This window comes from Ambystoma mexicanum, chromosome 12 (genome assembly GCF_040938575.1).
Source record: "Ambystoma mexicanum isolate Mex_15411 chromosome 12, UKY_AmexF1_1, whole genome shotgun sequence".
NCBI lineage: Eukaryota > Metazoa > Chordata > Amphibia > Caudata > Ambystomatidae > Ambystoma > Ambystoma mexicanum.
In genome coordinates, this window is record NC_090936.1 from 1,017,136,323 (window position 1) to 1,017,207,599 (window position 71,277).

The following is a 71,277-nucleotide window of genomic DNA, read 5'->3' on the forward strand; positions in this document are numbered from 1 at the left end:
AGGGTAGGCCCTGTGTAACTGAACGGACAAGACCTGGAGGGGAAAATTATGAGGAGGACCGCATGAGCAGTGTTTCTCGCCAATCATCCCGCCGGGGGAAAATGTGGTTTCTCAACACTCGAGAGTGTCAGTGAGGACAAGGACTAGTGCAGAATCCCGCAAGTCCCAGGCCAGAGCACGGTCTCTAACTGGCCCCGTAATTGTTCCAGCTGTTAATGAGGTCGCGTCTAGAAAGCTCCTGCTCGAGGAGAGGAGACTACTGGTAGAGGAACATAAACAGTGTCACGCTGGAGCAGGCCAACAGATCCATCTCTAGTGTAAGCAGCAGTAGTGGCTCAAACCAGAGTGCCAGTGATAAGCCACAATGGCACATCCCCAAAGACTTAGTGCAGGCTTACAAAGTGGTGAAGGATATTTCATACTGGTTTGAAGCGCTCAAGCTTGCTTTTCAGCTGCATCAGGTGGATGAGGCACTGTGGGGTGCAGGCCTGATGAGTCGCTTACAGACATCAGGGACTGATGCAATTCTTCAGCTAACTCCTGAGGAAAGGGCCATTCATCAAAGCATGAAGGCAGCCCTCCTTAGGAAGTTCTGCAAAACCTCAGAACAGTATCTCAAGAGCTTCAGAGACCTCAGAAAGAAATGTGGGCAGACAGTTGAAGTGTTCACACACTTTTCATAGAAATATCTGAGCGGGTGGGTAACTGGTAACAAAGTTAACACATTTAAAGGGATGTACACTTTGATTGGGTGTGAGCATGTATTGAAAAGTTGTGAGGTTGACTTACACCAGCATCGTGTGGACAAGACTATCACAGACCCTAGGGAGCTTGCAAAGGCTGCCGACAGGTTTGTGAGTACTTGAGTCCAGATGAAGGCTCAGGCGAGCACACCCAAACCGGAAGAGAAATCGTCGGACAAAAAAGTAAACAAGGATGGGAAGGATAATGGTCCAACCCAATCCTATTCGAAGTCAGGTTCCCAAAAGAACTAATGGAAATCCCAAAATTCTAGTTCAGCCGTACACACTGAAAAGAAGAGCGCAGGCACCCCTAACACTGGGACACCTGTGTTCTCACCATCCAAAGGTTTTTTTTGTGTGTAAGGAAATGGGCCATAGGAAAGGGGATCTTGCTTGCTTACCCAAGCAAGCAATAGCAAATGTTGGACTTGTGGAAGAGGCCATCATTAGTGTGGGACACTTCTAGGAAAACTTCCCACTAGGCCAGGGAGTGGTCGAATGTGGATTGGTTACACTGAGTGGAAATGGTACCGGTCTCCAGAAGAGATCTGAGTTCCCAATAATACTCATCTCTATCTAGAACATCTGCATATTAATGGACACAAAACTCGTGTGGTCTGAGACACTGCGCTAGCATCATTGCTGTCACCCGGCAGGGAGTACAGCCAGGCCAGTATATTGATTGTAGCGTAAGTAGGTTTGATGGAAAGAGTAAGTGCCCCTTGGCGATAGTAGAGTTGCGCTGGCGAGGTGAAATGACCCAGTGCCATGTAGCAGTGAAAGACTCAATCCGTGTCCCATGTTTGTTGGGTAACGATCTTCCTGATCCTGGGCTAGTTGCAGTGGCTACCCGATTGAGGGCCAAAGAGATCACCAGATTGAAAACTGTCATAGCCTTAGGGCCTGGAGTGCTTCCAGAGAACTTGTTGGGAGGACTAGTATGGGCGCTAGCATCTAGTCCAGTTCCCCAGACTACTGAGTTGACTACTCCTGCAGGAGAGGGGCTAGTAGCCACTGCGGCCCCTACTTTGGTAGCAGGGGCCTTAGTGACTTCAGAGTTGCATGGTGTAGCACAGGAACCTGAGGTGGATTACCAAGTGGGCGCATATCTGAAGGGCCTTCCTGAGCTGGATGAGTTTGCATCAGCCGGGGTCCCAGATCAGACTGACTTCTTCACAACCCAAAAAGAGTGTCCCACTATGGCAGGTCTACAGAAGCAGGTGGAGAAGCAGGCTAAGGGTGAAGTGTACTGGGAGGATGGACTCCTGTATAGTGAGCCAAAAGACTCTGAGGGCGAGGTGCGGGATGCATTGACCCACTAGGCTCTGCCCTGCAACATCACTGTGCGCTGCTTTCACCAGAACCAACAGAATGGCTGCAAAAAGCCCTGTGCACAGAGAAACCGGAAACATTGGATGCCAATCTAATTTGCCTGTGTCAGTGGGGAACAGGAGGCCACACTGCCAAAACCTGTCATTGGGATGCCCACAGAGGGAAATGGAACTACCTGAAAAGGCAGTGCTTCATTGCAAGGAAACCCAGAAGTGCTCTAAAATCCATTTTTCCTTGGCTGTTGAAATTGCAAAATAATGGTTCCCAAACATCAGAAAAGATCCAACATCCTTGATGGGTGTTAACCATCACCTTATTTAAGGAATCCACATAAGCGCACTATGTCAGGAAAAGCAAAATCTATCAGAGAATACCCACATTAAAAAGTGTGCTTGTTTGTGGAAAGCTGTCAGAATATGGGCACAGTACCGCTGGCCGCCTGTGTCAAAGCTGGCATTTAATTACACTGGCAGATTAAAACTTGTGCATTAAAATCAAACTGTTGAAAAGAAGTGACTTGCCATCAAAAGCAATATAGGTTGCCGCTATATAATCTCTATGTTTTAAAAATACTGGAATTAGATATCTGTTTGCCTATTTTGAAATGTAAGTTTATTTTTATCAAAGACATATTTAAACAAGTTGGGTTTTAAAGTGAAATGATACCAGCCACAGGACTTCCAAGCACATTCCACAGTTTGCTCCAACAAAGGCAGCTCTCCTGCTTCTCAGCAAAGCCAGGAACTCTCGGTTGGATGTTAATGGAGGGGGGAGGAGATTTGCTCTGCTGCTCTGTGGAGAGACAATAGACTTCCTGGACTGAAAGGGTATGCAAATTCAAGTGTCAACAGAAACCCCTGCCAGCAGGAAGAGAGGCCTGGATTGCTCTTGGCCCAGCAAAACTTTGGGCGGGACAGACAGATATGTGTATCGGTAAACCACAAAAAGTTTCTTTTTGAAAATGAGACACAGAGAATTGTGCAAAATTGTAAAAATCTGTAAAATATAAGGTTGTTAACATGAAAATTCCGGTCAAATTTTGAAACTACTCAGAACTCTGTGCTATGTTCAGAGACATGACTATAGAAATTGTGATTTTGTAGCAGTTGTGATGATGCTAGAAATATGAAACTTCACAGGATTATGCCCAGATGTCATGCACATATATGTAGAAAAATGTGGACAAATCTGACATTGGATACCCAACGAAAAGCGCGAAAAACTGTCAAATCTGAACCGAAGCTCTCACCGAGTTGGAACTCGGACGGATACTTGCTCCACTAAATCTGTGATGTAAATATGTTACCGCTAGCAAGTTGGTAATATTGTAAATATGCCTTATATGAAAAATAGATTTATTGTGCAGAAACAAAGGGGAGGGTCTCCCTGGATTGTAAAATACAGCATCATCATGGCACCAGATTTCCTTCTCAAATCAGGGGAGAGGACAGACCCTAACCAATAGGATTCCTAGAGGGTGTGCCTAGTATAATTCAGCCTACCCACCCCTTTGGGAAATACATAAATAGAGACCGCTTAGGACCTAGATACACACACAGATTCACCCATCAACTGATTGCTGGAGGAGCACTCTGTAGGAGAAACCCATATCCAAGAATCCAGACCTTTGAAAGCAGAGAGGCCCAATTCCAAAGTTGAACCCTTCTCAGCTTGGCTTTTTAAAATCCTGAAACCAGATTTTACCCCAGACCTCCAAGGGGCACCAAAAGAACAGCCTGGCTGTGCTGTTTCTGCTTTCTTGCCAAGTACTCTTGCTAGAATCCAGAGATCCAAACCAGTAGAGCAGAGCTGTACCAGATAGCTGTGAACCAGAACCAACCCATCAGATCCAGTCCAGAGTGTTGTGCAGTGTCCAGAGTGCCGTGCTGAGACAGAATCCGAGCACCTGTCCGGTGGGCTAGCAGAATTCCAGTCCAGATATCTTTGACCAGATCCCTGATGGGTCCATTCTAAACAGTAGTAGTGACTATCTATAGCATAGTATTGTCCTTATCATAAGTAATCCTATCCAAACCCATTCTATCATATCCAGAACTGCATTGTAGAAAATCTTTTGTCTTTCCGGAATCTTTCTATCATTCCTATAGTCCTTTGGTAATGGTAGTGATAATATCATCTTTGTGCTAATATATTTGCTGGAGAAAGACAAGTGTCTTGGTGGGCAAAAGCCAGACAGAGGCGTCACTGATCTGGTGGCTGTACCGTTGGGTATCTTGTATCTTCATAGACTCCCTAGTGTAAAGAAAATCTTGGCTGTACATTCAAAAGCGCATCTTTCATTTGAAAATGTTTACTCTTTCTGAGAAAAACTGACCTCTACTAAAACCTTCATAACTTCCGTACCGTGCATGCTAGAAACAAAATTGAAGTGTCAAATTGGAGCTAACATCCTCAGCTTATAACTCCTTAATAAATTCTTGTGGGGCCTGATCTTCCCCACATTGCAAGTTGTAGGCTGCCTTACGAGCTTCCTGAGGATTTCTGTGCACAGAAAAATGCTTCAAGATGGCTGCCCTATAGGTGGACCATCTAGAATGATTTTGGTCCTCCAGCCCCGCAAAGAAGCTGGAGTATTCTGGAGAGAAGGTCCATTTCACATATTGAATACAGCTTTGGCTGTCCTTCAACTAGAAAGTTTCCATCATCTGTTCAAAGAGCTCTAAGTGCTCCCAAACAGAATATTTTGCGTTCTTATGATAGGGCGCGATGACGCTCCTTATCACTTTGATTTGTTTTAGGGGGTCCTTGAGCAAGGCCCTTTTTGCCTTATTGGCCTTTTTGGTTCGGGTAACCCTGGTCCACTCCTCCTCTGACTCAGAGGCACTGCTCCCAGAGGTGCCTGTCTGGTCTTCTAGGCTCTCCTGGATTCTGCGAGCCTGGGAATGGCTGGCAGAATGTGGGGACCTAGTCTCCTGTATCCTGGGGCGCTCAGAGGAGTCTTCTGATTCCTCCTTTCTCCCAGAATTTGGTGAGTACCCCCCCCCACACTGTCCTAGCTGGGCAGAGGTTTTCAGGATGCCCTTAGTGGGCCTACTCTCATGGAGTTCCCCACTAAATTTGACTGTACTTGGGAACCCACACCCAGATGCCCACCCCTCCATTCCTAGGAGGTGCTGGTCTGTGAGTCCCATCTTCCTGATTGGATTGAAATCTGCCATCCCTGTGGCCCTTGGGTCATGTGTTTGTTTGTTTAGTATTTAGTATGCGCACCGGACCCTGGGGTATAAGGGCGTAGAAGGTAAGAGGATGTACAGCTTAGAGCACGGTTACAGGTTACAGGTTACAATAGTTGTAAGTTTACAGGCGAGTAAAACATGGCAACAGACAGGTAGGAACACATTCATGCATTCATTTATCATTTGTTGTTGTCAACCAGGTGATCACATATTGTCTGAATTTGGTGAAAGATTGTTCTAGCCTCGCAGTGATAGGTAGTTCATTCCACAATTGGGCAGCTCAGCTCAGCCTATGGTGGCGAGTTTGAATCGGGGTACTTGGAGGCGATTGGTGTTGGCTAGTCTAGTTTGTCTGGTGGAGTGTGTTCTGGTGAATCTGTCCTTTAAGTATTGTGGGGCTTTATTATAAAGTGATTTGTATGTGAGGGATGCAGCTTTGAGTCTGATTTTCTCGTAGGTGGAGAGCCATTTGTGTTTCCTCCCCTGTGAGTGGTAGGAGGATCTGAGTATCGTCAGGGTAGTTAGTATACACGATACCCAGGTGGTCCAAGTCATCAAACAGGGGCTTAGTGAAAATGTTATAAAGCGTTGGTGAAACGCAAGATCCCTGTGGCACGCCGCAGGTGATGGGGATGGGGTCTGCAGCTGCAGTGGGTGAGAAGACCCTCATGGTGCGGTCGCTAAGGAATGATTGGATCCACACTATAGCCTCAGTAGAAAAATGTGCTGCTGTGTCTAAGTGGTTACACAAGACTTTATGATCTACTAAGTCAAATGCGGCAGATAAATCTAATAGGAGGAGAAGTGCTGGTTTACCAGAATCTCGTACTTTATCTATTTGGGCTTTTAGATCAATCAATGCAGTTTCTGTGCCGTGTAGTGGACGGAAACCGGATTGATGGGAGCCAAGTAGTTGGTTTTGTTCCAGGAAGTTCTGGATTTGGATATATGCCACCTTGTCCAGAATCTTCAGTAGGAAGGGTACGGTAGTAATCGGTCTATAATTAGTGGGAATAGCTATGTCTAAGGTTGCCTTTTTAAGGAGTGGGAGCACCCAGGGCTCTTTTAGGTTGCTCGGGATGGTACCTGTGTTAAAGGAGGCATTAATCAACTTTGTGATGAACGGTGCTAGGTCTCGTGCAGCATCTTTGATAAGTTGTGCTGGGCAGAGGTCTCCTTTGCTATTGGATGGTTTTAGACCAAGTATTACTTTCTCCACCTCTAGTATAGAGACTTTGGAGAAGTGTAATTGGGTGGTTGGATTAAGGTTGGGAAGCGTTTTAATAGAGGGTGATGTGGCCGATGCTAAGGTCTCTCGTTTTAGTTCTATTTTCTTTTGGAGGTTTAGGACTTTATTGGATAATGCATGCTGGATTTCAGAACACCATTTTTATCTTTAGTGCAGTTATCTTGAGGTTTTATGGGATTTTCCAGTTCTCTGAGTATGGAGAACAGTTCTTTGTGCTTGAATTAGATTGTGTAATTCTGTTGTTGTAGGTCTCTTGTTTAGCTGAGATGATTTCTTTTTTATATTGCGATGAGATGTTAGTTAATTTCAGTTTGTCTTCCGGAGTGGGGTGGGCTTTCCACGTATTTTCCCATTTCCTTTTTTCTAATCTGAGATTTTTTAGGAGAGGGGTGAACCAGTTGTTCAGGTGGCTCTGTGGTTTACTGTTTCTAAGCTTAAGTGGAGCGATATCATTGAGGGTTTTGTTCATAATGTTATTCAATTCTTCCACTAATTCGTTGGGGTTTAGGTTGTTAGGTAAAGCGTTCAAAGTGGGCATGATACCGGGGAGTAGTTTGTCTAGTGTCATATTTTTTTTGTTTCTGGTGAGTGCAGGTGGTGCACAAGGTTGTTGCAGTTTAGGAGTTGTAGCATCCAATGAGAATGAAATGAGATGGTGATCTGTCCATATTTGGGGTGAGATAGTGAAGGTGGACATTTTGCAGTTATGGTCAGCAATCCAATCTAGGGTTCTCCCTTTGATATGTGTAGGCTCAAACACTCGTTGGGTGTCGCCCAGTTCAGTCAGAATGCTGGAGGCAGCTATGGCTTGTGGGTCATTGGTATCATTGAAGCCAATGTTAAGGTCGCCAAAGTAATATTGATTTGGTGGTGTCCTTGAGATTTTCTGATAGGGTGGTAGATAAGTCTTCTATGAAAGTCTTGATGGGACCAGGAGGTCTATATATCAGATGGAGGTTAAGAGTTTGAGAGTTAGCTGTGGGAGTCTAAGTGGACATTATCTCGCAAGATTCAATGGTTGGTGAAGGAGTAAGTCTCATACCAAGCTTAGTTTTAGCGATGATGGCTAGTCCGCCACCTCGAGATCCACATCTATCCGTTCTAAGGATAGTGTAGTTGTCAGGAACAGCTAGGGATAGTGCTGGGCCTGATGCCTCATGCAGCCATGTTTCTGTTATGGCTAGGAAGTCGCAGTCTTCACTAGAGATGACTTCGGATATTTCTATGGCATGGGCGACTAGAGATCTAGCGTTTATTAAGGCTCCTTTAAGTTTGGGTGTGGAGTTTATAGGTGGGAGTGAGGCAAGGTTTATTGATGCTGTGGAGGTGCAGCTTTTTTCTCTATTTATTTGAAGGTTGTTCTGCCTTTTGTAGTTGTGAAAGCTAGGTTTGGGATTGGGTTCAGTGGCCATTTTGGTTCAAAGGTTGTTTGTTTCATATTTGATAAGAGGATCAAAGATTCTCGTTAGTCGTGCTCGTAATCTTATATTTCTCTCAGCTACGTTACGTTGTATCATGGGTTGTTGTATTATAGATCCTGTAAAGGGCGACATACTGTGAAGTTCCAGTAGTATGAGTAAAGTGCCCCAGTGTACTAGGTTGGCCAATAAAAGGTGCATTATATAATGTGTAGGGTGTCCTGAACTAGGTGAAAGGCTAATTAGTCTAGTTTTCTAGGTGGGCAGGCGAAGTAGCAGGTCATAGAAACTAAGTCTGTCAGTACATCTAGATTTGAGAATCAAAATACAGCCAAGAATGAGAGTGATCTAGGCGGGCACAGCTATCTAATGCTAGTGAGGCACAAAATGAGCTAAAAGCAATAATCAAAGTAGGGCACATATGTACTGAGAAGCGAGATCGGATAATCTGGATGCAGCTATCACAAGGCAAGGCACTCGTAGTCTAATGTAGCTAGCCAAGGCAGGGCACATGGGCTAATGCTGCTATCAAGGCATGGCGCACAATGTCAGGCTGAGGGTACACAGTCTAGATGATACTATTGCAGGCTATTACAATACTGCTAACAACGGCAAGGCACACAATGACAAGTTGCCGGATAAATCAGCTGAACTTCTGACAATCTAAATTACTACTAACACCTAACCAAACGGCCACCCTTCACCTTATCTACAGGCCCCCAGGGCCGGCACCCACCTTTGTCAGTGAAATGTCCACTCTTCTTCTTGACAAAACAAAAAACAACTCCCAAACAATAATCCTAGGTGATTTTAATCTAGGTCGCGGCGACCCTAAGGATCCTGTAGCAACTGATCTGGAGTATGCTCTTACTGACCTTGGCCTCACCTTGTACATACAAGAACCAACTCATATCAAAGGCAGGACCATCGATTGGTTAGCCGGTTCTAATTGCAACATCCAGGTCCTCAATAACTCCCCATGTTTATGGTCTGACCATCACATCATAACATTTAACATTGAAGCTACCCTGCGAGCCCCAACACTCATAGCCCCAGCCCACCCCACCCGCAATAAAAAAATATAACAAGAGAACAACTCCTCCCATTGTTACTCCCCTCTCTTAATGCAGCGACCAACGCCTGCTCTGATCCCACCTCCCTAGCAGACATCTACAACCAAACGATGCTCACGGCTATTGACACTATAGCACCAATCAAACCTAGGAAGGCTAAACCACGAGCACATCTCAACTCATGGTTCACTCCACAGCTAAGAATCCTCCGCAAAGCCAAACGCTGCGTGGAAAACCGTTGGAAAAGCCACCCATCTGATGAGCATAAAGACGGCTTCCTCCTCGCCTCCCTCACTTATAAAGACGTCATCATCATTGCTAAAAAAGAATCGCTTAATAATTGTATCATGCAAGCCGACTCTAATTCCAAGGAACTCTTTAGAGTCCTAAAAGAGCTTGAAACCCCAGTCTCCCCGCCAGACACTTGCACGAAAGACAGCAAATGGTGTGCTAACATTCAAGCAGCCCTCCTAAACAAAATCTCTATGCTCCAATCTAAAATAAAAGAAAAGCAGGACTGCCTGAGGCGTGACAGCATTCTGGTATCCTGTTCTACCTTCTCCCTCCTTAGGATACCCATGTCCTCTTTTATTTTGGTTAGGTACTGCCTACTTTCATCTTCTGATTCCTGGCTCCTCTGTAGCTTCTGCTCAGCAGAGTCCAGATCAGTTTGGGCCTTTTCTAACGCCTGCAGTTGCTTGTTTGCCAGATGTTGGCCCTCGGCATATTTGTCCTGTATTGCTCCAATATCTAGGTCTAGGTATAGATATGCCGCTTTTTTGGCAATCTTGCTTTGCTCTTCCTTTGCCTTAGGGGCCATATGTAATTGAACCAGGGCCACATGTAATGGACCCTGGTCTTGCCATATGTCTAACCCTGTTGCAGTGGTCTGTGTTGTGATTGCCTGCAACCACACATTCTGATCCTGCTCTGTCCATTCACCTCTTACAAATAATTTATGCAATAGGTGTCCTTTAGCCATATTAATTTCTACCAAAGTCGCCATTCAGGAAATATTAATTTCCTTTCTTACTTACAGGAGTTTATTTTATTTTTGCAAAACAGACCAATTCCTTAGAGCGTTCCTATTGAGGGGTGCTTTTCACAGTGTAACACAGCGTGGTAGCCCAACCGAGTTTGTGTACCCCGTCAGTTAGCACACTGTATTAGACTGTCACAAGTGGTACATCTAATTCCGAAATTCCGCGACGAGCCCCCAATCTAGTAAGTGATTTCAGCCCAGCACTTCATTGTATTAGACTGTCACAAGTGGTACATCTAATTCCGAAATTCCGCGACGAGCCCCAAATCTAGTAAGTGATTTCAACCCAGCACTTCACCTAAGTCAATGCTTAGCGTGGGATGCACAATTGAAACCCTTAATTATATATTTTTGTCTATAAGTTCTTTTATTTATGAATGATTATATCACGCCCTCTCTTTGAATCCCCCCCGGTCTCACTGAACCAGGAAGCAGGCTGTTTTGCAAAGTTAAAAGATTTATTTTATGGATTTGCACAATATATATATTACACTATTTCATATTTATACAATGATCACCAATGGGGTGATGTCACAATCAACAATCTCTTTAATCAGAAGGAGTATGGATAGGAAAAATAATGCAGCATAGAATAAAGCCTTGTGTGGGTTCAGTCAAATGCGTTGTCACTCTTTCCCCCTGCACACTACTCAATCCCCCAAATATGCAGTATAAAGAGTTGGAAGGAGAGAACACAGGTTTCAGGAAATACAGAATTCAACAAATACAGTATTAATCCCAATTTCCCCCAGAAAACGTAGGGAGAAACAGGAATGATTGCAAAAAGGTCAAAATGGTTTACATGTGGCTTTGAATGAATGGGAAAAAAACATTGAAAAATGGATTTAATTCACTAAATTGGATTCAAAACTAGTGGGAGCAGTTTTGTAAAGTTTCAGATAAACACTAGCAATGATTATTGAGTCACTAGCAGATTGAAAACTGAATTCTGAGGTCGGATGCAAATAACAGCTGTTTTACACGCGATGAAATTGAGCCAAACGAAAAATTAGCGGCAAATTTTACCACGTGGGAGAAGCGTGATTGCGGAAAGATTATTAAGGGGATCACTTCCCCCAGGAGGGCAGTAATTCCCCAAATCCTGGACAGAACTTCTTGCCCAGGTACCCGCCAAACATTCAACCCCAAAACAATCCATCCTTCTTTCCCCACTTTCCTGAGCCCAGACAACCTAATCCGGGAGAGGGGAGGCCAAGGGTGGAGGGGTACCCAGATTTTCCAAACCCGGGGTATTTTCAGAGAAGGGATAGCTAGCCTTCCCGGGATCAGCCCAGGGGAGAAATGAGAACCCTGTATCAGCCTGAGCTGGTGTCACAACTAGAGCGCCAGGTCCAAAACATGGCACAGGATTTGGGTCGCATGCAGAGGGCTCAACAGAACCCTCAGATGAGCATGCCGGCGCAGAATGCCTCAAACTCCGGACCTGGTGCTCCAGAGAAATGACAGGGGAAGAACCCCAACAACCTACTGGTTCCCAGGGAAGAGGCACAAGGGGAAGGGGGCGTAAAGCCTCGGAGGAAGCTTCCTTCCCCACTTGTAAAAAGCTCCTGGGAACCCAGGAACTGGAACCAAAATCTCCTGCCCCTGAAAGTCTGCCACCCAAGGAGTAAAGGGGTGTTAGGAGAAACAAATAACCCAAACAGACCCATTTTGAGGAGGAGCTACAAATCTTCCAATTTGAAGGAGAGGGATCCTCAGAGGATCCTGGGAAAAGGATCTTCTCCTTCAGAGATGGGGGAACTCCTCCCAAAGAAAAATGGGTCCCAAAAGATCCAAATCCAGACTGGGTAGATGTGGGGACTGAGCTAGTGCCGCCCATCATCCAACCCCAGAACCAACAACATGAAAATCCCCTGGTTCAAACCCATCCGGGTGACTGCCTCCAAAAAGGGGGGGGGAGCCCAGAACCAGAACCAGGGGAACCCAAAACTTCTCCCCTATCTATTGGCCACCTTTTCTTTTCAGATTTCCAAGACCCCAAACCCAATCCTGCCCAAATCACATCTCTATCAGTGTCCAAAACCAAGAAACTAACCTACCAATTGTCCAAAAATGTACATTATCTGTGCCCCCTTGAGGAGAAGGAGGGAAGATTCTATGCCCCGGTCCAGATACAGGGGCAGGGTATAATTTTGGCACTGGTGGACAATGGATCCCAAGCTACCCTTCTGTCAAAAAGGGCCTTTGATAAACTGAATTCGGGAAGGGGGAAGAATTACCAAATTCCTCTCACCCCTCTTCCTTGACAACTTCAGAACTTTGACGGGAAGGAAATTCCTGTCGAGGGGGACTGTGGATTTGGACATTAAAATTGGGTGACACAAGTTGAAGCACCCGGTCATAGTAGTAACTCCAGAGGGCACCACTATTTTACTAGGGAATGACATCCTGCGTAGGTTGTCACCCCTAATAGATTGTGTAAACAAGGTCCTCTGGACCCAGACTAGCCGACCGATAAAATTAAAACAGAGTGTCAACCATGTTAGTTTAAACGGCACATGCCACATGGTTGAACAAAAATCTGACCAAGTAGAATTTCACTTCCAGAACAACCAAATCCCAGACGTGACAGAAATAGCAGTAGGACAACAAACTGGTGATGGGGGGGGTCCTCTCTATTTCTGAAAATCAACCTTCCTTCCAGTCTAAGGTGGCATTCCACACTGGAAGGAAACACTCTGAACTTCTTTACAAATTCATAATCAGACATTCCCACTCCTATGGTCCAGAAAGATGAAAAATCAGCTCAAAGCCTGGCTGATATTCAGAAAATTGAAGAGCAGATGTTTATCCCTCTTCAGTTAAATGAAGGGAAGGACTCTGTTCTAACCCGAGTGTGTGTGTGAACAACGGTAAGAGCTTCATCAGCGAAGCCATGTTCCTCCAACTCCCAAAAGATCCAGCCATTCCCTCATTTAAACTGATAGACAAATGGGAAATGGATCTGGAAACACCCAATTCCAAACATCTCCTGCCAAGCAAGTGCATGCTCAAAATCTCCATGGGCCACAAGAGCATAGTCCATAATTGTTGGGTCGTGCGAGACATCACTGCCGCCTTTTACTTAGGCAGTGACATTCTCAATCGCTTTGCCATTAGTTTGGACCTAATAAACTTCAAAGCTTGGTCCCGATTAGCGGATAATCCCATGGGCTTTGATGACCCATAGAAAGCATTTAGGTCAGCTCAACTGCTGCCTTATGCAGTTGAAATTCAGATTGGAGAGGAAGTCACCATCCCAGAAAGGACCCTAAAATTCTCCCTGGAAGTGAAAGTTAAAAGTGGACAGAAATTGAAAAACCCTGATGCCTATATTCATCTTAATGCTTATTTCCAACGGCAAGGGTTGGGGATAAACCCAACACCACTATTTAACATAGAACATGACACCTTTCCAATAGAGGTGGATAACAGCAACTTAAAGAGTATCACTCTAGCCGCAGGCACCATTATTGGAATGGCGGTTGATTACCGACATTTTTCCAAAGATTTAGGTAATGAACTGTTAGGACCAATCCCCAAGGACTGTTTTGACAGTGATAGCGATGACAACACAACACCAGACAGGATCTTTACCCGGCATGGGGGGAATTTCCTGGTGTACACTTCCTGCCCTTATGCTAAGGAAGATGTGACTTGTGACTTCAGGAGGGATGAGGTGATTTTCCAGGTCCGTGAGGACTGCCTTCCCCACCAGAAGCCACCAGTCCAAATCAGCATTCTGACCAGGGACTTCTCCACCCAGCTGGAGGAGGCCGCTGAGATAGCAAAACCAGAAGTCTTTCCAGGCTTCAGGCAGACGGTTGAAGAGAGAGTCAACCTAGCTGATACCTGTGAGACTCTGAAGCAAAGGCAAAAATTGAGACAAGTTTTATTGGATTTTCAAGATCTCTTTGCCGTGGACTCATATGACTGTGGTCGCACCGACATCCACACAACAACAATTCCCACAGACCCTGGCATGACTCCAGTGTTTGTGAAGCAATATCGCTTGCCTCTCGCATCAATGGAGTCCCTTACAGAAATAATTAAGAACCTTGAGTCCCATGGGATAATCTGTCCAGTCCACAGCACCTTCAATAATCTGGTGCTGGGGATTTTGAAGCCAAACGGCCAGTGGAGACTCTGTGCTGACCTTAGGGAGCTCAACAAACAGGTCCACACTTCCCGATGGCATCTTCCCTATATTGACCAAGGACTGGCCCAGATCCAGGGGTCACAGGTGTTCACTGCCATTGACCTGACCAATGGGTACTGGACTGTGCCTGTCAGTAGGGAGGACCAATACAAGCTGGCCTTTACCTTCGGGGGGCAGCAGTACACATGGACCCGGACTCCATTCGGATACATCAACTCCGGTAATGAATTCAACATTTTTCTGAATAAGGCCATGCCCGATCTGGGTGAGAGGGGTAACCTGGCCTATGTAGATGATGTATTAGTCAAAAGCTCAACTGTGGAGGAACACATAGCAGTGATCTGTTATGTGCTGACCCAGTTGAGGGCTGCCGGAGCAAAACTTTCCTTTCAAAAGGCTCAGTGGTGCAGAACCCGTGTCAATTTCTTGGGACATGAGATTACTCCTCATGGTCTCTGTCCCCAGGAAAAGAAAGTGGAAGCACTCCAGAAATTGAAAGACCCCACAACTCTGCGGGAACTAAGGAGCCTCCTTGGACTGACTAATTACAGCAGAAAGTTCATTGAGGACTACGCAGAGATCACAAAACCCCTGATTCTTCTTTCAAAGGGGGGGGTCAAGTGGGAGTGGGGTCCAGAACAAGCTGAGGCAGTAAGACAACTCAAAAGAAGCCTCTCACAAGTGCCTTGCCTAGCTTACCCTGTCAAAAACAAGGAGTTCTTCTTGGAGACAGTGTTCTCTAATAGATGCTTGACTGCAGTATTATACCAAAAGCATGACAAGGTCAATAAAGTAATCTCCTATTCGAGTATAACTTTATCCTCTGTTGAGGAAAAATTCAAAGATTGTGAGAAGGCACTCCTGGCAACGTTGTGGGCATTGAAGAATTACTTCCCGTTTATCCAGGGAGAACACATCATAGTGGAGATTCCACACCAGCCTCTGCAATATCTCCAAAGTGACAGAATCTGGGCCGGAAATGTGAGTAATTCCCGAATTACTTCCTGGATTCTGTCAATGCAAGGTTTTCCTGTGGAGGTCAGATATGGCCAAAACAAGAATAGTCCCCTCGCGCAAGGTCTGGCTGACTTGCATGATTGTGCCAGAGAAAACTGTCTCGAGGACGAAAGTCTTAAAATCAAGGACAACATGGAGGCATACCTTAATTCCCCACACAATGTTTTTGAAGAAGACACGTGTGAGGGAATGCCCACTGTCTATGTGGATGGATGCTCCCACCATGTTGACAACACTGGGAAAAAGAACTTGTCGCCGGCATAGGGAATGCCTGGGTGAATGATGCCCCAGAACCCTCCGCTGGGTACAAGATTGGTCCCCGAAGTAGTCAAGTGGCAGAGTTGATGGATGTGCATCAAGCCATCCTCACTGCTGTCCAACATCAACTCCATGAACTGGTTATAATCAAAGATTCGGATTATGTACAGAACGGGTTCGTGGAGCACCTGTTTAATTGGAAAACCAGAGGCATTTTATGTGCTAATAACAAATCATTGAAACATGTAAAATTAATCCAAAATATTGATGATCTGGTTACCTCGAATGGGATGACTATCTACTGGAAAAAAATCAAGGGTCATTCCAAAGTAGAGGGACCAGACAAAACTGGAAATTACCTAACTGATCAGCTGGTCAAAACCGGAGCCATCCAAGGGGATCTACTTGAGATGGAGTCCCTGTTGGGGGAAATGTAGGTCACTGCTATCACTAGGTCTCAGACAAATGATCACCAGGAACACTCAACTGCACAATGGAGTAAGGAGACCCCAGATGCTGATTTGATTACGGCTCAGAAAAGGGATCCAATAATTGGTAAGTTTTATCAACACATTGAGGACTCGAGAACTTTCCTCTGACGGATACCAATTACATAGGGAAAGAGGACTCAAAGTGTTGATGAAATGTCCAAAAATGTTTTCCGAATCCAAGACGGTCTGTTGCTAAGGAGATCCCTAGCTGGCCATGATAGTGGGTGGTCCCTACCTCCTTCCGAAGCCTGATGTTAGGTCACGCCCATGATGCAGCCACAGCCGGACATAAGGGGTATCATACAACACTTGAAATCTTAAGAGAGGTTGCATACCGGCCACACATGGGGCAGGACCTCGACCAATATTTGAAGGGGTGTCTTGTGTGTGCACAAATTCAGCCAACATCCCTCACACACTGTGCGTCTCTCCAAAAGAGTGGGATGGCACTGCCATTGTCAGATTTGCCAGTCGACTTTATCGAGCCTGTGATTTGCTCCTCTAGGGGGAATGAGTACATGTTGACCGTGACATGCTGGTTTACTAAGTGGTTGGAATGTGTCCCGGACCCAAATTGCAAGGCAAAAACAGCAGTTGCCCTGATGATCGACCACATCTTCTCGTGTTTTGGACTACCCCAAAGGATCGAGTCAGACCGAGGTAGCCACTTCACTAGCGAAGTAATGACAAAGATGTGGGAGATACTTGGGGTCAAAAGGAAATTACACATTGCCTACCGAATAGCCTCTAGTGGTGCAGTGTTGAGATACAACAAGACAAATGTGAGCATATTAAAAAAGATTGTGGCAGATTCTGGGTCAAGTTGGGATATTCGATTACCTCTTGTCCTGATGGCCATCAGATCTACCCCTTCATCCGCAACTAAAATGTCACAGTTTGAGTTGATGACTGGACGGAGGATGGTGCTTCCCCAGCATCTGCTCTACAGACCCCAAGAGCAGACATTAATCAATGCCTCCACAACTCATGAGTATGTTGAAAATCTGAGAAAACACCTTCAACATGCTTTTGCCTATGCTCAGCAAAATCTAGAAAGATCTGCAGACAGTATGAAGACCCACTATGACTTAAAGACTACTAGAAAAGAATACCATGTAGGAGACCGGGTCTACTTATACAATTTCCAAAGGAACCAGGCCAAACAGCACAAATTTTGCCTAGCTGGAGGGGAACTTTTGAAATTATAGACAAAATCTCACCAGTCGCCTACAAAATCCGCATCCCCATAGGCAGTTTGGCAGAGGGGGAAGATGAGTGGGTCCATATCAACCAACTGAAGTGTTGCCATCCTAGGCACATGCTGCAGCAACTAGAGGAGTCCTCTGGAACCCCAGAGGGGTCACTGCAACTCCCTAGAATTCCAACTACAAAATATTCCATCAATATAGTCAATAAATTGCAAATAGAAAACCGTGTCCTGATATGCCAAATGTATGAGTCTGCCCCACTACATAAATAGTGGTGGGGAAATGTCTACAAATATGCTTTTTGCTTTGTCATCCTAGAATTGGAAACTATGGAGACTAAAACCAAGGAGGACCACCCAGGGATCGGAAGGAAAGATCCAGGCCTGGGGTATAGGCCTGGGGTATCGCTCCATACTCACATCAGGACTGGGCGAGGAGAACTGGTCGATCCACCACTGATGGGAGAAGCGGATGAATGTTGCCATTTGAACCAGACAGAAAAGAAACTAATCATCCCAGTCTTGCGACTTCTCTTGACAGATGGTCAATGCCAAATCGCGAGGGGAGGTGTGGGATGCATTGACCCACTAGGCTCTGCCCTGCAACATCACTGTGTACTGCTTTCACCAGAACCAACAGAATGGCAGCAAAAAGCCCTGTGCGCAGGGAAACCAAAAAAATTGGATGCCAATCTACTTTGCCTGTGTCAGTGGGGAACAGGAGGCCATACTGCCAAAACCTGTCATAGGGCTGCCCACAGAGGGAAATGGAACTACCTGAAAAGGTAGTGTTTCATTGCAAGGAAACCCAGAAGTGCTCTAAAATCTGTTTTTCCTTGGCTGTTGAAATTGCAAATTAATGGTTCCCAAACATCAGAAAAGATCCAACATCCTTGATGGGTGTTAGCCATCACCTTATTTAAGGAATCCACATAATCACACTATGTCAGGAAAAGCAGAATCTATCAGAGAATATCCACATTAAAAAGTGTGCTTTTTTGTGGAAATCTGTCAGAATATGGGCGCAGTACCACTGGCCGCCTGTGTCAAAGCTGGCATTTAATTACACTGGCAGTTTAAAACTTGTGCATTAAAATTAAACTGTTGAAAAGAAGTGACTTGCCATCAAAAGCAATATAGGTTGCCGCAATTGAATCTCTATGTTTTAAAAAGACTGGAATCAGAGATCTGTTTGCCTATTTTGAAATGTAAGATTATTTTGTTAAAGACAAATTTAAACACGTTGGGTTTTAAAGTGAACTGATACCAGCCAGAGGACTTCAAAGCACATTCCACAGTATGCTCCAACAAAGGCAACTCTCCTGCTTCTCAGCAAAGCCAGGAACTCTCAGTTGGATGTTAATGGAGGAGGGAGGAGATTTGCTCTGCTGCTCTGAGGAGAGACAAAGGACTTCCTGGACTGAAAGGGCATGCAAATTCAAGTTTCAACAGAAACCCCTGCCAGCAGGAAGAGAGGCCTGGATTGCTCTTGGCCCAGCAAAACTTTTGGGGTGGGACAGACAGATATGGCTATCCTTAAACCACAGAAAACATCTTTTTGAAAAAGACTCACAGAGAATTGTGCAAAATTGTAAAAATCTGTAAAATATAGGGTTGTTAACATAAAAATTCCGGTCAACTTTTGAAACTACTCAGAACTCTGTGCTATGTTCAGAGACATGACTACAGAAATTGTGATTTTGTAGCAGTTGTGATGATGCTAGAAATATGAAACTTCACAGGCATATGCCCAGATGTCATGCGCTTATATGTAGAAAAATATGGACAAATCTGACATTGGATACCCAACCAAAAGCGCAAAAAACTGTCAAATCTGAACCGAAGCTCTCACCGAGATGGAACTTGGACGGATACTTGCTCCACTAAATCTGTGATGTAAATATGTTATTGCTAGCAAGCTGGTAATATTGTAAATATGCCTTATATGAAAAATAGATTTACTGTGCAGAAACAAAGGGGAGGGTCTCCATGGATTGTAAAATACAGCATCATTTCCTTTCAAATCAGGGAGAGGACAGACCCTAACCAATAGGATTCCTAGAGGGTGTGCCTAGTATAATTCAGCCTACCCACCCCTTTGGGAAATACATAAATAGAGACAGCTTAGGACCTTGAGACACACACAGATTCACCCATCAACTGATTGCTGGTGAAGCACTCCGCAGGAGAAACCCATATCCAAGATTCCAGAACTTTGCAAGCACAGAGGCCCAATTCCAAAGCTGAACCCTTCTCAGCTTGGCCTGTTAAAATCCTGAAACCAGATTTTACCCCAGACCTCCAAGGGGCACCAAAAGAACAGCCTGGCTGTGCTGTTCCTGCTTTCTTGCCAGGAACTCTTGCTATAATCCAGAGATCCAAACCAGTAGAGCAGAGCTGTAACAAGATAGCTGTGAACCAGAACCAACCCGTCAGATCCAGTCCAGAGTGCAGTGCAGTGTCCAGAGTGCTGTGCTGAGGCAGAATCTGAGCGCCCTGAATCCTGTCCAGTGGGCTAGCAGAATTCCAGTCCAGAAATCTTTGACCAGATCCCTGACGGGTCCATTCCAAATAGTAGTAGTGAGTATCTACAGCATAGAATTGTCCCTATCATAAGTAATCCTATCCAAACCCATTCTATCATATCCAGAACTGCATTGTAGAAAATCTTTTGTCTTTCCTGAATCTTTCTCTAATTCCTATAGTCCTTTGATAATGGTAGTGATAATATCATATTTGCGCTAATATATTTGCTGGAGAAAGACAAGTGTCTTGGCGGGCAAAAGCCAGACAGAAGCGTCACTGATCTGGTGGCTGTACCGTTGCGTATCTTGTATCTTCATAGACTCCCTAGTGTAAAGTAAATCTTGGTTGTACATTGAAAAGAGCATATTTTCATGCTAGAAACGAAATGCAAGTGTCAAACTGAAGCTAACATCCTCAGCTTTCCAACGAATCCAAAAACGAATTACAACCCCTTTTTGTTTTTCCGCAACCACACTTCTCGCACGCTGAAAAGTTTGCCGCGGAAAAGTTTGCCGCAAATGTTTCATTTGGCTCAATTTCATCACGTGTAAAACATCTGTTCTTTGCATCCGACCTCAGAATTCAGTTTTCAATCTGCTAGTGACTCAATAATCATTGCTAGTGTTTATCTGAAACTTTACAAAACGGCTCCCACTAGTTTTGAATCCAATTTAGTGAATTAAATCCATTTTCAGTGTTTTTTCCCATTCTTTCAATGCCACATTTAAACCATTTTGACCTGTTTGCAATCATTCCTGTTTCTCTCTGAGTTTGCTGGGGTAAATTGGGATTAATACCGTATTTGTTGAATTCTGTATTCCCTGAAACCTGTGTTCTCTTCTTCCATCTCTTTAGACTGCATATTGGGGGGATTGAGTAGTGTGCAAGGGGAACGAGTGACATTGCATTTGACTGAACCCACACAAGGTTTTATTCTATGCTGCATTATATTTCCTTCTGATTAAAGAGATTGTTGATTGTAACATAACCCCATTGGTGATCATTGTATAAATATTAAATAGTGTGATATATGTATTGTGCAAATCCATAAAATAAATCTTTTAACTTTGCAAAACAGCCTGCTTCCTGGTTCAGTGAGACCGGGGGGGATTCAAAGAGAGGGGCGTGATATAAGGGTACATCATTCAGAAATAAAAGAACTTATAGACAAAAATATATAATTAAGGGTTTCAATTGTGCATCCCATGCTAGGCATTGACTTAGGCGAAGTGCTGGGTTGAAATCACTTACTGAGGGCACCAGGTGGGTGGTGATTCCCCAATGCCACAGAAAGTTCCTTTTGGATTTGGCTCACCAAATTACTTTAGCGAGTCACTTGGGAGTGGCTGAGACATCAGAACGGTTGTCTGCACTTTTACTGGCCGCAATTCAGCATAAAGGTTGAGTAATTTGTCCGGTCCTGCCTGACTTGTCAAGCTTCTGGCAAGTCACGTGGTGCCGCAAAGGCCCCTTAAATTCCACTACCCATGGTGGGTAAAAATGGAAAATGGTATATTCTCCTGCCATGCCTTCTGTTCGCATACAGGAAGGTGCCACAGAACAGAGTAGGGTTTAGCCCCTTTGAGCTTCTGTTTGGACAACCAGTATAAGGTCCCCTTAGTCTAGTGAAAGAGGAATGGGAAAGCAAACCCTCATCCCCTGCACAAGCTGTGGTGGACTATGTACTCAGCCTTCGGTCGAGAATAGCAAAGTACATGGAACAGTCGACAAAGAACCTAAAGGACAGTCAGGAGCTGATGAAGGACTGACACGACCAGAAGGCCACAGTGACAGTCTATTCTCCAAGCCAGTGGATGTGGATTATGGAGCTTGTCAAACCCAGTGCCCTTCAGGACAAGTGGACAAGGGCCTTACTGTGTGCTGGAAAAGGTCAGTGAGGTGAATTATCTCATTGACGTGAAAGGACCTACACAGATGTTCAGAGTCTTTCAGATCAACCAGCTAAAACCCCATTATAGCCAGGATGACTTGGTCATGGCATTAGTGACTGACGGACAGACTGAGGAGGAGAGAGATCCCCACACAGACCTCCTGCACTCTGAAGCCACAGATGGGTCGGTTGAAGGTGTGAACCTTGCAACGGACCTGTCAAAACAGCAACTGACAGACTGTCGCCGTTTACTGGGACAGTTTGCCAGTCTATTCTCTCTGACTCTGAGTTGCGCAGATTGATGCACCCATGATGTGGACACTGGCGACAGTAAGCCGGTGAAGAGTAGGATTCACTGGATGTCTGATAAGGTCAGGGACACCATCAAAGCGGACGTTTCCAAGATGCTGTCCCTAGGAGTGATAGAGGCATCCCATAGCCCCTAAAACGACCAATGGTGGGAAGACTGAAGTTTGGTTTTGTGTGTACTACAGGAGGCTCAATTCTGTCACAAAGACAGATGCCCATCCCATTCCTCAGGCAGATTAACTCTATGGCACGCTCGGCGCTGCCAAGTACATGAATACCTTTGACCTCACAGGTGGGTATTGGCAGGACACCTTGACAGATGGAGCGAGAGAGAGAGAGAAAGGTCAGCATTTTCAACCCCGCAAGGACATTATCGGTTCACCATGATGCCCTTCGATTTGAAGAATGCCCCATGCCACTTTTCAGCAGATGGTTAACCTTGTTTTGTCTGGTCTGGAAAACTTCAGTGTTGCCTATTTAGATCACATTGCTGTGTGCAGCCACACCTGTGAGGATCACTTATCTCACCTGAAACAAGTGCTTCCGGCACTGCAGAATGCAGGTCTGGCCATCAAGGCCACAAAATGCCAGATAGCGCAGGGTACTGTCACTTACCTAGGCTACCCGGTCAATGGAGGTAAGAAACAACTTTTCAAAGCAAAGGTACAGGCTGTGATGGACCGGGACATCCCACCATACAGACTCAGTTAAGAACCTTTCTAGGTCTCACTGGGTACTACCGGTCATTCATCAGAAGGTATGGGACCATTGCCATGCCCCTGAATTATGTAACTTCCAAGAAGATGCCTAAGAAGGTAACTTTGACCCCCGCCTGTCAAAACTCCTTTCAGTATTTAAAGGATGGATTGTGCAGGGCCCCCATTCTGAAAGTGCCAGATTATGGTCAGGAGTTCATTATCCAAACAGACGCCTGCAATTTTAGGGATTGGAGCAGTGTTAGCACAGCTGAACTCTGAAGGGGTAGAGCAACCTGTCGCCTACATTAGCAGGCGGTTGACAAAAACCGAAAGGAACTGGGCTGTCATAGAAAAGGAGGCATATGCGGTTGTGTGGGCTGTAAAGAAGCTGAAACCCTACATCTTTGGGTCTCACTTTACAATCCAAACAGACCACCGGCCTCTGAGATGGTTAATGGCCATGCAATGTGAGAACCCTAAGCTTTTGCATTGGGACATATCCCTACAGGGATTAGATATGGACATCAAGCCAGGCTCCCGGCATGGAAATGCAGATGGCCTCAGCTGGTACTTTTGCCTTGATGACAAACCAGACCCTCATTAGGGTGGTCATTCACATGTTGAGGCTGAGGGGCAGGTGAGGAATTCGACCATCTGCACAGAGAGTGTGCAAACGCCTGGGCTGTTTTTATATATTTTTGAAAGAAATGAAATTTTGGTAGATAAACCTCTGGGAAACGTGTGGGGCGAATCCTCACACATTTGCCAATGCTCACCGCAAAACAAACACATAGTCAATCTGGACACAGCCTACCCGTGCAGTCCTCCTGCCATGTTCTGCTGGAATGTGACAGCCACGGGTACATCAACGCATCTCAAGAAGGAAGAAAGCAACACCTCCCTACGGCCATGGCCAGCCTAATTAAAATATCAAAGGTTCCATGGATCCCCCCTGCCAATTTTAAGTTCTGTGTGGTGGCATCGCCTTACTAATGAGAGTTAATTGAAGCAAGCCTGCAAAGAGGCCTGTTCACAGAACTAACAAAAGGCAGGAAACCCCAACACCTTTTTGAAATGCAATGTGTCAGCTTGAAGCTAGCTCCCACCCCTCTGTATGAATAGCAGTGAAGGCCAGTGAATGTCATGTCTGGGACAACTGTTTACAATAGACAACCCTGCAGGGCGACCCCCTTTCACAGGGAAGAAGTATGTGATTTGATGCAGACAGAAAGTCTGTTCTTACCACAAACTTCAAGGGAGACCTATGCTTTGATCAGGAGTCACAGAGAGCTCAATTAACAAGAGAGACACTTTGATCCACAACAGACAGGAAGAAAGGTGGGACTTAGTAGTACATGTTGTCACCCCTTAACTTTCCTGATGCAAAGCAGTCTAGTTATGACCTCACACATAACCCAGGATTGGTTCATTAAGGTAGGCGTAGCCTGCACCAATCACTAGGGCCCATTTGGCATTAAAGGAGGGCTGAGCAACTCACTTAGCAGATCATCTGATGACTTTGAAAGTAGTACTCATTTGGACCCTGGCTGAAGGTACATACTGCCTTACAGCTTCTGCTAGTGAAGGAAGGCCAGCATTTCCAAGATGGAAGCAAAATCCCTCCCCTAAACCTCTCCCAGGGAACAGAGCGAGATACCCGACTCAGAGGACCCATCCAGCAGCTCCAGAACCAGTACTCAGCCAGCATACAGCATGCCCTGCTAGGTTTTGCCAGCAAGCTTCCTAGGTGGGAAGTGTCAGAGAGTCTCTGAACAAAGGACAGGGCTGTTACCTGCAAACACTCTCCTCTGCTTTGGGCCATCCGCCTTAAAGGATGACACGAGCCCTGCGGAGAAGCTGGGAGGAGTGCCACAACAAGCATCAACCAGCGTCCCTTTTTAAAGGGCATTTTCGAGACAGTCAAGCCCTCCAACCGTGACCAACAGCACAACTGACTGTTGTTATGCTGCAGTCACTAAAGGCGTCTGAGACGCTGCAACCAGCGTTCCAGATCCGCCAACCAGCACAGAGACAATGATTCTTGACTCTGAGCTTCTGTGTAGGCCAGCCTGCAGCCATCCATGCAGCCTCACTTGCCAACCTGCCTGCCGCCTGATACCCACAGCTGTCTCCTGTCTTGAACTCTGTTGCAGGAGCAGCAAAGTATCCTGGAATCGACTTGACCCTGTCGAACATCAAGATCATCTCAAGTACCAGGTACATTGTGGTTCTGTCCCGCTGGCCCTTTTCCGAAGGCCCCTAGTGACAACCCCTTGTACTGATTGCTTCACCGACTACCCTCCTGTCAGTATTCAGAGTGCATCCCTTTTCTTTTGTGAACCTGTCTGTCCTCTGTTCTCCTTTACAGGGTGGGTTGTATTTTGTACTGTACTAGAAATGTCTGTTGTAATAATAAAAAAGTAGATATGTTTATACAACCTTGACTGGACAGTCCCTTTTATCATTGGGTAATAATGGTATTTTTCTGCTGTGTTGCAACTAACCAATCATCCACGACCTTGCCGAGATAAGCCTGTCGCTCCGTATATGTTACCAAAATTGGACAAGTAGGTATATATTTTACTTGTGTTTCCAATCTGTTCGGATCCCTTCTGGTGTACTGGAGTGTGTGGCTGATAGATGGTTTAGAAACCGGTATTCATCCCTGTACCACTGGTGACCTGGAAGTTGATCTGTCACAGGGATCATGGTCAACCCTCATGCGTTACGCAATTCAACCATGACTTGCATCCCCAGCATGTGCTGATGATAACCACACATGTCAGTAAGAGTTGCAAAAAATATGTTTGTTAAAGGAGGTTTATAGTTCTTTCATATGTGTTAAAGGAGGAATTATTAATAACTTATATACAGTGCTGTGAAATCTTGAAACATTTTGACTAATAAAAAACTGGGAAATTCACTGAAAAAACTTTGGCAAAGCGACGATATGGTTAAGGTGCACTAATAAAATACTATCAAATTTAGTGAAACAACTTTATTAAAGGAACATTATGGTTAAGTTGCACTGATGAAAACCTATGAAATTCAGTGAAAAAACATTGTTAAAGTGACATTATGGTTAAGTTGCACTAAAAGAAAAACTATGAAATTAAGTGAAAAAACTTTGTTAAAGGGACATTATGGTTAAATCTTTGTTAAAGGGACGTTGTGGTTTGGTTGCACCAATAAAAACCTATAAAATCCATTTAAAAAACATAGTTAAAGGGACGTTATGTTTAAGTTACGGTAATTAAAACCTATTAAATTCAATGAAAAAACATTGTTAAAGGGACGTTATGGTTACAAGTACAACCAAAACCCAAGAAATTTGGCAGTTATGGTAAGCTATGCAACCATAACTCAAGTTACCGCCATGCACTGCTAACGCTAACACCAAGAACATCAAAGATGACATCACAAATGACATCATCGATGACATCACTGATGATATCCCAAATGAAATTACTACTGTGTAGCAATACAAATGGAATGTCTGTATAAGGAGTACTGCTTACAGTGCCATTTACAAAAGACCAAAGGTGATCAGTAGCCTTATAATGAACTACTGCATGTCATATAAAAGGTGCTTATTGAAAAAGAAACTTTGTACTGAAGTTTTTGTTGTGAATACATCAATCAAATAAACAATTAATGCAGTATGGATCATAGAACTAAAGTATTCTTAAGTTGGTATATTTAGGTAGTACAATGATCAATCAAAGTATATCACATTCTGCAGAAATGTGTTATCTGTGTGAGGCCTGCTTCTTGTTCTATTTATGTGCATTATGACCTCAGGGCAAACCCTAGGGAAAAGAACTTCAGAATATGACACAATGTCAAGCTCTACATGCAAATTACCTTTATAGAATGTGTATCATGGTTTCAATGTAGTATAACAACATGAAGTCCTCAGCTTAAAAGTAATACTGTCCCTGAACAAAACCAACCACCCCAGATATGTGATATCATCAGCAATGTCATTGATGGTGTCATTTGCAATGTCATCTTTGATGTCCCCGGTGTTAGTGTTATCAGTGCATGGCAGTGGCGCAAGTTATGGTTGCATAGCTTACCATAACTGGGGAATTTGTTTTTTTTCTCGATTTTACTTGTAACCACAACGTCCCTTTAACATTACATTTGATAGGTTTTATTAGTGCAATTTAACCATAACATCCCTTTAAAAAAGTTTCTTTCACTGATACATATATTGTGGGGTGCATTCAATGGCCCCAAACTGAAGTACGTTTGACCTGAAAAAACGGCTTTAGGTGTGTGATTGCAAATGAAAATTGAAGTGCCATATGAAAACCGCCTATCATTACCGAAGGAAAAGCAGCTGTTGCCCCCAAACCCCGCTCACATCCCGTGTTTCTCTCCTGTTACCCCCTACCCCCGGTCATGGCCCGTGTCTCCCTGCTGGTGCCCCCCACCCCCTGCTCATGCCCTGTGTTTCTCTCCTGTTACCCCACACCCCCTTCTCATGCCCGTGTCTCCCTGCTGTTGCCCCCCACCCCCGCTCATGCCCCGTGTCTCTCTCCTGTTACCCCCCACCCCCCTCTCATGCCCCGTGTCTCCCTGCTGTTTCCCCCCACCCTCCGCTCATGCTTCGTGTCTCCCTGCTGTTGCCCCCCACCCCCGCTCATCCCCCGTGTCTCTCTCCTGTTACCCCCAACCCCGCTCATGCCCTGTGTCTCTCTCCTGTTGCCCCCACACCCCGCTCATGCCCTGTGTCTCCCTGCTGTTGCCCCCAACCCCCCTCATGCCCTGTGTCTCTCTCCTGTTACCCCCCACCCCCTGGTCATGCCCCGTGTCTCCCTGCTGTTACCCCCCACCCCCTCTCATGCCCCGTGTCTCTCTCCTGTTGCCCCCCACCCCCGGTCATGCCCCATGTCTCCCTGCTGTTGCCCCCCACGCCCCGCACATGCTCCGTGTCTCTCTCCTGTTACCCCCACCCCCTGCTCATGCCCCGTGTCTCTCTGCTGTTGCCCCCCACTCCCCGCTCATGCCCCGTGTCTCTCTCCTGTTACCCCCCAGCCCCCGCTCATGCCCCGTGTCTCTCTCCTGTTGCCCCCACCCCCCGCTCATGCCCCGTGTCTCTCTCCTGTTACCCCCACCCCCCTCTCAGGCCCATGTCTCCCTGCTGTTGCCCCCACCCCCCGCTCATGCCCTGTGTCTCTCTCCTGTTGCCCCCATCCCCGCTCATGCCCCATGTCTTTCTCCTGTTACCCCCACCCCCCGCTCATGCCCTGTGTCTCTCTCCTGTTGCCCCCACCCCCCTCTCATGCCCGTGTCTCCCTGCTGTTGCCCCCCCACCCTCCGCTCATGCCCGTGTCACCCTGCTGTTGCCCCCACCCCCGCTCATGCCCCGTGTCTCTCTCCTGTAACCCCCACCCCCCGCTCACTCCCTGTGTCTCTCTCCTGTGCCCCCACCCCCCGCTCATACCCTGTGTCTCCCTGCTGTTGCCCCCAACCCCCCTCATGCCCCGTGTCTCTCTCCTGTTACCCCCCACCCCCTGGTCATGCCCGTGTCTCCCTGCTGTTGCCCCCACCCCCTGCTCATGCCCCGTGTCTCTCTCCTTATACCCCCACCCTCCTCTCATGCCCCGTGTCTCTCTCCTGTTGCCTCCCACCCCCGGTCATGCCCCATGTCTCCCTGCCTGTTGCCCCCCACCCCCCGCTCATGCCCCGTGTCTCTCTCCTGTTACCTCCACCCCCTGCTCATGCCCCGTGTCTCTCTCCTGTTGCCGCCCACCCCCGCTCATGCCCCGTGTCTCTCTCCTGTTACCCCCCAGCCCCCGCTCATGCCCCGTGTCTCTCTCCTGTTGCCCCCACCCCCCGCTCATGCCCCGTGTCTCTCTCCTGTTACCCCCCAACCCCCTCTCATGCCCGTGTCTCCCTGCTGTGGCCCCCACCCCTGGCTCATGCCCCGTGTCTCTCTCCTGTTGCCCCCATCCCCCGCTCATGCCCTGTGTCTCTCTCCTGTTGCCCCCACTCCCCGCTCATGCTCCGTGTCTCTCTCCTGTTACCCCCCCACCCCCCTCTCATGCCCGTGTCTCCCTGCTGTTGCCCCCCACCCTCCACTCATGCCCCGTGTCTCCCTGCTGTTGTCCCCCACACCCGACTCATGCCCTGTGTCTCTCTCCTGTTACCCCCCACCTCCCGCTCATGCCCTGTGTCTCTCTCCTGTTACCCCCACCCCCGCTCATGCCCCGTGTCTCCCATCTGTTCCCCCCACCACCTGCTCATGCCCTGTGTCATTCTCCTGTTACCCCCCACCCCCTTCTCATGCACCGTGTCTCTCTCCTGTTGCCCCCCACCCCCCGGCCATGCCCCGTGTCTCCCTGCTGTTGCCCCCCACCCCCGCTCATGGCCCGTGTCTCTCTCCTGTTACCCCCCACCCCCCGGTCATGCCCCGTGTCTCCCTGCTGTTGCCCCCCACCCCCCGCTCATGCCCCGTGTCTCTCTTCTGTTCCCCGAACCCCGCTCATGCCTCGTGTCTCCCCTGTTCCCCCCCACTTCCCGCTCATGCGCCGTGTCTCCCTGCTGTTGTCCCCCACCCCCCGCTCATTCCCCGTGTCTTTCTCCTGTTACCACCCACCGCCCTCTCATGCCCCGTGACTCCCTCCTGTTGCCCTCCACGCCCCGGTCATGCCCCGTGTCTCTCTCCTGTTACCCCCACACCCCGGTCATGCCCCGAGTCTCCCTGCTGTTGCCCCCCGCTCATGCCCCGTGTCTCCCTGCTGTTGCGCCCCACCCCCCTCTCATGCCCCGTGTCTCTCTCCTGTTCCCCCCACACCCCAATCATGCCCGTGTCTCCCTACTGTTGCCCCTCACCCACCGCTCATGCACCGTGTCTCCCTACTGTTGCCCCTCACCCACCACTCATGCCCCGTGTCTCCCTGCTGTTGCCCCCGAGCCCCGCTCATGCCCCGTGTCTCCCTGCTGTTGCCCCCCACCCCACGCTCATGCCCCGTGTCTCTCTCCTGTTACCCCCCACCCCCAGCTCATGCCCTGTGTCTCTCTCTCCTGTTGCCCCATCCCCCGCTCATGCCCCATGTCTCTCTCCTGTTACCCCCACCCCCCGCTCATGCCCTGTGTCTCTCTCCTCTTACCCCCACTCCCCGCTCATGCCCCGTGTCTCTCTCCTGTTACCCCCCACCCCCTCTCATGCCCTGTGTCTCCCTGCTGTTGCCCCCCACCCTCCGCTCATGCCCGTGTCTCCCTGCTGTTACCCCCCACCCCCACTCATGCCCCGTGTCTCTCTCCTGTTACCCCCAGCCCCCCGCTCATGCCCTGTGTCTCTCTCCTGTTGCCCCCACTACCCGCTCATGCCCTGTGTCTCCCTGCTGTTGCCCCCCACCCCCCGCTCATGCCCCATGTCTCTCTCCTGTTACCCTCCACCCCTCAGTCATGCCCCGTGTCTCCCTGCTGTTGCCCCCCAACTCCTGCTCATGCCCCTTGTCATTCTCCTGTTACCCCCACCACTCTCTCATTCCCCGTGTCTCTTTCCTGTTGCCCCCCACCCCCCGCTCATACCCTGTGTCTCCCTGCTGTTGCCCCCAACCCCCCTCATGCCCCGTGTCTCTCTCCTGTTACCCCCCACCCCCTGGTCATGCCCGTGTCTCCCTGCTGTTGCCCCCACCCCCTGCTCATGCCCCGTGTCTCTCTCCTTATACCCCCACCCTCCTCTCATGCCCCGTGTCTCTCTCCTGTTGCCTCCCACCCCCGGTCATGCCCCATGTCTCCCTGCCTGTTGCCCCCACCCCCCGCTCATGCCCCGTGTCTCTCTCCTGTTGCCGCCCACCCCCCGCTCATGCCCCGTGTCTCTCTCCTGTTACCCCCCAGCCCCCGCTCATGCCCCGTGTCTTTCTCCTGTTGCCCCCACCCCCCGCTCATGCCCTGTGTCTCTCTCCTGTTACCCCCCAACCCCCTCTCATGCCCGTGTCTCCCTGCTGTTGCCCCCACCCCTGGCTCATGCCCGTTGTCTCTCTCCTGTTGCCCCATCCCCCGCTCATGCCCTGTGTCTCTCTCCTGTAGCCCCCACTCCCCGCTCATGCTCCGTGTCTCTCTCCTGTTACCCCCCACCCCCCTCTCATGCCCTGTGTCTCTCTCCTGTTACCCCCCACCCCCCTCTCATGCGCGTGTCTCCCTGCTGTTGCCCCCTACCCTCCACTCATGCCCCGTGTCTCCCTGCTGTTGTCCCCCACACCCGACTCATGCCCTGTGTCTCTCTCCTGTTACCCCCCACCTCCCGCTCATGCCCTGTGTCTCTCTCCTGTTGCCCCCACCCCCGCTCATGCCCCGTGTCTCCCTTCTGTTCCCCCCACCACCTGCTCATGCCCCGTGTCATTCTCCTGTTACCCCCCACTCCCCTCTCATGCCCCGTGTCTCTCTCCTGTTGCCCCCCACCCCCTGGCCATGCCCCGTGTCTCCCTGCTGTTACCCCCCACCCCGCTCATGCCCCGTGTCTCTCTCCTGTTACCCCCCACCCCCCGCTCATGCCCCGTGTCTCTCTTCTGTTCCCCGAACCCCGCTCATGCCTCGTGTCTCCCCTGTTCCCCCCCACTTCCCGCTCATTCGCCGTGTCTCCCTGCTGTTGCCTCCCACCCCCCGCTCATGCCCCGTGTCTCTCTCCTGTTACCACCCACCGCCCTCTCATGCCCCGTGACTCACTCCTGTTGCCCCCCACGCCCCGGTCATGCCCCGTGTCTCTCTCCTGTTACCCCCCACACCCCGGTCATGCCCCGAGTCTCCCTGCTGTTGCCCCCCGCTCATGCCCCGTGTCTCCCTGCTGTTGCGCCCCACCCCCCTCTCATGCCCCGTGTCTCTCTCCTGTTCCCCCCACACCCCAATCATGCCCGTGTCTCCCTACTGTTGCCCCTCACCCACCACTCATGCCCCGTGTCTCCCTGCTGTTGCCCCCGAGCCCCGCTCATGCCCCGTGTCTCCCTGCTGTTGCCCCCCACCCCACGCTCATGCCCCGTGTCTCTCTCCTGTTACCCCCCACCCCCCGCTCATGCCCTGTGTCTCTCTCCTGTTGCTCCCATCCCCCGCTCATGCCCCATGTCTCTCTCCTGTTACCCCCCACCCCCCGCTCATGCCCTGTGTCTCTCTCCTCTTACCCCCACTCCCCGCACATGCCCCGTGTCTCTCTCCTGTTACCCCCACCCCCTCTAATGCCCTGTGTCTCCCTGCTGTTGCTCCCCACCCTCCGCTCATGCCCGTGTCTCCCTGCTGTTACCCCCCATCCCCACTCATGCCCCGTGTCTCTCTCCTGTTACCCCCGACCCCCCGCTCATGCCCTGTGTCTCTCTCCTGTTGCCCCCACTACCCGCTCATGCCCTGTGTCTCCCTGCTGTTGCCCCCCACCCCCCGCTCATGCCCCATGTCTCTCTCCTGTTACCCCCCACCCCCAGTCATGCCCCGTGTCTCCCTGCTGTTGCCCCCCAACTCCTGCTCATGCCCCTTTTCATTCTCCTGTTACCCCCACCACCCTCTCATTCCCCGTCTCTTTTTCCTGTTGCCCCCCACCCCCAGTCATGCCCCATGACTCCCTGCTGTTGCCCCCCACCCCCCGCTCATGCCCCGTGTCTCTCTCCTGTTCCCCCACCCCGCTCATGCCTCGTGTCTACCCTGTTCTCCCCCACCCCCCGCTCATGCCCGTGTCTCCCTGCTGTTGCCCCCCACCCCCTGCTCATGCCCCGTGTCTCTCTCCTGTTACCCCTACCCCCTCTCATGCCCCGTGTCTCCCTCCTGTTGCCCCCACCCCGCTCATGCCCCGTGTCTCTCTCCAGTTACCCCCACACCCCGGTCATGCCCCGTGTCTCCCTGCTGTTGCCCCCACCCCCAATCATGCCCCGTGTCTCCCTGCTGTTGCTCCCCACCCCCTGCTCATGCTCCGTGTCTCTCTCCTGTTGCCCCCGACCCCCCGGTCATGCCCCGTGTCTCCCTGCTGTTGCCCCCAACCCCCCACTCTTGCCACGTGTCTCTCTCCTGTTCCCCCACCCCCCGCTTATGCCTTGTGTCTCTCCTGTTTCCCCCATCCCGCGCTCATGCCCGAGTCTTTCTCCTGTTGCCCCCGCTCATTCCCCGTGTCTTTCTTCTTTTACCCCCCACCCCCCGGTCATGCCCCGTGTCTCCCTGCTGTTGCTCCCCACCCCCACCTCATGCCCCATGTCTCTCTCCTGTTCCCCCACCCCCGCTCATGCCTCGTGTCTCCCCTGTTCCCCCCACCCCGGCTCATGCCCTGTATCTCCCTGCTGTTGCCCCCACCCCCAATCATGCCCCGTGTCTCCCTGCTGTTGCTCCCCACCCACTGCTCATGCTCTGTGTCTCTCTCCTGTAGCCCCCAACCCCCGGTCATGCCCCGTGTCTCCCTGCTGTTGCCCCCCACCCCCCGCTCATGCCCCGTGTCTCTCTCCTGTTCCCCCACCCCCGCTCATGCCTCGTGTCTCCCCTGTTCCCCCCCACTCCCTGTTCATGCGCCGTGTCTCCCTGCTGTTGCCCCCCACCCCCCGCTCATGCCCCGTGTCTCTCTCCTGTTACCACCCACCCCCCTCTCATGCCCCGTGACTCCCTCCTGTTGCCCCCAACCCCCCGGTCATGCCCCGTGTCTCTCTCCTGTTACCCCCCACACCCTGGTCATGCCCCGTGTCTCCCTGCTGTTGCCCCCCGCTCATGCTCCGTGTCTCCCTGCTGTTGTGCCCCACCCCCCTCTCATGCCCCATGTCTCCCTCCTGTTTCCACCACACCCCAATCATGCCCGTGTCTCCCTGCTGTTGCCCCTCACCCACCGCTCATGCCCCGTGTCTCCCTGTTGTTGCCCCCGAGCCCCCGCTCATGCCCCGTGTCTCCCTGCTGTTGCCCCCCACCCCACGCTCATGCCCCGTGTCCCTCTCCTGTTACCCCCCACCCCCTGCTCATGCCCAGTGTCTCTCTCCTGTTGCCCCCATCCCCCGCTCATGCCCCATGTCTCCCTCCTGTTACCCCCCACCCCCTGCTCATGCTCTGTGTCTCTCTCCTGTTACCGCCACTCCCCGCTCATGCCCCGTGTCTCTCTCCTGTTACCCCCCACCCCCTCTCATGCCCTGTGTCTACCTGCTGTTGCCCCCCACCCTCCGCTCATGCCGTGTCTCCCTGCTGTTACCCCCCACCCCCACTCATGCCCCGTGTCTCTCTCCTGTTACCCCCCACCCCCCGCTCATGCCCTGTGTCTCTCTCCTGTTGCCCCCACTACCCGCTCATGCCCTGTGTCTCCCTGCTGTTGCCCCCCACCCCCACTCATGCCCCGTGTCTCTCTCCTGTTGCCCCCACTACCCGCTCATGCCCCGTGTCTCCCTGCTGTTGCCCCCCAACTCCTGCTCATGCCCCTTGTCATTCTCCTGTTACCCCACCACCCTCTCATTCCCCGTGTCTCTTTCCTGTTGCCCCCCACCCCCGGTCATGCCCCGTGTCTCCCTGCTGTTGCCCCCCACCCCCTGCTCATGCCCCGTGTCTCTCTCCTGTTCCCCCACCCCCGCTCATGCCTCGTGTCTCCCCTGTTCTCCCCCACCCCCGCTCATGCCCGTGTCTCCCTGCTGTTGCCCCCCACCCCCCGCTCATGCACCGTGTCTCTCTCCTGTTACCCCCCTCCCCCCTCTCATGCCCCATGTCTCCCTCCTGTTACCCCCCACCCCCAATCATGCCCCGTGTCTCCCTGCTGTTGCTCCCCACCCCCTGCTCATGTTCCGTGTCTCTCTCCTGTTGCCCCCCACCCCCGGTCATGCCCCGTGTCTCCCTGCTGTTGCCCCCTACCCCCCGCTTATGCCTTGTGTCTCTCTTGTTCCCCCCATCCGGCGCTCATGCCCGAGTCTTTCTCCTGTTGCCCCCGCTCATTCCCCGTGTCTTTCTTCTTTTACCCCCCACCCCCGGGTCATGCCCCGTGTCTCCCTGCTGTTGCCCCCCACCTCATGCCCCATGTCTCTCTCCTGTTCCCCCACCCCCGTCCATGCCTCGTGTCTCCCCTGTTCCCCCCACCCCCGCTCATGCCCCGTGTCCCCCTCCTGTTGCCCTCCACCCCCCACTCATGCCCCTTGTCTCTCTCCTGTTACACCCCATCCCCCCTCGCATGCCCCGTGTCTCCCTCCTGTTGCCCCCACCTCCGCTCATGCCCCATGTCTCTCTCCTGTTACCCCCCACACCCCGGTCATGCCCCGTGTCTCCCTGCTGTTGCCCCCCAACCCCCTCTAATGCCCCGTGTCTCCCTGCTGTTGCCCCCCACCCCCCGCTCATGCTCTGTGTCTCTCTCCTGTTGCCCCCCACCCCCGGTCATGCCCCGTGTCTCCCTGCTGTTGTCCCCCACCCCCGCTCATGCCACGTGTCTCTCTCGTCTTCCCCCACCCCCCGCTTATGCCTCGTGTCTCTCCTGTTACTCCCATCCCCCGCTCATGCCCAGTCTCTTTCTCCTGTTACCCCCCTGCTCATGTCCCGTTGCTCCCTGCTGTTGCCCGTCACACCCCCGGTCATGCCCCATGTCTCCCTACTGGTGCCCCCCACCCCCTGCTCATGCCCTGTGTCTCTCTCCTGTTACCCCACACCCCCTTCTCATGCCCGTGTCTCCCAGCTGTTGACCCCCACCCCCGCTCATGCCCCTTGTCTCTCTCCTGTTACCCCCACCCTCCACTCATGCCCTGCATCTCTCTCCTGTTGCCCCCAACCCCCGCTCATGCCCCGTGTCTCTCTCCTGTTACCCCCCACCCCCTTCTCATGCCCCGTTTCTCCCTGCTGTTTCCCCCCACCCTCCGCTCATGCTTCGTGTCTCCCTGCTGTTGCCCCCCACCCCTGCTCATCCCCCGTGTCTCTCTCCTGTTACCCCACCCCCGCTCATGCCCTGTGTCTCTCTCCTGTTGCCCCCACACCCCGCTCATGCCCTGTGTCTCCCTGCTTTTGCCCCCAACCCCCCTCATGCCCTGTGTCTCTCTCCTGTTACCCCCCACCCCCTGGTCATTCCCCGTGTCTCCCTGCTGTTGCCCCCACCCCCTGGCCATGTCCCGTGTCTCTCTCCTGTTACCCCCCACCCCACTCTCATGCCCCATGTCTCTCTCCTGTTGCCCCCCACCCCCGGTCATACGCCATATCTCCCTGCTGTTGCCCCCCACCCCCCGCTCATGCTCCGTGTCTCTCTCCTGTTACCCCCACCCCCTGCTCATGCCCCGTGTCTCTCTCCTGTTGTCCCCCACGCCCCCTCATGCCCCGTGTCTCTCTCCTGTTACCCCCCAGCCTCCGCTCATGCCCCGTGTCTCTCTCCTGTTGCCCCCACCCCCCGCTCATGCCCCGTGTCTCTCTCCTGTTACCCCCTCTCCCCTATCATGCCCGTGTCTCCCTGCTGTTGCCCCCACCCCCCGCTCATGCCCTGTGTCTCTCTCCTGTTGCCCCATCCCCCGCTCATGCCCCATGTCTATCTCCTGTTACCCCCCACCCCACGCTCATGCCCTGTGTCTCTCCCCTGTTGCCCCCACTCCCCGCTCATGCCCTGTGTCTCTCTCCTGTTACCCCCACCCCCCTCTCATGCCGTGTCTCCCTGCTGTTGCCCCCCCACCCTCCGCTCATGCCCCGTGTCTCCCTGCTGTTGCCCCCAGCCCCGCTCATGCCCCGTGTCTCTCTCTGTTACCCCCACCCCCGCTCATGCCCTGCATCTCTCTCCTGTTGCCCCCAACCCCCGCTCATGCCCCGTGTCTCTCTCCTGTTACCCCCCACCCCCTTCTCATGCCCCGTTTCTCCCTGCTGTTTCCCCCCACCCTCCGCTCATGCTTCGTGTCTCCCTGCTGTTGCCCCCCACCCCTGCTCATCCCCCGTGTCTCTCTCCTGTTACCCCACCCCCGCTCATGCCCCATGTCTCCCTCCTGTTACCCCCCACCCCCTGCTCATGCTCTGTGTCTCTCTCCTGTTACCGCCACTCCCCGCTCATGCCCCGTGTCTCTCTCCTGTTACCCCCCACCCCCTCTCATGCCCTGTGTCTACCTGCTGTTGCCCCCCACCCTCCGCTCATGCCGTGTCTCCCTGCTGTTACCCCCCACCCCCACTCATGCCCCGTGTCTCTCTCCTGTTACCCCCCACCCCCCGCTCATGCCCTGTGTCTCTCTCCTGTTGCCCCCACTACCCGCTCATGCCCTGTGTCTCCCTGCTGTTGCCCCCCACCCCCACTCATGCCCCGTGTCTCTCTCCTGTTGCCCCCACTACCCGCTCATGCCCCGTGTCTCCCTGCTGTTGCCCCCCAACTCCTGCTCATGCCCCTTGTCATTCTCCTGTTACCCCACCACCCTCTCATTCCCCGTGTCTCTTTCCTGTTGCCCCCCACCCCCGGTCATGCCCCGTGTCTCCCTGCTGTTGCCCCCCACCCCCTGCTCATGCCCCGTGTCTCTCTCCTGTTCCCCCACCCCCGCTCATGCCTCGTGTCTCCCCTGTTCTCCCCCACCCCCGCTCATGCCCGTGTCTCCCTGCTGTTGCCCCCCACTCCCCGCTCATGCACCGTGTCTCTCTCCTGTTACCCCCCTCCCCCCTCTCATGCCCCATGTCTCCCTCCTGTTACCCCCCACCCCCAATCATGCCCCGTGTCTCCCTGCTGTTGCTCCCCACCCCCTGCTCATGTTCCGTGTCTCTCTCCTGTTGCCCCCCACCCCTGGTCATGCCCCGTGTCTCCCTGCTGTTGCCCCCTACCCCCCGCTTATGCCTTGTGTCTCTCTTGTTCCCCCCATCCGGCGCTCATGCCCGAGTCTTTCTCCTGTTGCCCCCGCTCATTCCCCGTGTCTTTCTTCTTTTACCCCCCACCCCCGGGTCATGCCCCGTGTCTCCCTGCTGTTGCCCCCCACCTCATGCCCCATGTCTCTCTCCTGTTCCCCCACCCCCGTCCATGCCTCGTGTCTCCCCTGTTCCCCCACCCCCGCTCATGCCCCGTGTCCCCCTCCTGTTGCCCTCCACCCCCCACTCATGCCCCTTGTCTCTCTCCTGTTACACCCCATCCCCCCTCGCATGCCCCGTGTCTCCCTCCTGTTGCCCCCACCTCCGCTCATGCCCCATGTCTCTCTCCTGTTACCCCCCACACCCCGGTCATGCCCCGTGTCTCCCTGCTGTTGCCCCCCAACCCCCTCTAATGCCCTGTGTCTCCCTGCTGTTGCCCCCCACCCCCCGCTCATGCTCCGTGTCTCTCTCCTGTTGCCCCCCACCCCCGGTCATGCCCCGTGTCTCCCTGCTGTTGTCCCCCACCCCCGCTCATGCCACGTGTCTCTCTCGTCTTCCCCCACCCCCCGCTTATGCCTCGTGTCTCTCCTGTTACTCCCATCCCCCGCTCATGCCCAGTCTCTTTCTCCTGTTACCCCCCTGCTCATGTCCCGTTGCTCCCTGCTGTTGCCCGTCACACCCCCGGTCATGCCCCATGTCTCCCTACTGGTGCCCCCCACCCCCTGCTCATGCCCTGTGTCTCTCTCCTGTTACCCCACACCCCCTTCTCATGCCCGTGTCTCCCTGCTGTTGACCCCCACCCCCGCTCATGCCCCTTGTCTCTCTCCTGTTACCCCCACCCTCCGCTCATGCCCTGCATCTCTCTCCTGTTGCCCCCAACCCCCGCTCATGCCCCGTGTCTCTCTCCTGTTACCCCCCACCCCCTTCTCATGCCCCGTTTCTCCCTGCTGTTTCCCCCCACCCTCCGCTCATGCTTCGTGTCTCCCTGCTGTTGCCCCCCACCCCTGCTCATCCCCCGTGTCTCTCTCCTGTTACCCCACCCCCGCTCATGCCCTGTGTCTCTCTCCTGTTGCCCCCACACCCCGCTCATGCCCTGTGTCTCCCTGCTTTTGCCCCCAACCCCCCTCATGCCCTGTGTCTCTCTCCTGTTACCCCCCACCCCCTGGTCATTCCCCGTGTCTCCCTGCTGTTGCCCCCACCCCCTGGCCATGCCCCGTGTCTCTCTCCTGTTACCCCCCACCCCACTCTCATGCCCCATGTCTCTCTCCTGTTGCCCCCCACCCCCGGTCATACGCCATATCTCCCTGCTGTTGCCCCCCACCCCCCGCTCATGCTCCGTGTCTCTCTCCTGTTACCCCCACCCCCTGCTCATGCCCCGTGTCTCTCTCCTGTTGTCCCCCACGCCCCCTCATGCCCCGTGTCTCTCTCCTGTTACCCCCCAGCCTCCGCTCATGCCCCGTGTCTCTCTCCTGTTGCCCCCACCCCCCGCTCATGCCCCGTGTCTCTCTCCTGTTACCCCCTCCCCCCTATCATGCCCGTGTCTCCCTGGTGTTGCCCCCACCCCCCGCTCATGCCCTGTGTCTCTCTCCTGTTGCCCCATCCCCCGCTCATGCCCCATGTCTATCTCCTGTTACCCCCCACCCCACGCTCATGCCCTGTGTCTCTCCCCTGTTGCCCCCACTCCCCGCTCATGCCCTGTGTCTCTCTCCTGTTACCCCCACCCCCCTCTCATGCCGTGTCTCCCTGCTGTTGCCCCCCCACCCTCCGCTCATGCCCCGTGTCTCCCTGCTGTTGCCCCCAGCCCCGCTCATGCCCCGTGTCTCTCTCTGTTACCCCCACCCCCGCTCATGCCCTGTGTCTCTCTCCTGTTGCCCCCACCCCCCGCTCATGCCCTGTGTCTCCCTGCTGTTGCCCCCAAACCCCCTCATGCCCCGTGTCTCTCTCCTGTTACCCCCCACCCCCTGGTCATGCCCTTGTCTCCCTGCTGTTGCCCCCACCCCCTGCTCATGCCCCGTGTCTCTCTCCTGTTACCCCCACCCCCCTCTCATGCCCTGTGTCTCTCTCCTGTTGCCTCCCACCCCTGGTCATGCCCCATGTCTCCCTGCCTGTTGCCCCCCCACCCCCCGTTCATGCCCCGTGTCTCTCTCCTGTTACCCCCACCCCCTGCTCATGCCCTGTGTCTCTCTCCTGTTGCCCCCCACCCCCTGCTCATGCCCTGTGTCTCTCTCCTGTTACCCCCAGCCCCCGCTCATGCCCCGTGTCTCTCTCCGGTTGCCCCCACCCCCCGCTCATGCCCCGTGTCTCTCTCCTGCTACCCCCCAACCCCCTCTCATGCCCGTGTCTCCCTGCTGTTGCCCCCACCCCTCGCTCATGCCCCGTGTCTCCCTCCTGTTGCCCCATCCCCCACTCATGCCCTGTGTCTCTCTCCTGTTGCCCCCACTCCCCGCTCATGGCCCGTGTCTCTTTCCTCTTACCCCGCACCCCCCTCTAATGCCCGTGTCTCCCTGCTGTTGCCCCCCACCCTCCGCTCATGCCCCGTGTCTCCCTGCTGTTGTCCCCCACACCCTGCTCATGCCCTGTGTCTCTCTCCTGTTACCCCCACCCCCCGCTCATGCCCTGTGTCTCTCTCCTGTTGCCCCCACCCCCCGCTCATGCCCCGTGTCTCTCTCCTGTCACCCCCCACCCCCCGGTCATGCCCCGTGTCTCCCTGCTGTTCCCCCACCACCTGCTCATGCCCCGTGTCATTCTCCTGTTACCCCCCACCCCCCTCTCAAGCCCAGTGTCTCTCTCCTGTTGCCCCCCACCCCCCGGCCATGCCCCGTGTCTCCCTGCTGTTGCCCCCCACCCCGCTCATGCCCCGTGTCTCTCTCCTGTTACCCCCCCACCCCCCGGTCATGCCCCGTGTCTCCCTGCTGTTGCCCCCCACCCCATGCTCATGTCCCGTGTCTCTCTCCTGTTCTCCCACCCCCGCTCATGCCTTGTGTCTCCCCTGTTCCCCCCCACTCCCCGCTCATGCGCCGTGTCTCCCTGCTGTTGCCCCCTACTCCCCGCTCATGCCCCGTGTCTCTCTCCTGTTACCACCCTCCCGCCTCTCATTCCCCGTGACTCCCTCCTGTTGCCCCCCACCCCCGGTCATGCCCCGTGTCTCTCTCCTGTTACCCCCCACACCCCGGTCATGCCCCGTGTCTCCCTGCTGGTGCCCCCCGCTCATGCCCCATGTCTCCCTGCTGTTGCGCCCCACCCCCCTCTCATGCCCCGTGTCTCTCTCTTGTACCCCCCACACCCCAATCATGCCTGTGTCTCCCTGCTGTTGCCCCTCAACCAACGCTCATGCCTCGTGTCTCCCTGCTGTTGCCCCTGAGCCCCCGCTCATGCCCCGTGTCTCACTGCTGTTGCCCCCACCCCACGCTCATGCCCCGTGTCTCTCTCCTGTTACCCCCCACCCCCTGCTCATGCCCTGTGTCTCCCTGCTGTTGCCTCCCACCCTCCGCTCATGCCCGTGTCTCCCTGCTGCTACCCCGCACCCCCACTCATGCCCCGTGTCTCTCTCCTGTTACCCCCCACCCCCCGCTCATGCCCTGTGTCTCTCTCCTGTTGCCCCCACTACCCGCTCATGCCCCGTGTCTCCCTGCTGTTGCCCCACACCCCCCGCTCATGCCCCATGTCTCTCTCCTGTTACCCCCCACCCCCCAGTCATGCCCCGTGTCTCCCTGCTGTTGCCCCCCAACTCCTGCTCATGCCCCTTGTCATTCTCCTGTTACCCCCACCACCCTCTCATTCCCCGTGTCTCTTTCCTGTTGCCCCCCACCCCCCGGTCATGCCCTGTGTCTCCCTGCTGTTGCCCCCCACCCCCCGCTCATGCCCGTGTCTCTCTCCTGTTCCCCCACCCCCGTTCATGCCTCGTGTCTCCCCTGTTCTCCCCCACCCCCCGTTCATGCCCGTGTCTCCCTGCTGTTGCCCCCCACCCCCCGCTCATGCCCCGTGTCTCTCTCCTGTTACCCCCCACCCCCTCTCATGCCCCGTGTCTCCCTCCTGTTGCCCCCACCCCGCTCATGCCCCGTGTCTCTCTCCTGTTACCCCCCACACCCTGGTCATGCCCCGTGTCTTCCTGCTGTTGCCCCCCACCCCCAATCATGCCCCGTGTCTCCCTGCTGTTGCTCCCCACCCCCTGCTCATGCTCCGTGTCTCTCTCCTGTTGCCCCCCAACCCCGGTCATGCCCCGTGTCTCCCTGCTGTTGCCCCCAACCCCCCGCTCATGCCACGTGTCTCTCTCCTGTTCCCTCACCCCCCGCTTATGCCTTGTGTCTCCCCTGTTCCCCCCACCCCCGCTCATGCCCCGTGTCTCCCTACTGTTGCCCCCCACCCCCCACTCATGCCCCATGTCTCTCTCCTGTTACCCCCATCCCACCTCTCATGCCCCGTGTCTCCCTCCTGTTGCCCCCACCCCCGCTCATGCCCCATGTCTCTCTCCTGTTACACCCCACATCCCGGTCATGCCCCGTGTCTCCCTGCTGTTGCCCCCCAACACCCTCTCATGCCCTGTGTCTCCCTGCTGTTGCCCCCCACCCCCTGCTCATGCTCCGTGTCTCTCTCCTGTTGCCCCTCACCCCCGGTCATGCCCCGTGTCTCCCTGCTGTTGTCCGCCACCCCCCGCTCATGCCACGTGTCTCTCTCCTCTTCCCCCACCCCCCGCCGATGCCTTGTGTCTCTCCTGTTACCCCCATCCCCCACTCATGCCCAGTGTCTTTCTCCTTTTACCCCCCTGCTCATGTCCCGTTGCTCCCTGCTGTTGCCCGTCACACCCCCGCTCATGCCCCGTGTCTACCTGATGTTGCCCCGGCTCATGCCCCGTGTCTCTCTCTTGTTACCCCCCAACCCTCTCTCATGCCCAGTGTCTCTCTCCTGTTACCCCCACCCCCCTCTCATGCCCTGTGCCTCTCTCCTGTTGCCCCCCACCCCCGATCATGCACCGTGTCTACCTGCTGTTTACCCCCACCCCCCGCTCATACCCTGTGTCTCTCTCCTGTTGCCCCCACACCCCGCTCATGCCCTGTGTCCCCCTGCTGTTGCCCCCAACCCCCCTCATGCCCTGTGTCTCTCTCCTGTTACCCCCCACTACCTGGTCATGCCCCGTGTCTCCCTGCTGTTGCCCCCACCCCCTGGCCATGCCCCGTGTCTCTTTCCTGTTACCCCCCACCCCCCTCTCATGCCCCATGTCTCTCTCCTGTTGCCCCCCACCCCCAGTCATGCCCCATGTCTCCCTGCTGTTGCCCCCCACCCCCCGCTCATGCCCCGTGTCTCTCTCCTGTTACCCCCCACCCCCTCTCATGCCCCGTGTCTCCCTCCTGTTGCCCCCACCCCGCTCATGCCCCGTGTCTCTCTCCTGTTACCCCCCACACCCTGGTCATGCCCCGTGTCTTCCTGCTGTTGCCCCCCACCCCCAATCATGCCCCGTGTCTCCCTGCTGTTGCTCCCCACCCCCTGCTCATGCTCCGTGTCTCTCTCCTGTTGCCCCCCAACCCCGGTCATGCCCCGTGTCTCCCTGCTGTTGCCCCCAACCCCCCGCTCATGCCACGTGTCTCTCTCCTGTTCCCTCACCCCCCGCTTATGCCTTGTGTCTCCCCTGTTCCCCCCACCCCCGCTCATGCCCCGTGTCTCCCTACTGTTGCCCCCCACCCCCCACTCATGCCCCATGTCTCTCTCCTGTTACCCCCATCCCCACCTCTCATGCCCCGTGTCTCCCTCCTGTTGCCCCCACCCCCGCTCATGCCCCATGTCTCTCTCCTGTTACACCCCACATCCCGGTCATGCCCCGTGTCTCCCTGCTGTTGCCCCCCAACCCCCTCTCATGCCCTGTGTCTCCCTGCTGTTGCCCCCCACCCCCTGCTCATGCTCCGTGTCTCTCTCCTGTTGCCCCTCACCCCCGGTCATGCCCCGTGTCTCCCTGCTGTTGTCCGCCACCCCCCGCTCATGCCACGTGTCTCTCTCCTCTTCCCCCACCCCCCGCCTATGCCTTGTGTCTCTCCTGTTACCCCCATCCCCCACTCATGCCCAGTGTCTTTCTCCTTTTACCCCCCTGCTCATGTCCCGTTGCTCCCTGCTGTTGCCCGTCACACCCCCGCTCATGCCCCGTGTCTACCTGATGTTGCCCCGGCTCATGCCCCGTGTCTCTCTCTTGTTACCCCCCAACCCTCTCTCATGCCCAGTGTCTCTCTCCTTTTACCCTCACCCCCCTCTCATGCCCCGTGCCTCTCTCCTGTTGCCCCCCACCCCCGATCATGCACCGTGTCTACCTGCTGTTTACCCCCACCCCCCGCTCATACCCTGTGTCTCTCTCCTGTTGCCCCCACACCCCGCTCATGCCCTGTGTCTCCCTGCTGTTGCCCCCAACCCCCCTCATGCCCTGTGTCTCTCTCCTGTTACCCCCCACTACCTGGTCATGCCCCGTGTCTCCCTGCTGTTGCCCCCACCCCCTGGCCATGCCCCGTGTCTCTTTCCTGTTACCCCCCACCCCCCTCTCATGCCCCATGTCTCTCTCCTGTTGCCCCCCACCCCCAGTCATGCCCCATGTCTCCCTGCTGTTGCCCCCCACCCCCCGTTCCTGCTCCGTGTCTCTCTCCTGTTACCCCCACCCCCTGCTCATGCCCCGTGTCTCTCTCCTGTTGTCCCCCACCCCCTGCTCATGCCCCGTGTCTCTCTCCTGTTACCCCCACCCCCTATCATGCCCGTGTCTCCCTGCTGTTGCCCCCACCCCCTGCTCATGCCCTGTGCCTCTCTCCTGTTGCCCCCATCCCCCGCTCATGCCCCATGTCTATCTCCTGTTACCCCCCACCCCACGCTCATGCCCTGTGTCTCTCCCCTGTTGCCCCCACTCCCCGCTCATGCCCTGTGTCTCTCTCCTGTTACCCCCACCCCCCTCTCATGCCATGTCTCCCTGCTGTTGCCCCCCCACCCTCCGCTCATGCCCCGTGTCTCCCTGCTGTTGCCCCCACCCCCGTTCATGTCCCGTGTCTCTCTCCTGTTACCCCCACCCCCGCTCATGCCCTGGGTCTCTCTCCTGTTGCCCCCACCCCCCGCTCATGCCCTGTGTCTCCCTGCTGTTGCCCCCAAACCCCCCTCATGCCCCGTGTCTCTCTCCTGTTACCCCCCCACCCCCTGGTCATGCCCTTGTCTCCCTGCTGTTGCCCCCACTCCCTGCTCATGCCCCGTGTCTCTCTCCTGTTACCCCCACCCCCCTCTCATGCCCCGTGTCTCTCTCCTGTTGCCTCCCACCCCCGGTCATGCCCCATGTCTCCCTGCCTGTTGCCCCCCACCCCCCGTTCATGCCCCGTGTCTCTCTCCTGTTACCCCCACCCCCTGCTCATGCCCTGTGTCTCTCTCCTGTTGCCCCCCACCCCCTGCTCATGCCCCCTGTCTCTCTCCTGTTACCCCCCAGCCCCCGCTCATGCCCCGTGTCTCTCTCCTGTTGCCCCCACCCCCCGCTCATGCCCCGTGTCTCTCTCCTGCTACCCCCCAACCCCCTCTCATGCCCGTGTCTCCCTGCTGTTGCCCCCACCCCTCGCTCATGCCCCGTGTCTCCCTCCCTTTGCCCCATCCCCCGCTCATGCCCTGTGTCTCTCTCCTGTTGCCCCCACTCCCCGCTCATGCCCCGTGTCTCTCTCCTGTTACCCCCCACCCCCCTCTCATGCCCGTGTCTCCCTGCTGTTGCCACCCACCCTCCGCTCATGCCCCGTGTCTCCCTGCTGTTGTCCCCCACACCCTGCTCATGCCCTGTGTCTCTCTCCTGTTACCCCCACCCCCCGCTCATGCCCTGTGTCTCTCTCCTGTTGCCCCCACCCCCCGCTCATGCCCCATGTCTCTCTCCTGTTACCCCCCACCCCCCGGTCATGCCCCGTGTCTCCCTGCTGTTCCCCCACCACCTGCTCATGCCCCGTGTCATTCTCCTGTTACCCCCCACCCCCCTCTCATGCCCGGTGTCTCTCTCCTGCTGCCCCCCACCCCCGACCATGCCCCGTGTCTCCCTGCTGTTGCCCCCCACCCCCGCTCATGCCCCGTGTCCCTCTCCTGTTACCCCCCACCCCCCGGTCATGCCCCGTGTCTCCCTGCTGTTGCCCCCACACCCCGCTCATGTCCCGTGTCTCTCTCCTGTTCCCCCACCCCCGCTCATGCCTCGTGTCTCCCCTGTTCCCCCCACTCCCTGCTCATGCGCCGTGTCTCCCTGCTGTTGCCCCCCACCCCCCGCTCATGCCCCGTGTCTCTCTCCTGTTACCACCCACCCGCCTCTCATTCCCCGTGACTCCCTCCTGTTGCCCCCCACCCCCGGTCATGCCCCGTGTCTCTCTCCTGTTACCCCCCACACCCCGGTCATGCCCTGTGTCTCCCTGCTGGTGCCCCCCCTCATGCCCCATGTCTCCCTGCTGTTGCGCCCCACCCCCCTCTCATGCCCCGTGTCTCTCTCCTGTTCCCCCCACACCCCAATCATACCTGTGTCTCCCTGCTGTTGCCCCTCACCCAACGCTCATGCCCCGTGTCTCCCTGCTGTTGCCCCCGAGCCCCCGCTCATGCCCCGTGTCTCTCTCCTGTTACCCCCCACCCCCCGCTCATGCCCTGTGTCTCTCTCCTGTTGCTCCCATCCCCCGCTCATGCCCCATGTCTCTCTCCTGTTACCCCCCACCCCCCGCTCATGCCCTGTGTCTCTCTCCTGTTACCCCCACTCCCTGCTCATGCCCCGTGTCTCACTCCTGTTACCCCCCACCCCCTCTCATGCCCTGTGTCTCCCTGCTGTTGCCTCCCACCATCCGCTCATGCCCGTGTCTCCATGCTGTTACCCCCCACCCCCACTCATGCCCCGTGTCTCTCTCCTGTTACCCCCCACCCCCCGCTCATGCCCTGTGTCTCTCTCCTGTTGCTCCCACTACCCGCTCATGCCCCATGTCTCCCTGCTGTTGCCCCCCACCCCCCGCACATGCCCCATGTCTCTCTCCTGCTACCCCCCACCCCCCAGTCATGCCCCGTGTCTCCCTGCTGTTGCCCCCCAACTCCTGCTCATGCCCCTTGTCATTCTCCTGTTACCCCCACCACCCTCTCATTCCCCGTGTCTCTTTCCTGTTGCCCCCCACCCCCCGCTCATGCCCCGTGTCTCTCTCCTGTTCCCCCACCCCCGCTCATGCCTCGTGTCTCCCCTGTTCTCCCCCACCCCCCGCTCATGCCCCTGTCTGCCTGCTGTTGCCCCCCACCCCCCGCTCATGCCCCGTGTCTCTCTCCTGTTACCCCCCACTCCCTCTCATGCCCCGTGTCTCCCTCCTGTTGCCCCCACCCCGCTCATGCCCCGTGTCTCTCTCCTGTTACCCCCCACACCCCGGTCATGCCCCGTGTCTCCCTGCTGTTGCCCCCCACCCCCAATCATGCCCCGTGTCTCCCTGCTGTTGCTCCCCACCCCCTGCTCATGCTCCGTGTCTCTCTCCTGTTGCCCCCCACCCCCGGTCATGCCCCGTGTCTCCCTGCTGTTGCCCCCAACCCCCCACTCATGCCACGTGTCTCTCTCCTGTTCCCTCACCCCCCGCTTATGTCTTATGTCTCCCCTGTTCCACCCACCCCCGCTCTTGCCCCGTGTCTCCCTACTATTGCCCCCCACCCCCCACTCATGCCCCATGTCTCTCTCCTGTTACCCCCATCCCACCTCTCATGCCCCGTGTCTCCCTCCTTTTGCCCCCACCCCCGCTCATGCCCCATGTCTCTCTCCTGTTACACCCCACATCCCGGTCATGCCCTGTGTCTCCCTGCTGTTGCCCCCCAACCCCCCTCATGCCCTGTGTCTCCCTGCTGTTGCCCCCCACCCCCTGCTCATGCTCCGTGTCTCTCTCCTGTTGCCCCTCACCCCCAGTCATGCCCCATGTCTCCCTGCTGTTGTCCCCGACCCCCCGCTCATGCTACGTGTCTCTCTCCTCTTCCCCCACCCCCCGCTTATGCCTTGTGTCTCTCCTGTTACCCCCATCCCCCGCTCATGCCCAGTGTCTTTCTCCTTTTACCCCCCTGCTCATGTCCCGTTGCTCCCTGCTGTTGCCCGTCACACCCCCGCTCATGCCCCGTGTCTACCTGATGTTGCCCCGGCTCATGCCCCGTGTCTCTCTCTTGTTACCCCCCAACCCTCTCTCATGCCCTGTGTCTCTCTCCTGTTACCCCCCACCCCACTCTCATGCCCCGTGCCTCTCTCCTGTTGCCCCCCACCTCCGATCATGCACCGTGTCTACCTGCTGTTTACCCCCACCCCCCGCTCATGCCCTGTGTCTCTCTCCTGTTACCCCCACCCCCTCTCATGCCCCGTGTCTCTCTCCTGTTACCCCCGACCCCCCTCTCGTGCCCTGTGTGTCTCCCTTCTGTTCCAACCACCCCCCGCTCATGCCCTGTGTCGCCCTGCTGTTGCCCCCACCCCCTGCTCATACCCCGTGTCTCTCTCATGGTGCCCCCCACCCCCCACTCATGCCCCGTGTCTCTCTCCTGTTACCCCTCACGCCCCTCTCATGACCCATGTCATTCTCCTGTTACCCCCCACCCCCCTCTCATGCCCCGTGTCTCTCTCCTGTTGCCCCCCACCCTCCGGCTATGCCCCTTGTCTCCCTGCTGTTGCCCCCCACCCCTGCTCATGCCCCATGTCTCTCTCCTGTTACCCCCCACCCCCCGGTCATGCCCCGTGTCTCCCCGCTGTTGCCCCCCACCCCCCGCTCATGCCCCGTGTCTCTCTCCTGTTCCCCCACCCCCGCTCATGCCTCGTGTCTCCCCTGTTCCCCCCTACTCCCCGCTCATGCGCCGTGTCTCCCTGCTGTTGCCCCCCACCCCCTGCTCATGCCCCGTGTCTCTCTCCTGTTACCACCCACTCCCCTCTCATGCCCCGTGACTCCCTCCTGTTGGCCCCCACCCCCCGGTCATGCCCCGTGTCTCTCTCCTGTTACCCCCCACACCCCGGTCATGCCCCGTGTCTCCCTGCTGTTGCCCCCCGCTCATGCCCCTTGTCTCCCTGCTGTTGCGCCCCACCCTCCTCTCATGCCCCGTGTCTCTCTCCTGTTCCCCCCACACCCCAAACATGCCCGGGTCTCCCTGCTGTTGCCCCTCACCCACCGCTCATGCCCTGTGTCTCCCTGCTGTTGCCCCCAAGCCCCCACTCATGCCCCGTGTCTCCCTGCTGTTGCCCCCCACCCCACACTCATGCCCCGTGTCTCTCTCCTGTTACCCCCCACCCCCCGCTCATGCCCTGTGTCTCTCTCCTGTTGCCCCCACCCCCCGCTCATGCCACGTGTCTCTCTCCTCTTCCCCCACCCCCCGCTTATGCCTCGTGTCTCTCCTGTTACCCCATCCCCCGCTCATGCCCTGTGTCTCTCTCCTGTTACCCCCCTCTCATGCCCCGTGCCTCTCTCCTGTTGCCCCCCACCCCCGATCATGCACCGTGTCTACCTGCTGTTTCTCCCCACCCCCCGCTCATGCCCTGTGTCCCTCTCCTGTTACCCCCACCCCCCTCTCATGCCCCGTGTCTCTCTCCTGTTGCCCCCCACCCCCGGTCATGCCCCGTGTCTCCTTGCTGTTGCCCCCAACCCCCCGCTCATGCCACGTGTCTCTCTCCTGTTCCCCCACCCCCCGCTTATGCCTTGTGTCTCTCCTGTTTTCCCCATCCCGCGCTCATGCCCGAGTCTTTCTCCTGTTGCCCCTGCTCATTCCCCGTGTCTTTCTTCTTTTACCCCCCACCCTCTGATCATGCCCCGTGTCTCCCTGCTGTTGCCCCCCACCCCCACCTCATGCCCCATGTCTCTCTCCTGTTCCCCCACCCCCGCTCATGCCTCGTGTCTCCCCTGTTCCCCCCACCCCCGCTCATGCCCCGTGTCTCCCTGCTGTTGCCCCCCACCCCCCACTCATGCCCCATGTCTCTCTCCTGTTACCCCCATCCCACCTCTCATGCCCTGTGTCTCCCTCCTGTTGCCCCCACCCCTGCTCATGCCCCATGTCTCTCTCCTGTTACCCCCCACACCCCGGTCATGCCCCGTGTCTCCCTGCTGTTGCCCCCCAACCCCCCCTCATGCCCCGTGTCTCCCTGCTGTTGCCCCCCACCCCCTGCTCATGCTCCGTGTCTCTCTCCTGTTGCCCCCCACCCCCGGTCATGCCCCGTGTCTCCCTGCTGTTGTCCCCCACCCCCCTCTCATGCCACATGTCTCTCTCCTCTCCCCCCACCCCCCGCTTATGCCTCGTGTCTCTCCTGTTACCCCATCCCCCGCTCATGCCCTGTGTCTCTCTCCTGTCACCCCCCTCTCATGCCCCGTGCCTCTCTCCTGTTGCCCCCCACCCCCGATCATGCACCGTGTCTACCTGCTGTTTCCCCCCACCCCCGCTCATGCCCTGTGTCCCTCTCCTGTTACCCCCACCCTCCGCTCATGCCTGTGTCTCCCTGCTATTATCCCCCACCCCCACTCATGCCCCGTGTCTCTCTCCTGTTACCCCGTACCCCCCGCTCATGCCCTGTGTCTCTCTCCTGTTGCCCCCACTACCCGCTCATGCCCCGTGTCTCCCTGCTGTTGCCCCCCACCCCCCGCTCATGCCCCATGTCTCTCTCCTGTTACTCCCCACCCCCCGGTCATGCCCCGTGTCTCCCTGCTGTTGCCCCCCAACTCCTGCTCATGCCCCTTGTCATTCTCCTGTTACCCCCACCACCCTCTCATTCCCCGTGTCTCTTTCCCGTTGCCCCCCACCCCCGGTCATGCCCCGTGTCACCCTGCTGTTGCCCCCCACCCCCCGCTCATGCCCTGTCTCTCTCTCCTATTCCCCCACCCCCGCTCATGCCTCGTGTCTCCCCTGTTCTCCCCCACCCCCCGCTCATGCCCGTGTCTCCCTGCTGTTGCCCCCCACCCCCCGCTCATGCCCAGTGTCTCCCTCCTGTTGCCCCCACCCTGCTCATGCCCCGTGTCTCTCTCCTGTTACCCCCCACACCCCTCTCATGCCCCGTGTCTCTCTCCTGTTGCCCCCCACCCGCTGGTCATGCCCGTGTCTCTCTCCTGTTGCCCCCCACCCCCGGTCATGCCCCGTGTCTCCCTCCGGGTGCTCCCCACCCCCAGTCATGCCCCGTGTCTCCCTCCTGTTGCCCCCACCCCCTGCTCATGCCCCGTGTCTCTCTTCTGTTACCCCCCCACCCCCCTCTCATGCCCCGTGTCTCCCTCGTGTTCCCCCCACCCCCGCTCATGCGCCGTGTGTCCCTGCTGTTGCCCCCACCCCCGCTCATGCCCCCTGTCTCCCTGCTGTTGCCCCCTACCCCCTGCTCATGCCCCGTGTCTCTCTCCTGTTACCCCCCCACCCCCCGCTCATGCCCTATGTCTCTCTCCTGTTACCCTCCACCCTCCTCTCATGCCCCGTGTCTCTCTCCTGTTGCCCCCCACCCCTGGTCATGCCATGTCTCTCCCTGCTGTTGCCCCCCACCCCCCGCTCATGCCCCGTGTCTCTCTCCTGTTACCCCCACCCCCTCTCATGCCCTGTGTCTCTCTCCTGTTACCCCCACCCCCTTCTCATGCCCTGTGTCTCTCTCCTATTGCCCCCCACCCCCTGGTCATGCCCCGTGTCTCCCTTCTGTTGCCCCCCACCCCCCGGTCATGCCCGTGTCTCCCTCGTGTTCCCCCAAGCCCCCGCACATGCCCTGTGTCTCTCCCCTGTTACCCCCCCACCCCACTCTCACGCCACGTGTGTCTCTCATGTTGCCCCCCAACCCCCGCTCATGCCCCATCTCTCTCTCCTGTTACCCCCCAGCCCCCTCTCATGCCCCATGTCTTTCTACTGTTGGCCCCACCCCCTAGTCATGCCCCGTGTCACTCTCCTGTTGCCCCCACCCCCAGGTCATGCCCCGTGTCTCCCTCGTGTTCCCCCCACCCCCGCTCATGCGCCGTGTGTCCCTGCTGTTGCCCCCACCCCCGCTCATGCCCCCTGTCTCCCTGCTGTTGCCCCCTACCCCCTGCTCATGCCCCGTGTCTCTCTCCTGTTACCCCCCCACCCCCCGCTCATGCCCTATGTCTCTCTCCTGTTACCCTCCACCCTCCTCTCATGCCCCGTGTCTCTCTCCTGTTGCCCCCCACCCCTGGTCATGCCATGTCTCTCCCTGCTGTTGCCCCCCACCCCCCGCTCATGCCCCGTGTCTCTCTCCTGTTACCCCCACCCCCTCTCATGCCCTGTGTCTCTCTCCTGTTACCCCCACCCCCTTCTCATGCCCTGTGTCTCTCTCCTATTGCCCCCCACCCCCTGGTCATGCCCCGTGTCTCCCTTCTGTTGCCCCCCACCCCCCGGTCATGCCCGTGTCTCCCTCGTGTTCCCCCAAGCCCCCGCACATGCCCTGTGTCTCTCCCCTGTTACCCCCCACCCCACTCTCACGCCACGTGTGTCTCTCATGTTGCCCCCCAACCCCCGCTCATGCCCCATCTCTCTCTCCTGTTACCCCCCAGCCCCCTCTCATGCCCCATGTCTTTCTACTGTTGGCCCCACCCCCTAGTCATGCCCCGTGTCACTCTCCTGTTGCCCCCACCCCCAGGTCATGCCCCGTGTCTCTCTTCTGTTACCCCCCACCCCCCTCTCATGCCCCGTGTCCCCCTTGTGTTCCCCCCACCCCACCCTCATGCCCCGTGTCTCCCTGCTGTTGCCTCCCACCCCCGCTCATGCCCCGTGTCTCCCTGCTGTTGCCCCCACCCCCTGCTCATGCCCGTGTCTCCCTCCTGTTACCCCCCACCCCCGATCATGCCCCGTGTCTCCCTGCTGTTGCCCCACACCCCCCGCTCATGCTCCGTGTCTCCCTGCTGTTGCCCCCCACCCCCTGCTCATGCCCTGTGTCTCCCTCCTGTTACCCCCACCCCCGGTCATGCTCCGTGTCTCCCTGCTGTTGCCACCCACCCCCTGCTCATGCCCCGTGTCTCTCTCCTGTTACCCCCCACACCCCTCTCATGCCCCTTGTGTCTCCCTCGTGTTCCCCCCTCCCCCCGCTCATGCCCTGTGTTGCCCTGCTGTTGCCCCCACCCCCCGCTCATGCCCCGTGTCTCTCTCATGGTGCACCCCAGCCCTGCTCATGCCCCGTGTCTCTCTCCTGTTACCCCCCACCCCCCTCTCATGCCATGTGTCTCTCTCCTGTTACCCCCCACGCCCCCTCTCGTGCCCCGTGTCTCTCTCCTGTTGCCCCCCACCCCCAGTCATGCCCCGTGTCTCCCTGCTGCTGCCCCCCAGCACCCGCTCATGCCCCGTGTCTCCCTCCTGTTACCCCCCACCCCCCGCTCATGCCCTGTGTCTCTCTCCTGTTGCCCGCCATCCCCCGCTCATGCCCCGTGTCTCTCTCCTGTTACCCCCCACCCTCCTCTCATGCCCTGTGTCACCCTGCTGTTACCCCCACCCTCTGCTCATGCCCGTGTCTCTCTCCTGTTGCCCCCCTGCTCATGCCCCGTGTCTCTCTCCTGTTACCCCCCCCACACCCGCTCATGTCCCGTGTCCCTCTCCTGTTGCCCCCACCCCACTCTCATGCCCTGTGTCTCTCTCCTGTTACCCCGCACCCCCCTCTCATGCCCCGTATCTCTCCTGTTGCCCCCCACCCCCGGTCATGCCCTGTGTCTCCCTGCTGTTGCCCCCCACCCCGCGCTCATGCCCCGTGTCTCTCTCCTGATCCCCCCACCCCCCGGTCATGCCCCGTGTCTCCCTGCTGTTGCCCCTCACCCCCTGCTCATGCCCCGTGTCTCCCTGCTGTTGCCCCCGACCCCCAGCTCATGCCACGTGTCTCCCTGCTTTTGCCCCCCACCCCGCTCATGCCCCATGTCTCTCTCATGTTACCCCCACCCCCTGCTCATGCCCCATGTCTCTCTCCTGTTACCCCCCACCCCCCCTCATGCCCCGTGTCTCCCTGCTGTTGCCCCCCACCCTCCGCTCATGCCCATGTCTCCCTGCCTGTTGCCCCCCACCCCCTGCTCATGCCCTGTGTCTCTCTCCTGTTGCCCCCCACCCCCGCTCATGCCCCGTGTCTCCCTGCTGTTGCCCCCCACCCCCCACTCATGCCCCGTGTCTCTCTCCTGTTACCCCCCACCCCCCGATCATGTCCCGTGTCTCCCTACTGTTGCCTCCCACCCCCCGCTCATGCCCCGTGTCTCCCTGATGTTGTCCCCCAGTCCCCCACCCCCCGCTCATGCCCCGTGTCTCCCTCCTGTTACCCCCCACCATTGGTCATGTCCCGTGTCTCCCTGCTGTTGCCCCGCACACCCAGCTCATGCCCCGTGTCTCTCCCCTGTTACCCCCCACCCCCTCTCATGCCTCGTGTGTCTCCATCATGTTCCCCCCACCCCCTGCTCATGCCCTGTGTTGCCCTGCTGTTGCCCCCACCCCCCACTCATGCTCCGTGTCTCTCTCCTGTTACCCCCACCCCCTCTCATGCCCCGTGTCCCTCTCTTGTTGCCCCACCCCCCTCTCATGCCCTGTGTCTCTCTCCTGTTACCCCCACCCCCCTCTCATGCCCCATGTCTCTCTCTTGATACCCCCCACCCCCCGCTCATGCCCCGTGTCTCCCTGCTGTTGCCCCCCACCCCACTCTCATGCCCCGTGTCCCTCTCCTGTTGCCCCCCGGTCATGCCCTGTGTCTCCCTGATGTTGCCCCTCACCCCGCGCTCATGCCCCGTGTCTCTCTCCTGTTCCCCCCACCCCCCGGTCATGCCCCGTGTCTCCCTGCTGTTGCCCCTCACCCCCTGCTCATGCCCCGTGTCTTCCTGCTGTTGCCCCTGACCCCCCGCTCATGCCCCATGTCTCTCTGCTTTTGCCCCCCACCCCCAGCTCATGCCCCGTGTCTCTCTCATGTTACCCCCACCCCCCGCTCATGCCCCTTGTCTCTCTCCTGTTACCCCCCAACCCCTCTCATGCCCCGTGTCTCCCTGCTGTTGCCCCCCACCCTCTGCTTATGCCCCGTGTCTCTCTCCTGTTGCCCCCCCGCTCATGCCCCGTGTCTCTCTCCTGTTACCCCCCCACCCCCCGCTCATGCCCCGTGTCCCTCTCCTATTGCCCCCACCCCACTCTCATGCCCTCTATCTCTCTCCTGTTACCCCCTGTTAGGGAGAATTCTCTGTTTAGGCTGAATTTCCTAACCTAGGGAGTCCCCCAGCAGCTTTGCTGGATTTCTGGAGTTAGTTTTTTCCATCCTGCCAAGAGTGAGACTCTTTTTCTCCCACTCTTGGACATGAATGTGTGTAATTCCTTTGAATGTCAATGTGTTCAATGGGCTGTGGGGTCTTTTACTCCATAGGGTCTCATATGTTTTACTATGTGTGTTACACTGCACCCTCCGTGCTGTAACACTGGGGCGTCCTAGAGGATCCCCACCATGGACTCCATACCCTGGGACTGACTACTGTCTCCCAGGGCATGTAAAGTCACCATTGGCTTTACTAGACCTAAATTTACTAACATAACTAGTACAAACCATCCTATTGTGGACGTACTAGTAGGGGTAATTCGATTACTCCTGGGTCTGTTACTCGAGGGGACACTGTCCCGTCCCCCCTCGTCGAGTTGTGGCTGGTGACAGTGGAAACTACTCGTTATATTCGACACTGGGCATGAGCAGGGGATGGGGGTAACATGAGAGAGACATGGGGCATGAGCGGGGGTGGGGGGCAAAAGCAGGGAGACACGGGGCATGAGCAGGGGGTGAGGGGCAACAGCAGGGAGACACGGGGCATGACCGGGGGGTGGGGGGAACAGGAGAGAGACATGGGGCATGAGCGCGGGGTGGGGGGCAACAGCAGGGAGACACAGGGCATGACTGGGGGGGCAACAGGAGAGAGACAATGGGCATGAGTGGGGGGTGGGGGGCAACAGCAGGGAGACACGGGGCATGACTGGGGGGTGGGGGGCAACAGAAGAGAGACACAGGGCATGAAAGGGGGGTGGGGATAACAGGAGAGAAACACGGGGCATGAGCGGTGGTTGGGGGGCAACAGCAGGGAGACACGGGGCATGACCGTGTCTCCCTGCTGTTGTCCCCCAGCCACCGGGGCATGACCGGGGGCTGGATGACAACAGGAGAGAGACACGGGGCATGAGAGGGGGGTGGGGGGTAACAGGAGGGAGACACGGGGCTTGAGAGGGGGTGGGTGGGTAACAGCAGGGAGACACGGGGCATGAGCAGGGCTGGGGGAACACGAGGGAGACATGGGGCATAAGAGGGGGGTGGGGGGTAACAGGAGAGAGACACCGTGCATGAGCGGGGGTGGGGGGCAACAGCAGGGAGCCACAGGGCAGGAGCGGGGGGTGGGGGGCAACAGCAGGGAGACACGGGGCATGAACGGGTGTGGGGGCAACAGCAGGGAGACACGGGGCATGAGCAGGGGGTGGGGGGTAACAGGAGAGAGACACGGGGCATGAGAGGGGGTGGGGGGTGTTAGGCGGAAACCTGTGCAGTTCCCTCTGGGACCACTGCAAAAGATTTAGGACTACAGGTGTTTGGCAGTAAACCCACGTGGTAGCAGTCTGTACCACACAGATTCACTTGGTAGCTGTGGCTGAGCAGTCAGACTTCCCTCAAGAAGTGTTAGGCAGTATGTGGAGTATACAAAATAGGGCAATTTACACAGTAGAACAAGCAAACACGGGACAGAGCTTTGGTGTAAAGATATATAGTTATTTATTTATAAAAAACACATCTATGGAAAACACACTGGCACTAATACGGCAAACAACTTCAATCACAATTAATATAAGTAAATCAATCCCCCCAACAATAGTTCGACAAGTCTAGGTTCCGAATGCTTTAACCTAGATGGCACTCTAGTATTCGTTAGGACGGGAGAGAAAAGGCAGGGTATGAAATCAACTCGGTACCAACACTTTTACAAACAAATGCAAGGCAAGTAAGGCAGTGTCTACTGTAGATCGCAACGTTCAGAGGCCAGGCCCACTAGAGAGGCAAGGCGATATGTCCCAAAAAGTATCACAGTGGAAATGCACTTCGAGTCTTTGTCGCAAATTGTTATAGAAAGATTGGACCAGTTCAGAACAGAAAGTTAAGAAGGCTTGGAGGCGACCCAATGGAGAGGCGAGGATTAAGACACCTCACACTAACCGACACAAGGGAAGCCAGGCGGACACAGTACCTTGTATGTGGAGAGACAGCTCCGGCGGGGCAGTTGTTCCTGGTGGTGGATGCAAGTCGGGGCTTTGCCAAGAGAAGAGATGCTCTCGTCGTCGAAGGAAAGTTGAAGATCGTTGCACCACCAGGGAAGAGACCAGCTGTGGAGTGCTCCGTCACAAGGCACCACCTTTTGGTTGCGGTACGGGTTAGTGGCTATCCGGTTGCCGGGGTGCTCAGCACGGGGCAATTCGACCACTATGCCCTGGAAGCGAAGAAAAAGCAAAGGGAACTGGTTGTTCCCACCAGTCAGGGGAAGAAGACTCTCCAGCCGGGAGATCTCCTCTGTCGTTGGGAAGTGGTGAGTCGGTTCGGCATGGCTCCACCGGAGGTGTCGTCGTTGCCGGTCGGCTCAGCTTTACCCTCGTCGGATTCTTAGGTCCTGTGGCGACTTCTGAAGATCCAGTCCCAAAAGCCCTGCTTTTATGCAGAAAAACCCCTTTCAGTCAGCCTAGCTGTCAATCAAAACACGCTAAGTGGTGAGCGGGGTGGCTCACCACTTGGGCCAATCACACCAGAGTGCGACTTGAGTTGGCAATGCAACTCAGTCCAGGGTGCCTAAACCTCCTCCCACACCCCCTGTGGTACCCAGACAGAATAGCACCACTTTGGAGGGCCTCTGTGCAGAAGCCCGCCAAAAGTGGAACAAAGGGCTCAACCTTTGGTTTAGGAGTCACAGAGACGAACACAGATGCCATTTTAAAAACAGAGTTCTGGCAGAAAATACCAACCGATAGATTTATTTAAGATAAATAAACCGGTGGTATATTAGAGATCAACGAGAAAGAGTATTAACCTCCAACAATGGGAAGAATCCCATAGAGTTATATTCTGGGTCGAATATAACGAGTAGTTTCCACTGTCACCAGCCAAAACTCGACGAGGGGGGACGGGACAGTGCCCCCTCGAGTAACAGACCCAGGAGTAATCGAATTACCCCTACTAGTACGTCCACAATAGGATGGTTTGTACTAGTTATGTTAGTAAATTTAGGTCTAGTAAAGCCAATGGTGACTTTACATGCCCTGGGAGACAGTAGTCAGTCCCAGGGTATGGAGTCTATGGTGGGGATCCTCTAGGACGCCCCAGTGTTACGGCACGGAGGGTGCAGTGTAACACACATAGTAAAACATATGAGACCCTATGGAGTAAAAGACCCCATAGCCCATAGAACACATTGACATTCAAAGGAATTACACACATTCATGTCCAAGAGTGGGAGAAAAAGAGTCTCACTCTTGGCAGGATGGAAAAAACAAACTCCAGAAATCCAGCAAAGCTGCTTGGGGACTCCCTAGGTTAGGAAATTCAGCCTAAACAGAGAATTCTCCCTAACAGGGGGTAACAGGAGAGAGATAGAGGGCATGAGAGTGGGGTGGGGGAAATAGGATAGGGACACGGGGCATGAGCGGGGGTGGGGGGGTAACAGGAGAGAGACATGGGGCATGAGCGGGGGGGCAACAGGAGAGAGACACGGGGCATAAGCAGAGGGTGGGGGGCAACAGCAGGGAGACACGGGGCATGAGAGGGGTTGGGGGGTAACAGGAGAGAGACACGGGGCATGAGCGGGGGGTGGGGGTAACATGAGAGAGACACGGGGCATGAGCTGGGGGTGGGGGGCAAAAGCAGAGAGACATGGGGCATGAGCGGGGGGTCAGGGGCAACAGCAGGGAGACACGGGGCATGAGCAGGGGGTGAGGGGCAACAGCAGGGAGACACGGGGCATGACCGGGGGGTGGGGGGAACAGGAGAGAGACACGGGGCATGAGCGCGGGGTGAGGGGCAACATCAGGGAGACACAGGGCATGACCGGGGGGCAACAGGAGAGAGACACGGGGCATGAGTGGGGGATGGGGGGCAACAGCAGGGAGACACGGGGCATGAGCGGGGGGTGGGGGGTATCAAGAGAGAGACATGGGGCATGAGATGGGGGTGGGGGGTAACAGGAGAGAGACACAGGGCATGAGAGGGGGTAGGGCAACAAGAGAGGGACACGGGGCATGAGCACGGGGTGGGGGGTAACAGGAGAGAGACACGGGGCATGAGCGAAGGGTGGGGTGCAACAGCAGGGAGACACGGGACATGAGCGGGGGTGGGAGCAACAGGAGAGAGACACCGAGGCTTGAGCGGAGGGTTGAGTGTAACAGGAGGGAGACACGGGCATGAGCGAGGGGTGGGGGGCAACAGCAGGGAGGACACGGGGCATGACTGGGGGTGGTGGGCAACAGGGAGAAAGACACTGGGCATGAGAGGGGGTGGGGGTAACAGGAGAGAGACACGGGGCATGAGAGGGGGGTGGGGGTAACAGGAGAGAGACACGGGGCATGAGTGGGGGGTGGGGGGCAACATGAGAGAGACACGGGGCATGAGCGGGGGGTGGGGGCAACAGCAGGGCAACACAAGGCATGAGCAGGGGGTGGGGGGAACATGATGGAGACACACGAGGCATGAGAGGGGGTGGGGGTAACAGGGGAGAGACACGGGGCATGAGCGGGGTGTGCGGGGCAACAGAAGGGAGACACGGGACATGACCAAGGGTGGGGGGTACAGAGGGAGACACGGGGCATGAGCGGGGGGTGGGGGACTGGGGGACAACATCAGGGAGACACGGGGCATGAGCGGGGGTGGGAGGCAACAGTAGGGAGACACGGGACATGATCGGGGGTGGGGGGTAACAGGAGAGAGACACGGGGCATGAGTGGGGGGTGGGGGGCAACAGCAGGGAGACACGGGGCATGAGCGGGGGTGGGGGGCAACAGGAGAGAGACACAGGGCATGAGCAGGGGGTGGGGGGCAACAGGCCGGGAGACATGGGCATGAGCGGAGGGTGGGGGGCAACAGCAGGGAGACACGGGGCATGAGGGGGCGTGGGGGTAACAGGAGAGAGACACGGGGCATGAGCAGGGGGTGGGGGTAACATGTGAGAGACATGGGGCATGAGCGGGGGTGGGGGGTAAAAGCAGGAGACACGGGGCATGAGCTGGGGGTCGGGGGGCAAAAGCAGAGAGACATGGGGCATGAGCGGGGGGTCAGGGGCAACAGCAGGGAGACACGGGGCATGAGCAGGGGGTGAGGGGCAACAGCAGGGAGACACGGGGCATGACCGGGGGGTGGGGGAACAGGAGAGAGACACGGGGCATGAGCGCGGGGTGAGGGGCAACATCAGGGAGACACAGGGCATGACCGGGGGGCAACAGGAGAGAGACACGGGGCATGAGTGGGGGATGGGGGGCAACAGCAGGGAGACACGGGGCATGAGCGGGGGGTGGGGGGTATCAAGAGAGAGACATGGGGCATGAGATGGGGGTGGGGGGTAACAGGAGAGAGACACAGGGCATGAGAGGGGGTGGGGCAACAAGAGAGGGACACGGGGCATGAGCACGGGGTGGGGGTAACAGGAGAGAGACACGGGGCATGAGCGAAGGGTGGGGTGCAACAGCAGGAGACACGGGACATGAGCGGGGGGTGGGAGCAACAGGAGAGAGACACCGAGGCTTGAGCGGAGGGTTGAGTGTAACAGGAGGGAGACACGGGCATGAGCGAGGGGTGGGGGGCAACAGCAGGGAGACACGGGGCATGACTGGGGGTGGTGGGCAACAGGAGAAAGACACTGGGCATGAGAGGGGGTGGGGGTAACAGGAGAGAGACACGGGCATGAGAGGGGGTGGGGGTAACAGGAGAGAGACACGGGGCATGAGTGGGGGGTGGGGGGCAACATGAGAGAGACACGGGGCATGAGCGGGGGGTGGGGGCAACAGCAGGGCAACACAAGGCATGAGCAGGGGGTGGGGGGAACATGATGGAGACACACGAGGCATGAGAGGGGGTGGGGGTAACAGGGGAGAGACACGGGGCATGAGCGGGGTGTGCGGGGCAACAGAAGGGAGACACGGGACATGACCAAGGGTGGGGGGTAACAGGAGGGAGACACGGGGCATGAGCGGGGGGTGGGGGACTGGGGGACAACATCAGGGAGACACGGGGCATGAGCGGGGGGTGGGAGGCAACAGTAGGGAGACACGGGACATGATCGGGGGTGGGGGGTAACAGGAGAGAGACACGGGGCATGAGTGGGGGGTGGGGGGCAACAGCAGGGAGACACGGGCATGAGCGGGGGTGGGGGGCAACAGGAGAGAGACACAGGGCATGAGCAGGGGGTGGGGGGCAACAGGCGGGAGACATGGGCATGAGCGGAGGGTGGGGGGCAACAGCAGGGAGACACGGGGCATGAGGGGGCGTGGGGGGTAACAGGAGAGAGACACGGGGCATGAGCAGGGGGTGGGGGGTAACATGTGAGAGACATGGGGCATGAGCGGGGGTGGGGGGTAAAAGCAGGGAGACACGGGGCATGAGCTGGGGTCGGGGGCAACATCAGGGAGACACGGGGCATGAGCAGGGGGTGAGGGGCAACAGCAGGGAGACACGGGGCATGACCGGGGGTGGGGGGATCAGGAGAGAGACACGGGGCATGAGCGCGGGGTGGGGGGCAACAGCAGGGAGACACAGGGCATGACCGGGGGTGGGGGGCAACAGGAGAGACACGGGGCATGAGAGGGGGGTGGGGGGTAACAGGAGAGAGACACAGGGCATGAGAGTGGGGTGGGGGCAACAAGAGAGGGACACGGGGCATGAGAGGGGGGTGGGGGGTAAACAGGAGGGAGACACGGGCTTGAGAGGGGGTGGGTGGGGTAACAGCAGGGGAGACATGGGGCATCCCATAGAGTTATCCCATAGAATATTAGACCCAGAATATAACTCTATGGGAGGAGGTTTAGGCACCCTGGACTGAGTTGCATTGCCAACTCAAGTCGCACTCTGGTGTGATTGGCCCAAGTGGTGAGCCACCCCGCTCACCACTTAGCGTGTTTTGATTGACAGCTAGGCTGACTGAAAGGGGTTTTTCTGCATAAAAGCAGGGCTTTTGGGACTGGATCTTCAGAAGTCGCCACAGGACCTAAGAATCCGACGAGGGTAAAGCTGAGCCGACCGGCAACGACGACACCTCCGGTGGAGCCATGCCGAACCGACTCACCACTTCCCAACGACAGAGGAGATCTCCCGGCTGGAGAGTCTTCTTCCCCTGACTGGTGGGAACAACCAGTTCCCTTTGCTTTTTCTTTGCTTCCAGGGCATAGTGGTTGAATTGCCCGTGCTGAGCACCCCGGCAAACCGGATAGCCACTAACCCGTACCGCGACCAAAAGGTGGTGCCTTGTGACGGAGCACTCCACAGCTGGTCTCTTCCCTGGTGGTGCAACGATCTTCAACTTTCCTTCGACGACGAGAGCATCTCTTCTCTTGGCAAAGCCCCGACTTGCATCCACCACCAGAACAACTGCCCCGCCGGAGCTGTCTCTCCACATACAAGGTACTGTGTCCGCCTGGCTTCCCTTGTGTCGGTTAGTGTGAGGTGTCTTAATCCTCGCCTCTCCATTGGGTCGCCTCCAAGCCTTCTTAACTTTCTGTTCTGAACTGGTCCAATCTTTCTATAACAATTTGCGACAAAGACTCGAAGTGCATTTCCACTGTGATACTTTTTGGGACATATCGCCTTGCCTCTCTAGTGGGCCTGGCCTCTGAACGTTGCGATCTACAGTAGACACTGCCTTACTTGCCTTGCATTTGTTTGTAAAAGTGTTGGTACCGAGTTGATTTCATACCCTGCCTTTTCTCTCCCGTCCTAACGAATACTAGAGTGCCATCTAGGTTAAAGCATTCGGAACCTAGACTTGTCGAACTATTGTTAGGGGGATTGATTTACTTATATTAATTGTGATTGAAGTTGTTTGCCGTATTAGTGCCAGTGTGTTTTCCATAGATGTGTTTTTTATAAATAAATAACTATATATCTTTACACCAAAGCTCTGTCCCGTGTTTGCTTGTTCTACTGTGTAAATGCCCTATTTTGTATACTCCACATACTGCCTAACACTTCTTGAGGGAAGTCTGACTGCTCAGCCACAGCTACCAAGTGAATCTGTGTGGTACAGACTGCTACCACGTGGGTTTACTGCCAAACACCTGTAGTCCTAAATCTTTTGCAGTGGTCCCAGAGGGAACTGCACAGGTTTCCGCCTAACACCCCCCACCCCCTCTCATGCCCCGTGTCTCTCTCCTGTTACCCCCCACCCCCCGCTCATGCCCCGTGTCTCCCTGCTGTTGCCCCCACACCCGTTCATGCCCCGTGTCTCCCTGCTGTTGCCCCCCACCCCCCGCTCCTGCCCTGTGGCTCCCTGCTGTTGCCCCCCACCCCCGCTCATGCACGGTGTCTCTCTCCTGTTACCCCCCACCCCCCTCTTATGCCCCATGTCTCCCTCGTGTTCCCCCAGCCCTGCTCATGCCCCGTGTCTCCCTGCTGTTACCCACCCACCCCCTCTCAAGCCCCGTGTCTCCCTCCTGTTACCCCCCCACCCCCCTCTCATGCCCCGTGTCTCTCTCCTGTTGTCATCCAGCCCCCGGTCATGCCCCGGTGGCTGGGGGACAACAGCAGGGAGACACGGTCATGCCCCGTGTCTCCCTGCTGTTGCCCCCCAACCACCGCTCATGCCCCGTGTTTCTCTCCTGTTATCCCCACCCCCCTTTCATGCCCTGTGACTCTCTTCTGTTGCCCCCCACCCCCCAGTCATGCCCCGTGTCTCCCTGCTGTTGCCCCCCACCCCCCACTCATGCCCATTGTCTCTCTCCTGTTGCCCCCCCAGTCATGCCCTGTGTCTCCCTGCTGTTGCCCCCCACCCCGCGCTCATGCCCCATGTCTCTCTCCTGTTCCCCCCACCCCCCGGTCATGCCCCGTGTCTCCCTGCTGTTGCCCCTCACCCCCTGCTCATGCCCCGTGTCTCCCTGCTTTTGCCCCCCACCCCCGCTCATGCCCCATGTCTCTCTCATGTTACCCCCATCCCCTGCTCATGCCCAGTGTCTCTCTCCTGTTACCCCCCACCCCCTCTCATGCCCCGTGTCTCCCTGCTGTTGCCCCCCACCCTCCGCTCATGCCCGTGTATGCCTGCTGTTGCCCCCCACCCCTCCATCCTGCCCCGTGTCTCTCTCCTGTTACCCCCACCCCCTGCTCATGCACTGTGTCTCTCTCCTGTTGCCCCCCACCCCCGCTCATGCCCCGTGTCTCCCCTGCTGTTGCCCCCACCCCCCGCTCATGCCCCGTGTCTCTCTCCTGTAACCCCCCACCCCCCGATCATGTCCCGTGTCTCCCTACTGTGGCCTCCCACCCCCCGCTCATGCCCCGTGTCTCCCTGATGTTGTCCCCCACCTCCCGCTCATGCCCCGTGTCTCCCTCCTGGTACCCCCCACCCCTGGTCATGCCCCGTGTCTCCCTGCTGTTGCCCCCCACCCCCTGCTCATGCCCCGTGTCTCTCCCCTGTTATTCCCCCACCCCCCTCTCATGCCTCGTGTGTCTCCATCATGTTCCCCACACCCCCTGCTCATGCCCTGTGTTGCCCTGCTGTTGCTCCCACCCCCCGCTCATGCCCCGTGTCTCTCTCATGTTGCCCCCCACCCTCCACTCATGCCCCGTGTCTCTCTCCTGTTACCCCCACCCCCCTCTCATGCCCCGTGTCTCTCTCCTATTACCCCACCCCCCTCTCATGCCCCGTGTCTCTCTCCTGTTGCCCTCCACCCCCGGTCATGCCCCGTGTCTCCCTGCTGTTGCCCCCCACCCCTCGCTCATGCCCCGTGTCTCCCTCCTGTTACCCTCAACCCCCCGCTCAAGCCCCGGTGTCTCTCTCCTGTTGCTCCCACCCCCGCTCATGCCCCGTGTCTCCCTGCTGTTGCCCCCCACCCTTCGCTCATGCCCCGTGTCTCTCTCCTGTTACCCCCCACCCCCCGCTCATGCCCCGTGTCCCTCTCTTGTTGCCCCCACCCCCCTCTCATGCCCTGTGTCTCTCTCCTGTTACCCCCACCCCCCTCTCATGCCCCGTGTCTCTCGCTTGATACCCCCCACCCCCTGCTCATGCCCCGTGTCTCCCTGCTGTTGCCCCCACCCCCAGTCATGCCCCGTGTCTCCCTGCTGTTGCCCCCCACCCCCCGCTCATGCCCCGTGTCTCCTTGCTGTTGCCCCCACCTCTCGCTCATGCACCGTGTCTCTCTCCTGTTACCCCCCTCTAATGCCCTGTGTCTCCCTCGTGTTCCCCCACCCCCCGCTCATGCACCGTGTCTCCCTGCTGTTACCCACCCAACCCCTTTCATGCCCCGTGTCTCCCTCCTGTTACCCCCCACCCCCATCTCATGCCCCGTGTCTCTCTCCTGTTGCCCCCCACCCCCCTGTCATGCCCCGTGTCTTGCTGCTGTTGCCCCCCAACCCCCGCTCCTGCCCCGTGTTTCTCTCCTGTTACCCCCCACCCCCCGGTCATGCCCCATGTCTCCTGCTGTTGCCCCCCCGCTCATGCCCCTTGTCTCTCTCCTGTTAGCCCCCACCCCCCTCTCATGCCCTGTGTCTCTCTCCTGTTGCCCCCCAACCCCCGCTCATGCCCCATGTCTCCCTGCTGTTGCCTCCCACCCCCCACTCATGCCCCGTGTCTTTCTCCTGTTGCCCCCCGGACATGCCCCGTGTCTCCCTGCTGTTGCCCCCCACCCCGCGCTCATGCCCTGTGTCTCTCTCCTGTTGCCCCCCCGCTCATGCCCCGTGTCTCTCTCCTGTTACCCCCCCGCTCATGCCCCGTGTCCCTCTCCTGTTGCCCCATCCCACTCTCATGCCCTGTGTCTCTCTCCTGTTACCCCCACCCCCCTCTCATGCTCCGCGTCTCTCTCCTGTTACCCCCAACCCCCGCTCATGCCCCGTGCCTCCCTGCTGTTGCCCCCCACACCCGTTCATGCCCCGTGTTTCCCTGCTGTTGCCCCCCACCCCCCGCTCATGCCCTGTGTCTCCCTGCTGTTGCCCCCTACTACCCCCTACTACACCGTGTCTCTCTCCTGTTATCCCCCACCCCACTCTTATGCCCCATGTCTCCCTCGTGTTCCCCCACCCCCCGATGATGCCCCGTGTCCCCCTGCTGTTACCCTCCCACCCCCTCTCATGCACTGTGTCTCTCTCCTGTTACCCCCCACCCCCTCTCATGCCCCGTGTCTCTCTCCTGTCATGTCCCGTGTATCCCTGCTGTTGCCAACCCCAATACCCGCTCATGCCCTGTGTTTCTCTCCTGTTACCCCCCACCCCCGGTCATGCCCCGTGTCTCCCTGCTTTTGCCCCCCACCCCCCGCTCATGCCCCATGTCTCTCTCCTGTTACCCCCACTCTCCTTTCATGCCCTGTGTCTCTCTCCTGTTGCCCCCCACCCCCCGGTCATGCCCCGTGTCTCCCTGCTGTAGCCCCCCACCCCCCACTCATGCCCGTGTCTCTCTCCTGTTGCCCCCCGATCATGCCCTGTGTCTCCCTGCTGTTGCCCCCCATGCCCCGCTCATGCCCCATGTCTCCCTGATGTTGTCCCCCCCGCTCATGCCCCATGTCTCCCTCCTGTTACCCCCCACCCCCGGCCATGCCCCGTGTCTCCCTGCTGTTGCCCCCCACCCCCCGCTCATGCCCCGTGTCTCTCTCCTGTTACCCCCCACCCCCCGCTCATGCCCTGTGTCTCTCTCCTGTTGCCCCCACCCCCCGCTCATGCCCCGTGTCTCCCTGCTGTTGCCCCCCACCCCCCGCTCATGCCCCGTGTCTCTCTCCTGTTACCCCCCACACCCCCGGTCGTGCCCCATGTCTCACTGCGGTTGCCCCCACCCCCTGCTCATGCCCCGTGTATTTCTCCTGTTACCCCGCACCCCCCTCTCATGCCCCGTGTCTCTCTCCTGTTGCCCCTCACCCCCTGGTCATGCCCCGTGCCTCCCTGCTGTTGCCCCCAAACCCCCGCTCATGCCCCGTGTCTCTCTCCTGTTGCCCCCCACCCCGGTCATGCCCTGTGTCTCCCTGCTGTTGCCCCTCACCCCCCGCTCATGCCCCTTGTCTCTCTCCTGTTCCCCCACCCCGCTCATGCCTCGTGTCTCCCCTGTTCCCCCCACCCCCCGCTCATGCCCTGTGCCTCCCTGCTGTTGCCCTCCACCACCCCGCTCATGCCTCGTGTCTCTCCCCTGTTACCCCCCACCCCCCTCTCATGCCCCGTGTCTCCCTCCTGTTACCCCCCACCCCCCGCTCATGCTCCGTGTCTCTCTCCTGTTGCCCCCCACCCCCCGCTCATGCTCCGTGTCTCTCTCCTGTTGCCCCCCACCCCCGGGTCATGCCCCGTGTCTCCCTGCTGTTGCCCCCCCACCCCCGGCTCATGCCACGTGTCTCTCTCCTGTTCCCCGACCCCCCGCTTATACCACGTGTCTCTCCTGTTACCCCCATCCCCGCTCATGCCCCGTGTCTTTCTCTTGTTGCCCCTCCGCTCATGCCCAGTTGCTCCCTGCTGTTGCCCGTCATCCCCGCTCATGCCCATAGTCTCTCACCTGTTGCCCCCCACAACCCTCTATTGCCCCGTGCCTCCCTCATGTTCCCCCCACCCCCGCTCATGCCCCGTGTCTCCCTGCTCTTGCCCCCCGGCCCCCCGCTCATGCCCCATGTCTCTCTCCTGTTACCCCCAACCCCCTCTCATGCCCCGTGTCTCTCTCCTGTTACCCCCCACCCCCCTCTCATGCCCCGTGCCTCTCTCCTGTTGCCCCCCACCCCCGATCATGCACTGTATCTCCCTTCTGTTTCCCTCCACCGCCCACTCATGCCCTGTGTCTCTCCTGTTACCCTCACCCCCCTCTCATGCCCCGTGTCTCTCTCCTGTTGCCCCCCACCCCCGGTCATGCCCCGTGTCTCCCTGCTGTTGCCCCTCACCCCCCGCTCATGCCCCTTATCTCTCTCCTGTTCCCCCACCCCCGCTCATGCCTCGTGTCTCCCCTGTTCCCCCCAACCCCCGCTCATGCCCTGTGCCTCCCTGCTGTTGCCCCCACCCCCCGCTCATGCCTCGTGTCTCTCTCCTGTTACCCCCCACCCCCTCTCATGCCCCGTGTCTCCCTCCTGTTGCCCCCTACCCCCCGCTCATGCCCCGTGTCTCTCTCCTGTTAAGCCCCAAATCCCGGTTATGCCCCGTGTCTCCCTGCTGTTGCCCCCCACCGTCTGCTCATGCCCCGTGTCTCCCTGCTGTTGCCCCCACACCCCGCTCATGCTCTGTGTCTCTCTCCTGTTGCCCCACACCCCCGGTCATGCCCGTGTCTCCCTGCTGTTGCCCCCCATCCCCGGCTCATGCCACGTGTCTCTCTCCTGTTAAGCCCCACATCCCGGTCATGCCCCGTGTCTCCCTGCTGTTGCCCCCCACCCCCTGCTCATGCCCCGTGTCTCCATGCTGTTGCCCCCCACCCCCTGCTCATGCCCTGTGTCTCTCTCCTGTAGCCCCCACTCCCCGCTCATGAACCGTGTCTCTCTCCTGTTACCCACCACCCCCTCTCATGCCCTGTGTCTCCCTGCTGTTGCCCTCACCCTCCGCTCATGCCCCGTGTCTCCCTGCTGTTGCCCCCCACCCCCCGCTCATGCCCCGTGTCTCTCTCCTGTTACCCCCCACCCCCCGCTCATGCCCTGTGTCTCTCTCCTGTTGCCCCCACCTCCCGCTCATGGCCCGTGTCTCCCTGCTGTTGCCCCCCACCCCCCGCTCATGCCCCGTGTCTCTCTCCTGTTACCCCCCACACCCCCGGTCATGCCCCATGTCTCACTGCGGTTGCCCTCACCCCCTGCTCATGCCCCGTGTATTTCTCCTGTTACCCCGCACCCCCTCTCATGCCCCGTGTCTCTCTCCTGTTGCCCCATACCCCCTGGTCATGCCCCATGCCTCCCTGCTGTTGCCCCCAAACCCCCGCTCATGCCCCGTGTCTCTCTCCTGTTGCCCCCCACCCCAGTCATGCCCTGTGTCTCCCTGCTGTTGCCCCTGTCCCCCGCTCATGCGCCTTGTCTCTCTCCTGTTCCCCCACCCCGCTCATGCCTCGTGTCTCCCCTGTTCCCCCCCACCCCCCGCTCATGCCCCGTGTCTCCTTGCTGTTGCCCCTCACCCCCCGCTCATGCCCCTTATCTCTCTCCTGTTCCCCCACCCCCGCTCATGCCTCGTGTCTCCCCTATTCCCCCCAACCCCCGCTCATGCCCTGTGCCTCCCTGCTGTTGCCCCCACCCCCCGCTCATGCCTCGTGTCTCTCTCCTGTTACCCCCCACCCCCTCTCATGCCCCGTGTCTCCCTCCTGTTGCCCCCTACCCCCCGCTCATGCCCCGTGTCTCTCTCCTGTTAAGCCCCAAATCCCGGTTATGCCCCGTGTCTCCCTGCTGTTGCCCCCCACCGTCTGCTCATGCCCCGTGTCTCCCTGCTGTTGCCCCCACACCCCGCTCATGCTCTGTGTCTCTCTCCTGTTGCCCCACACCCCCGGTCATGCCCGTGTCTCCCTGCTGTTGCCCCCCATCCCCGGCTCATGCCACGTGTCTCTCTCCTGTTAAGCCCCACATCCCGGTCATGCCCCGTGTCTCCCTGCTGTTGCCCCCCACCCCCTGCTCATGCCCCGTGTCTCCATGCTGTTGCCCCCCACCCCCTGCTCATGCCCTGTGTCTCTCTCCTGTAGCCCCCACTCCCTGCTCATGAACCGTGTCTCTCTCCTGTTACCCACCACCCCCTCTCATGCCCTGTGTCTCCCTGCTGTTGCCCTCACCCTCCGCTCATGCCCCGTGTCTCCCTGCTGTTGCCCCCCACCCCCCGCTCATGCCCCGTGTCTCTCTCCTGTTACCCCCCACCCCCCGCTCATGCCCTGTGTCTCTCTCCTGTTGACCCCACCTCCCGCTCATGGCCCGTGTCTCCCTGCTGTTGCCCCCCACCCCCCGCTCATGCCCCGTGTCTCTCTCCTGTTACCCCCCACACCCCCGGTCATGCCCCATGTCTCACTGCGGTTGCCCTCACCCCCTGCTCATGCCCCGTGTATTTCTCCTGTTACCCCGCACCCCCTCTCATGCCCCGTGTCTCTCTCCTGTTGCCCCATACCCCCTGGTCATGCCCCATGCCTCCCTGCTGTTGCCCCCAAACCCCCGCTCATGCCCCGTGTCTCTCTCCTGTTGCCCCCCACCCCGGTCATGCCCTGTGTCTCCCTGCTGTTGCCCCTGTCCCCCGCTCATGCGCCTTGTCTCTCTCCTGTTCCCCCACCCCGCTCATGCCTCGTGTCTCCCCTGTTCCCCCCCACCCCCCGCTCATGCCCCGTGTCTCCTTGCTGTTGCCCCCACCCCCTGCTCATGACCCGTGTATTTCTCCTGTTACCCCCCTCTCGTGCCCCGTGTCTCTCTCCTGTTACCCCTCACCCCCTGGTCATGCCCCGTGCCTCCCTGCTGTTGCCCCCAACCCCCAGCTCATGCCCCGTGTCTCTCTCCTGTTGCCCCCCACCCCCGGTCATGCCCCGTGTCTCCCTGCTGTTGCCCCTCACCCCCGCTCATGCTCCTTGTCTTCTCCTGTTCCCCCACCCCCGCTCATGCCTCGTGTCTCCCCTGTTCCCCCCCACCCCCCGCTCATGCCCTGTGCCTCCCTGCTGTTGCCCCCCACCCCCCGCTCATGCCTCGTGTCTCTCTCCTGTTACCCCCCCAACCCCTCTCATGCCCCGTGTCTCCCTCCTGTTGCCCCCCACCCCCCTCTCATGCCCCGTGTCTCTCTCCTGTTAAGCCCCAAATCCCGGTCATGCCCCGTGTCTCCCTGCTGTTGCCCCCCACCGTCTGCTCATGCCCTGTGTCTCCCTGCTGTTGCCCCCACACCCCGCTCATGCTCTGTGTCTCTCTCCTGTTGACCCCCAACCCCCCGGTCATGCCCGTGTCTCCCTGCTGTTGCCCCCCACCCCCGGCTCATGCCACGTGTCTCTCTCCTGTTAAGCCCCACATCCCGGTCATGCCCCGTGTCTCCCTGCTGTTGCCCCCACCCCCTGCTCTTGCCCCGTGTCTCCTTGCTGTTGCCCCCCACCCCCTGCTCATGCTCTGTGTCTCTCTCCTGTTGCCCCCCACCCCCCGGTCATGCCCCGTGTCTCCCTGCTGTTGCCCCCCCACCCCCGGCTCATGCCACGTGTCTCTCTCCTGTTCCCCCACCCCCCGCTTATGCCCCGTGTCTCTCTCCTGTCACCCCCCACCCCCTCTCATGCCCCGTGCCTCCCTCGTGTTCTCCTCACCCCCGCTCATGCCCCGTGTCTCCCTGCTGTTCCCCCCGCTCATGCTCCGTGTCTCCCTGCTGTTGCCCCCCCACCCCCTCTCATGCCCCGTGTCTATCTCCTGTTACCCCCCACCCCCCTCTCATTCCCCGTGTCTCTCTCCTGTTGCCCCCCACCCCCCGATCATGCACCGTGTCTCCCTGCTGTTTCTCCCCCACCCCCTCTCATGCCCCGTGTCTCTCTCCTGTTACCCCCCACGCCCCCTCCCATGCCCCCTGTCTCTCTCCTGATGCCCCCCGGTCATGCCCCGTGTCTCTCTTCTGTTGCCCCCTAACCCCCTGGTCATGCCCCATGTCTCCCTGCTGTTGCCCCCACCCCCCGCTCATGCCCCGTGTCTCTCTCATGTTGCCCCTCACCCCCCGCTCATGCCCCGTGTCTCTCTCCTGTTACCCACCACCCCCCTCTTATGCCCCATGTCTCCCTCTTGTTCCCCCACCCCCCGCTCATGCCCCGTGTCTCCCTGCTGTTACCCACCCACCCCCTCTCATGCCCCGTGTCTCTCCTGTTACCCCCACCCCCCTCTCATGCCCCGTGTCTCTCTCCTGTTGCCCCCCACCCCCCCGGTCATGCCCCGTGTATTTCTCCTGTTACCTCCCACCCCCCTCTCGTGCCCCGTG